Source organism: Anabrus simplex, chromosome 4, assembly GCF_040414725.1.
Source record: "Anabrus simplex isolate iqAnaSimp1 chromosome 4, ASM4041472v1, whole genome shotgun sequence".
Lineage (NCBI taxonomy): Eukaryota > Metazoa > Arthropoda > Insecta > Orthoptera > Tettigoniidae > Anabrus > Anabrus simplex.
In genome coordinates, this window is record NC_090268.1 from 398,129,887 (window position 1) to 398,201,975 (window position 72,089).

The 72,089-nt window shown below is 39.6% G+C and overlaps 1 pseudogene; it reads left to right on the top strand.

Annotated features, from left to right (window-relative positions):
• The first annotated feature begins 9,385 nt into the window (after nt 1-9,385).
• On the top strand, nt 9,386-50,003 carry LOC137500503 (uncharacterized; annotated as a pseudogene).
• The last annotated feature ends 22,086 nt before the right edge of the window (nt 50,004-72,089 follow it).

Genomic DNA, 72,089 nt, shown 5'->3' on the forward strand with positions numbered 1-72,089 from the left:
AAAAAATTAATTTGTGCAATGTGAAAATGATACCCGGAAGATATAACCGAATTTTGTAATATCCGGATGGATTATTATTAATGGGTTTAAGGTGGCAATCTGAGTTTTGATTAATGATGTTTTTATTTTCTTTATTGTTCTTTATTTCTAATCTTTGGTGGACTGCCAAAGTTTAAATTACATTATTTTGCAAAAAGATCTCATTCATAATCTTTTTACTGTTTTTACATTTTTCATTCTTCCTGCTTATTAATTTAAGATAAGTTTATTTAATTTCGAAATATCACCGTGGATCTCCCACATACGACCCTAGGATAAATAGCCGACGATAAACTTATGGGCTGGAAGGGTAGAATACCAAGGCAACATTTTCTTCTCCAATCGCTGTGCTCGATACGAAGTTACCTACACTGCCCAGGTTCACAACATTGGGCTTTCATTCTTTTCATTTGCGTTTTGTTTTCGTTAACATGCATAAGAGTCTTTGTTGGAAAATTTGTCTTTTACGAGGACGAAACAAAAAGTAAGTTACACTTCCAAGTTATGGCCATTTATGAAACCACTTATACATAAGCAACACGGCTATGGCAATACACAATGTAAGTTCACTTTTCCACATAGTCCCCAAGAGTCTGTAAATATTTCTCGGAACGGTCAACAAACTTTTCGATTCCGGATCACCTCCAGCGCTATGTAACCACCTGGAGACAGCTGCTTTTACCTCCTCATTGTTTCGCAATCGTTGTCCACCGAGATCCTCTTTCAGCTTACCGAACACAAGATAATCGCATGGCGCTAAGTCTGGACTGTATGGAGGATATTGCCATACCTCCCACTTGAATCGCTGCAGCAGTTCGGACATTTAGCGAGCCGTATGCGGTGTTTCATTATCGTGCAAAAAATCACACCGGCGCTCAATTTTCCCCACCGCTATTCTTTGATTCCGAAACAATGAGGGGGTGAAAGCAACTGTCTCCAGGTGGTTACATAGTGCTAGAGATGATTTCTACTCATCCGGAAGTTGGTTGACCGTTCCGAGAAATGTTTCGAGTCTGTTGGGGACTATCTGCAAAAGTGAACTTACATTGTATGTTGTCAGGTGGTTTCATAAATTGCCATTTCTGGGAAGTGTAACTTACTTTTTGATTCGCCCTCGTATGCGTAACCAATTTTAGCTCTTTTGAACCGACAAATAATAATGCATCACGATATATTAGCAGCCTCCAAACCAATTAGAGTGATACGTGGCACCGCTGTGAGTGTGTAAGGTAGAATACACCAACGGTGTTCTCTGCCTATCATAAAATATGGGTAGAACATGAATTCCGAGAGACTCTCAGCATCGAAGTATGGTTTGTTAACAATGGTTCCCATAGCTGAGCCTGGCTTTCCGTCTATTTAATTGTCTCCGGCTCAGTATCATCTTTCCTATCCGACCTCCCTTGCACAATTCTTGTTCTTTTCCGATCCTGACGGTAATACGATACTGAGGCCCATGAAGTATTCATTTTCATGCCCTTTGTTCCATACATTTGATGCCGCAAGAACTATGCTAATCTATTGGTTTACTTGTGTTATACTTATTTATCGATATTATTTCCTTTAACACACCACATAGACAAAAATATCCAAGAGGTTAGAATGAGCACAGTAAACCAGATCTTTCCCAACTGGTGAAGTTTGAGGCCGTTTTCTATAACGTAGACTGCTGATTCTTATAAGAGTAAGACCGAGTGCGTGGCTGTGATGCCTATAACATATAAATGATGCACAGTAGAGTTTTTCACCTATTCAGTACTAAGTTGTATTTACAGTAGTTACATTACATGGGACTAGTTTCAACCCTACTCAGGGTCATCATCAGCCATATTAAAACATACACAAAATAAATGCAAAATCCTAAAACATGTTTTCTAGCAGTAAGAGTCTTATGAAAAATATAATTTTATAGTAGGAAGTGTGGTTGAAATGTTGCAAATGAAAATGAAATATTACGTATGATGTAGGTGAGTAATAATTAATACAAAGAACATTATACATGCTAAGAATTCTGGAACAAAAGTACAAATAAGGTTCTCTGTGTTGTTAAAATGTTTCGATTCATGGAATTCAGTAGGTCCTGGTGATACAGAACGGGTGCTATGGCAATAAGAATGAATACAAAGTAAACCGACACATATATAAAAATATATACAGTTATGTACAATGAGTAACAAAATGTGTGGTTGATACTCTCTGGGAGAAGAGTCGACTAAACACTGTATCAGCTTAAGCGGATAATTTGGCAGTTGGTGTATTGAGTAACCAAGCCGTGTTGATGGGATGCATGGTTGATTGTTGTGCAGAATGTGAAGTTTTTGAATTCTTTTTGAGAAGAAAGTAGACTCTGCGCGTGGTGATATCAATGGGAGGAATTTTCAGTTCATAGCGGAAAACAAATAGGACCTATTAAAATTGAGAACAGCCAGTAAAAAGCAAAGTGCGCGAAAAAGGAAAGGATTAACACAAAGTGAATGGACACTTTCCTCGCGCTGTGATGTGTGTAGTTTAGCTGATAGTGTGCGACTGAAAGAGGAAGGGAAAATATGGGCAGGGAGGAGGGCAGGCGCATCCGGGTTTATTTATTTTGTGTATGTTTAAATGTGACTGATGATGACCCCGAGTAGGGTTGAAACTAGTCCCATGAAACGTAAATACTGTAAATACAACTTAGTACTGAATAGGTGGAAAACTCTACTGTGCATTATTTATATGTTATCTCAGTTCAATATGGACCAACAATATGAAGTTCATTACCCTTAATGTGATGCCTATGACTAAGAGTTCAGCACAGCTTGCGAACTTACGGTGGTCGAGGAGTCATTTCCTTCTTGGTGTTCACACCTGAATTACTTCCGCCAGCTGGGTAAAGTGACTCTCAAATGTTACGCGTTATTGAGGTGTTAAAAGATGAGGACATGAAGTAAAATAAGATGCTGTGTTGTCCCACCCACTGAACAGTAGTTATAACAAGGATTCTGCTCGGTTGCACAGACGAGGCGTATGAAATTTTACTGACACATAGCCCGAATGGACGACTCTCAACTAAGCAAAACAAAAATCTTTTCCATCATTAACGGAACCCTACAAATCAAATTATGCTGGTTGGTAGACACTCAAAGCGACCTTTCAGAAATTAATATTGACCCACGGGCAACTATACGGACCACATTCAGACAGAAAATCAATTCACATAAGTTCACCCAACAGGCAGGAACTTGAAACTCAAAAATGCTTCGACACAAGAAAGAAGACAAGCCCATAGAGAAAGGTTGAGGAAGTTTTGGGAAGATAAGAAGAACAAGAAGTCCAGTAGTAAATAATGGTTTTACGTGCTCCTTAGAGGGGAAAACGTATTACATAATAATAATAATAATAATAATAATAATAATAATAATAATAATAGTCCGGCTCCATGGCTAAATGGTTAGCGTCCTGGCCTTTGGCCACAGGAGTCCCGGGTTCGATTCCCGGCAGGGTCGGGAATTTTAACCGTAATTGGTTAATTCCGCTGGCACTGGGGCTGGTTGTATGTGCCGTCTTCATCATCATTTTATCCTCATCAAAATGCGCGGGTCGCCTACGGGAGTCAAATCAAAAGACCTACATTTGGCGAGCCGAACATATCCTTGGGCACTCCCGGCACTAAAAGCCATAAGCCATTTCATTTCAATAATAATAATAATAATAATAATAATAATAATAATAATAATACTGAACATGTGACTGTGCAGTTTGAGTCACATGTCTATCAGCTTGCATTCGGTAGATAGTGGGTTCGAAACTCCCAATGTCGGCAGCCCTGAAGAAGGTTTTCCGTGGTTTCCCATTTTCTCACCAGGCCAATGTTGGGACTGTACCTTAATTGAGGCCAATGGTCGCCCCCACTTCTAGCCCTTTTCTATTCCATAGTCGCCATAAGACCCATCTGCGTCGGTGCAACGTAAAACAGAAAACAATCATAAGACTCTTTGTGGCACGTGAAACTGAAATGCAGAAACAAATACTGAGAAATTACGTTTTATAATTATTTAAGTAATAATAATAATCAAGAAGAAGAAAAGTACGAATAAATGTAACAATAAGATTAATAACAACAAACGTGTTCCACCTCCTCTCTTCAGAAATGAAACTGTGACACGAGACAGCACTAGCATCTAATAGTTGGCATAGTCAGAGGTCTGAACGCGAAGAGCTATGTGACCAAGGTTATTGTCAAACGAGAGCTCGTCACCAGTTGCCGTTTTTGACATTGTGCTATTACGTACAGGGAGGGTTATGGCACATTTTATATAACGTAAAGCTAGTAGACAAATATTTAAATTAATTTGAGAAATGTACATACTGTCCTTGAAGTAGAGGTTGTTCCAAGAAAGGTCCAGATGCTGAATGGCATAGTTCTCCTCCAAGGCTGTACCCAGAACAATGCCAGCGGCGTTTCCCAGGCTATTATGACTCAGGTTCAAATGGGTAATGGTGCAATTGTCTGTAATGCCTGGAGCAAGTGCAGCTATGCCTTCATCTTCAAGATTGTTCCAACTCAAGTCCAACTCCCGAAGGGTAGCAGTGAAATAGATACCCTCCACCAACTTCAGCGCACCTTCAACGCCCAAACTGGATTAGGAATAATGAATACATATTTTAAATGTATAGTAATTTAATATGACAAACAAATATGACAAACACCTGCAACTGGATGCCGTAATTTTTTGTAGACAAACGACAAAATTTCAATTATCATATTGTTACCAGTCACTTCATTTATGAAGTTAGCTAGTAATTTACTCCTATGTCAGTACAGCGGTCTTAATTCTATAATAGTGGATTAATTCATGTTCTAAAATTGATATGCATTATACCTTTAAAGAAAAGTTCTATATAAAATAGAGAAAGAATGTTTTAAATCTGAAAATAAAATAAAAACAATTAAAGGGCTTTATTTTCAACTCTTGACCGATAACAGGCCATTTTCGTTCTGCGCTGCTCGGCGCGTGATAGCACCGGTTCTGTCCTTGAAAGCCGGTCTGTAGCCTGCAATGGCGATATTCAATCGCCAATCGCCAATCAATAATCTCAATGGATTATTCAATTGTAAAGGCGCTTTCATTACAACAGCGTATCTTCGTGTGCAAAGTGTATTATAAGTACGAATCAGCTCGTCGGGTGCGTGTTGGATTTGTTCGGAATTTCAATCAATCAATACTGATCTGCTTTTAGGGCAGTCGCGCAGGTGCCAGATTCCCTATCAGTTGTTTTCCTAGCCTTTTCTTAAACTATTTCAAAGAAACTGGAAATTTATTGAACGTCTTCGTTGCTAAGTTATTCCAATCCCTAACTCCCCTTCCTATAAATGAATATTTGCCACAATTTGTCCTCTTGAATTTCAACTTTATCTTCATATTGTGATCTTTCCTACTTTTATAGATGCCACTCAAACTTATTCGTCTACTGGTGTCCTCCCACGCCATCTCTCCGGTGACAGCTCGGAACATACCACTTAGTCGAGCAGCTCGTCTTCTTTCTCTCAGTTCCTCCCAGCCCAAACTTCGTAACATTTTTGTAACGCTACTCTTTTGTCGGAAATCACCCAGAACAAATCGAGCTGCTTTTCTTTGGATTTTTTCCAGTTCTTGAATGAAGTAATCCTGGTGAGGGTCCCATACACTGGAAACATACTGTAGTTGGGGTCTTACCAGAGACGTATATGCCCTCTCCGTTACATCCTTACTACAACCCCTAAACACCCTCATAACCATGTGCAGAGATCTGTACCATTTATTTACAATCCCATTTATGTCATTACCCCAATGAAGATCTGTCCTTATATTAACTCCTAGATCAGGCCTTCCCAACCTGAGGGGCGCTCCCCTTAGGGGGCCGTGGGGCTTTGTCAGGGGTGGGGTGCGTTGAAGTGATTTCTGAATTAATTTTTTTAACTCGAAAATTAAAATATTGTGTAATAAACATTTTTCGAATCTATCCAAGTGATTGTCGCGCCAAGTCAGTCGTTCAAAACCACTGGTAATGGCCAAATGTCGGCACAAACCTCTGCGTAGCCGCAAGGTTGGAGGTGAAATAAGGAATTTACTGTGTTGTGAGGAGCGAAATGAAGCCTGAGAGCAGGTGCGGGAACAAGACCAGTCAACGAAAGTTTAATTGTACATTTTGTGGACCTATTTGCGTGAAAGTAAACTATGGACCATCGCTGCGCATTTGTCAATTGAATATCGAAGGGATTAGTCGAGCGAAATGTGAGTATCTTTCCAGGATTGCACCGAAATATACAGTTGATGACATCGTGCTTCAAGAAACACACACAGCAAATGAACTACAGTTACAGAGTAGGGAGAAAATTCCAGGCTTTAAATTGGTAGCATCTAACTATCATCAAAATTATGGCCTTGCAACTTATGTCAGGAATGATATAACAAATTACCAATTAGTATCAGTAAACTCTGAAAATGACATTTTTACTACTACAGTTAACATTGAAAACTTGACAATAGTTAATGTGTACAAGCCATCAGATACTACTTGGCCTAATCCTCCTATACCTTCTCTGCAGTAACCTACTATACATCTCGGCAATTTCAACAGTCATCATCATCTTTGGGGATATAACAAGGATGACTCTAATGGTGAAGTTCTTGTGGACTGGATAGAAACCGAAAATTTGAATGTGATTTTTGATGCTAAGGACCTGCTTACCTTTTAATCAGATTGCTGGTCTCGAGGCTACACCCCAGATCTTTGTTTCACAAATCGGCTTCATAATTCACACAATCAAGTTCGACGTACAGTGCTCAATGATTTCCCACATAGTCAACACAGGCCTATTCTCTTGGAGGTTGGGATGTCTTTACCTGTTGTTCGATAACATCCTAAACCGAGGTGGAACTTCAAGAAAGCCAACTGGACTGAATTTGCAAAGCAAACAGACTCCAATATAAGATGGATCAAACCAACATACAACAACTACGGCAGATTTGTAGTTGTTACAAAAGGTGCAGCGAGACGATGCATCCCTAGAGGATATCGTAACTCCCTGGCTGGAGTTCAGAGAGTGAGGAATTACTACGAGAATATGAAGAACATCCTAATTCCGACAATGCAGCTGGTCTCCTCCAGTACTTGGATGAGAGTTGAAGAAGGATCTGCCATGAAACAGTGGAATCCCTAGATTACACCCATTCTAGCAGAAAGGCCTGGTCTATAATTAGGAAATTGGATTCTTCAAACACTGCAACTAAGAGATTAAAAACAGTCATCAATCTTAATGATTTTGCTAATCATCTAATATCAGTTTCCAAAAACACAAAAGACAAGCGAACCTAAAAGGATATCAAATTAAAGTTGAACATCAAGAAAAGAGCAGCACCGCAGTTTTCTGAATTCTCTACTCCATTCAAATAAGGGGAAACTAAAGCCGCAATAAAAAGTATGAAACTTGGAAAAGCTGCAGGATTTGATGGAATTTATCCTGAATTTTTGGTTCATTGCGGACCACAATAAAATAGTTAACCAACTTCTTCACTAATATTCTGCAAACTGGAATCATCCCACCTCTGATGATGAAAACAAAGATAATAGCCATACTGAAACCAAACAAAGATCCATCTAAAGTGGAAAGCTACCGTCCAATAGCACTTCTAAGTGTTATATATAAACTCCTTGAGCGACTGATCTACAATAGAATTTATGAAACAACCAACAGCTACATTCCTATAGAGCAAGCAGGATTTAGATCTGGAAGAAGTTGTAATGATCAAGTACTGTCTCTCACCACCTATATCGAAAATGGATATGAGAGGAAATCAGTAAGCGTGGCTGCCTTTTTGGATCCAGACACATCATCAAAAAAAAAATTTCATTTATGCTGATGAGATTTGTTTGGTAACTCAGTGCTCCAACTTTTATGATGCTGAAACTACTTTAGCCACTGATCTGGAAGCCTTGGATGTATACTTCAAGAAATGGTGCCTCCACCTCAAAACAAAGTTATATCTACATTCCACTCACGCAACAGACAGTCTAATTACAAACCAACAATAAAATTCCGAGGTCAAGTATTGCCGTTCTGCAGTACACCAAAATACTTGGTAATAGCACTTGATAGAACTTTGACTTTCAAGCAACATTTCTCAAATGTAACTGCTAAATTAAAAAAGTAGAAATAATATTCTTCAGAAACTTGCAGGTACATCATTGGGAGCCAATACTCATGTTCTATGATCAACAGCATTAGCCTTATCATATTTTGTTGCTGAAAACTGCTGCCCCTCTTGGATCAATAGTGTTCACACAAAGAAGATCGATGTACAACTCAATCAGGCAATGCGCATAATCACGGGTTGCATTCGGAGCACGAACAAACTATGGCTTCCTGTTCTCAGCAATATTCCACCTCCAGCCCTAAGACGATCAGAAGCTCTCCTAAAGGTTTGGAAGAACATTCAGCAGAACCCCCAACTACCCATCCATCAAGATATTACGCACACTGATCATCAACGATTAAAATCAAGGAAACCACCCTGGCGTACAGCAATGGATCTTGACCGAAGATCTTTTCATTTTAACAGTTTATGGAAAGCCCAGTGGGATCAGTCTTCAGTAGTGAACAAACATCTAGTTGAGAATCCTTCCAAACGACTACAAGGATTTGATCTTCCAAAACGACAGTGGAGAATCATCAGTCGAATAAGAACAGGACAAGGCAGATGTGGTTATCTGTTGTGTAAATGGGGTTGGACTAGGTCTGCAGATTGTGATTGTGGTGTCTCTTCTCAGTCAATCCACCACATTGTTGCGGACTGCCCAATTCGAGCTTTCAAAGGAACGCTAATGGACATTCACCGCACATCGGATGAAGCAGTTGATTGGGTCAAAATGCTAGACCTATAGGTGGGCCGCTACAAGGTTGCACTTGACAGTTATAGTTCATGTTGGCATTACTACAAAAAATAATTGAAGAACGTCACCCGTCAATCAGAATGACCAATCCATTACTTTTTATGTCAGATACAGTTAATCGATTTTATACATATTAGTTCGTATTTAATTCTGTAGAGTGCGTATAACCTTTTATATACTTACAAAAACATGAGCATTTTTAAAAAATTGTAATGTTTAAGCGAGCTGCAAAATAAAGATGAACTATTTTCATTTGGTCGTTGTTGGCAATATGGCTAGTATAGTGGTGCCATCTATAACTACCTTGACTTCCGTATTGAAGTGTTGCCGCTTGTCTGTCGTTGCTAGCACGTGGTCAGGTGTGGTTCGCGCGTTGATGAAAGTGGTGTTTTTTTGTGAGATAACTGTGATTATTTTTTGTAACTAGTGCAGTGCGATGTCACGGAAACGACAATATGATGAATCGCGAAGTGATAATCCTTTGCGCCGAGGAGTGCCCCTTAATAGTCAGACATGTGAATTAGTGCGGAGAACTCGCGAGTTTTACGAGAGGGAGAGGGAATTCGTACGTTTGCATGGTCGTCCCTCTGTTCCTGCAGATCAAGTCGTGGAACGAACAAGTCAAACATTAGGGCTTTCAAAGCGCACTGTGGTTCAGAAAGGTGTTCTCCTCCAGGAACTGAAGGAAAAATGGACTGGGGAACCTAGCAGTGGCGGAAACAAGGCTGAGAGTGGGGACTTGTTTCTTAGCACGCCAGGAAAGAAACGATTTAAGCCATCTCCTGTTACAGGAATTGATTCTTTCCAGGCTGATGCAATACGTAGACACGTGTACGATTATTACAGCAGGAAGGAATATCCTGTGGTGGCAAAATTACTAGTCTCCCTTAAACAGAAAAATCTTTTCTCCGGGGGTAAAACTTCCTTAAAATCGGTATTGCGAGCCTTAGGTTTCAGATACAAAAAACTGAACGGAAGAAAACTGTTGCTTGAAAAGTCGCACATCGTGATGGCTAGGAGTATTTTTTAAATAAACTTGTCGGTAAGGATCTCCACGAGGTAATATGGTTGGATGAGACGTGGGTGAATGCTGGGGAGTGCATTGATAAATCTTGGACTGATGACAGTCCTAAAAGCTCCGGTAATCAACCGACTGGGAAGGGCGCCAGATTAATAATAGCGCACGCGGGTTCATCCAGTGGTTTTGTGGAAGGTGGTCTTCTAATGTTCCGATCGAAAAAAACCGGTGATTATCACGAAGATATGGACCATGTTCGCTTTTTAGATTGGTTTAAGAAGCTCCTGCAACAGCTCAAAGGCCCTTCCGTAATTGTTATGGACAATGCACCTTACCACTCGGTAATAATGGACAAGACCCCTACTTCGAACGCCCGTAAAGAATTGTTAGTGGAATGGCTGCAGGCAAGAAATATCCCAGCGCATATGGGTATGACTAAATTAGCCTTATATGCACTGGTGAAACAAAACAAACCGGTTTCACCGACGTACGTAGTTGATGAGGTAGCGAAGGAACAAGGACACGAGGTTGTTAGGTTGCCGCCGTACCACTGTCACTTCAACCCTATTGAATTGGTATGGAGTGATGTGAAACGCTACGTTCGCACAAATAACAAATCCTTCACAATTACTGAAGTGGAAAGACTGTTCCGAGAGGGTATTGCTCTAGTGGATGCGGCTTCTTGGAGGAAGAAAGTTGGCCATGTCGCAACATTAATTAACTCGGCGATGGCCATAGATGGCATCATCAGTGACTGTCGGGAGTTGATGATCTGCCTGGACGATGACGACGACGACGACGACGACAATGATGATGACGACAACAACAACAACAACAACAACAGCAACAACAACGAAGGCGACGGTAGTGATGGCAGTGATCTGGAGGGTATAGAACCTCTACCAATGTAAACAAGGTAAGAAGAATAACTTTTCTGAATCTTCGTAAATTTAATAGATTTTACTCGAAATCTTTTGTGTTAGCACCGGTGTATATTATCGTAACATTTATTGGTGTATTTAAAGTGAGTTTCTTGTCTGCCGATTTCTTACGCATTCTCTAACATTGGGATAATAAGAACTTCGTAGTAGATTTATCTCGTATCATTTTGTGTGATATATTTCATTGTAAACTTAATCGGTGTCTTGAAAGTGCGATTGTTGTCGGCCGATTTCATTTGTATCGTGTATCGTCGCGATGGCATTAAGAACATTTCTCTCTTGTTTCTAAAATCTTACGTGTCGTGCAATCAGCTGTTGCTATGGCGGCAACATCGCTTCGTGCGCCACTGCAGTGTGACCAACATTTTGCGTAGCTGTCATGTGCAACCTTACGCCGGCCCACCTATAGAGTTATAGTATTGTACTGACTTGTGACTACACACATTTATCCTGAACTATATGCATGTGTGTACATAGATTCATCATACGATAAATAAATAAATAACCATACGCGACGTGTTTCTACTCATCAACGATTTAGTAGTTGCTTTCATTTTCCAGTATTATTGTTACATACTGTACAAGGTTTCGTATATTATATGAAGGAGGTACTTGTATAAATGTCGGTATTATATCAAATTGATCTAGTGGCGAGAACAATAGGAGATAAGCTAATAATAGTAGGCTAAATTATAATAAATGTATTTAATATAACATGTTAGGCTAACGTGAAATACTATGCAGGCCTACTGGTATTTTGGGCTACAACTAATTAATGTTTAACCACAGCAATTAATGAAACAGTGACATTTTCTCACCAAGGATCTTAACTGGAAATGAGTTACTACAGTCGAGAGTCGACATTAACTCTGAAGAACAAAGAATATCGGAGTTTCAGAAGCAACAAATGAAGTGGAAGTTCATCCTTCCCTCTCACTCTGCGGCATATAAACTCGTTTTGTGGGTAGCTCGTCCTTGAATGCTCTGTTCCCTCCCCTACACATTCTTATCTTTCCCTTGCAGTCAAATTGGCGAGAATTACATAGTACAACTGTCTCATGAGAGATGGCGCAGTAATGGCCATGGCAACACATCGCCGATAGACCATCAGTGGCCAAGCCCTTCGACTTTTGATTCTGTGCCTCATATACTTTCGCAGTGGACGTGTCTGTCAAGTTGTTTATTATGAGTGTTGTGTATGCTTCGCTGTAACAGTGCGACAGTGCGACTGTGTGAATTGTGTTATTTAATATTGTGACTTTTCTAAAAATTGATAGCGATGTCCAAGAAGAGACTGTACAATAATGACTACATTAAATATGGCTTCACAGTCGTTGAACCGAACGGAATACAACAGCCTCAATGCGTAATATGTCACTGTGATCTGAGTAACGATGCGATGAGGCCTGTGCGTTTGGAGAGATATTTAAACACGAAGCATTCAGCCTTAAAAGACCCCACATAATTTTTTGCAACTAAACTCAACTCACTAAAATGTATGAAATTAGATTCATCGGGTACTTTTAACCAAGAAAATGAGAAAGCAGTGGAAGCATCATATGAACTAGATCTTCTGATTGCCAAAGACAACAAAGCACATACAGTTGGGGAAACATTAGTAAAGCCATGCATGTTATTATCCGTAAATATAGTTTTGGATGAAGGGAGTCGGCAGAAATGGTCTAAAATTTCTCTTTTTGATAACACAGTGAAGTGCAGACTTCAAGAACTGTCAGAAGACATTGAAATGCAAATTTTGGAGGTGAAAGCATCTCCAGTGTATTCAATTCAGTGTGAAGAAACAACCGATGTAGCCCATTGTCAACTGATTGTATACTGTCGATTTATCGACAATGGAATTTTAAGAGAAGAAATGTTCTTCTACCAATGTTTGAAAACAACTTCAAAAGCTTGTGATATGTTTTCTTCCATCGGTAGTTTTTGTAGTGGTTATATGTACGGATGGTGCACCTGCTATGATTGGGTCACTTTCTGGGTTTCTCAAATTGACCAATGATAAAAACCCAAATATCATGGTAACCCACTGTATAATTCACAGGCAGGCTTTGGCGGCAAAAACCTTGCCCCAAGATTTTAATAACTCTCTAAAAGTCGCTATAAGAATTGTGAACTCTGTGAAGACAAGTTATTTACAGACAAGATTGTTTTAAGCCCTTTGTGTTGACGTTCAAGCCGATCACAAAACTCTCCTTTTCCACACACAGGTTCGCTGGGCATCAAAAGGGAACATGTTGGCTCGGCTGTGTGAATTAAAGTCTGAAGTTGAAATTTTTCTTCATGATGAAGGTAAGAACGATCTGTATGAAGTGTTTACTGATGCCAATTTTATCGTCTCATTGGCATATCTTTGCGATTTTTTGAAGCTTTGAACAGTTTGAACTTAAAGCTTCAAGGCAAAAACTCCAATATTATGCTTGCTTATGATGCCATCAGAGCTTTCCTAGAAAAAATACGGTTACGGAAACGCCGGCTTCAGTTGAACAACTTCTCATCCTTTCACCGCATTAATGAAATTTTGCCGGAAAATGAACGTGATCGTAATAAACTTAAGGTGCAAATTCAGTCACATTTGGATTCCCTGGCACAAAAATTCAATTTCTACTTTTCTGATATCTCGTCAGATGAATGGTCCTGGATGTTAACAAAAAATCCGTTTGCCATTGACATTGAAGCATTGCCAGCACAACTTAAAGAAGGACCCATAGATTTGAAGTGTGATTCAAAGCTAAAAGATGATTACAAAATATTAGGACTGGGCGACGTTTGAGTAAACTGTCTTGCAGTGTATCCTGAAGTAGCCAAAAAGCATTGCGTGTCATTTTCCCATTTTCAACGACATATTTATGCGAGTCAATATTTTCAACGCTGAGTGTCATAAAAACAAAGCAGCGCTGTCGGATTGATGTTGCAAGTGATCTCCGCCGTGCTCTGTCAAATAGCAAATCAAACATACCGAATCTTACCAAGAGAAACCAGTGTCAACCCTCTCACTGACATTTGTTGACTAATTTAAGGATTTATTTTAAAAGTGTGTTCTTTGTATTGTGCTAAAATGAAGTTAGTATGACATAGATATAAAGCGCGTATTTCATATTATTTTTTCGTAAATAATTGAATAATGGATTAATTCATTATGTAGTGTCATTAGGTTAGGTCTATATCCTCCAGGTCAGTTTATCGGAGATGTTATAGAAATGACGGGGGAGGGGGGGGGGCGCGATGACCACCCGTATCTGAAAAGGGGGCGTCAGCTGGAAAAGTTTGGGAATCACTATCCTAGCTACTTACAATGATCCTGGTGGAGTGCCACAGCGCTTGTAAATAAATTTTACAATACTGGAACAGTGGAAAAGAAGGAGCATAAGCGCACGAACAGTCTTAAGAGGGGTGACGCTACACGAAATTTCTACAAATCTTGAAAAATCGCCGAACACATCTCTCCCAAAATTTAGCATTTCCGATTTTTGTGCATACAAAGCAACAAAGCTGCTAAAAAGCAAGCCCCTTGTTTAAAACATGATGATCCAGCAGCAAGTGTGCGATTTTTTGAGTGGTATCTTTCATCGGTCCATGATGGTTTAATTGACCCAGAGCTCGTCTTTTTTCCATGTGAGGCCTGGTTTCATCTTACTAGCCGTGTGAACACTGAACAGTCATGACACTCACTGTTGTAGAACATCCTCATATTTTGCATGAAATTCCTCATTAGAACAGAATATTGGTGTTTGCTGTGTTGTTAATGCAAGAAAAATAATTGAGCCTTTTACGAGACGACGGTAAATGAAAATAGGTACCGAGATTGCGTTTTGACGGAAGAAAAATTCGCTTGGATGGTTTCAACAAGATTCAGCCACTGCGCATACAGCGGGAGAACCCCTTCCTTCAGTCTCGGAATTGCCTTCAGACGGAGTGATCTAACAGTGTGTGATTTTTACTTGTAGGGCAGAATGAAAGAAAGGTTTATCAGAAAATTCCTCATACAACGGAGGAACTAAAAGAAAACATTACGAATGAGATCAAAAACATTACAGTGGAAAACTCACTCGCGTCAGTCAAAATATGCTTTCCAGGTACAGTTCCCGTATAACCCAAGAATGACGACACTTCAGCTTCTGTTATAAGGTTAGGTTGTATTGTATACACAGCATATGAAGTAGGGAGTCCTAGAGGGCGCGCTGCACGTACGCTTGATGGCGGAGAGGCGAACGCATCGGTCAAGTGTTAAAAATAAAGCCTTCTGGCAGTGTACTATAAATGTTACACCTATTGAATACACGTTTTTTAAACGACTTTACATTTATTTCACAGTTATTTCAGGACAAGTTTAAGTTCTTTTGAACTATCATTGGCTGATTAATATTTAAAATTGACAAAAATACATTATAAAAATACAGATGACATTACTATCCTATCCAACAATAGATAGGAAGCAATTCAGGCTGTAGAAAATCTCCTTGGAACCAGACTGCAAATTTTTAATGAAAAGGAAACGTATACGGAAGGGACTAGATCAGGTTTCAACAGTCAACAGCTAATAATCAGATATAGAAATATCGCTCTCAAGTAGACATGTTGAAGTATCTAGGTAAAATTATTCAACCAGCGGGGTTAAATCAGCAAGCTGACAAATAACTGCAAAACTTCAAAGAGCACATAAAATTACTTGGAATAGATACAATAAATGAACTGTATCAGAAAAGAAAAAAATTTCGACATTATAACACAGTAGTGAAATATAGAAGCATTTTATGCATCTTAAACTCTTGTAATTGTTGGCAGATCTTGAATAAAGATGATCAAGAAATAAGAAAGACCGCCTCTGTGGTGTAGTAGTTAGTGTGATTAGCTGTCAGCCCCGGAAGCCCGGGTTCGATTCCCGGCTCTGCCACGAAATTTGAAAAGTGGTACGAGGGCTGGAACGGGGTCTACTCAGCCTCAGTAGGTCAAATGAGTAGAGGTGGGTTCGATTCCCACGTCAGCCATCCTCGAGATGGTTTTCCGTTGTTTCCCACTTCTCCTCCAGGCAAATGCCAGGATGGTACCTAACTTAAGGCCACGGCCGTTTCCTTCCCTCTTCCTTGTCTATCCCTTCCAATCTTTCCATCCCCCCGCAAGGCCCCTGCTCAGCATAGTAGGTGAGGCCGCCTTGGCGAGGTACTGGTCATCCTCCCCAATTTCATTCCCCGACCCAGAGTCTGAAGCTCTTGGACACTGCCCTTGAGGCGGTAGAGGTGGGATTCCTCGCTAAGTCTGAGGGAAGAACCGACCCTCGAGGGTAAAAAGATGAAGAAGAAGGACAAGAAGAAGAAGAAAACAAGAAAGGAAAATCCTCAGAAAAATCTTACGTCTAAAATGCGAAAATTGAATTTGGATGAAAAGGAAATCACGTGAATTCTATCAAGTTTCAGAAAAAATCACAGATACCATCAGGAAACAGTAGTTACAATTTTATGGCCACTTATATGGAATGGATAAAACAGCCTCACAAAGAAAAGTATAAACTTAGCTTTATCAAAAAAAAAAATATGAATGAAGATCTAAACGAAATTGGCATTAATGAAGAAGCCATTAGAGGTAGAACAAAATTCAGAGCCTTAACTCAAATGCACAAATTTTCGGTAAAGCACACCCTATTATATACAACAAGGACTGAACAACGTAAAAAGCGACACGGCGAGAGGATGAAGAGAAATTCGGGAAGAGAAGAAGGAAAAACAAAAATATGCTAATAAGTTCGTAACAAATAAAAACAATTCTAAGATGTGCTAAAATAATGATATATACTTGAAGAATGTGAAAATGAAAAAAATATAGTAAGAAACCAGAGTGGCGATTTAAGAATCCACTTGTAAAGTGTTCAAATGTACAATGCACAAAAAAATTAGAATGTTCTTTATGGTTGGACGTTTACGATCCACTTCTTGAAGGTCTAAATGCGCAGTATGTGTGTATTCGCTAGCAGAAAATAACCGGAATCACAATCTCCATAAACAAATATTTAATTATTTAAAGGCTTTTCTTTTCATTCTTGACGTAATTGAACTCCGTTTAATTTGTCTACATTACTAACGTAACCCCCACTCAACAGAGTTTTTACTTGACCGAAACTGTGCATATGACATAAATATATATATGAAATTTGTTGAGGTCGGCATATTTAAACAACTCCAAATGAAAATCTCCCTCCAGAATTCTCATATTTGGTTTCCTTGCTCCCTAATCTCTCTATTCCCATCAACCATTCCTCCAGGCTGATGTTACGAACTCTGAGACAATGACAGTAAAATTTAAGACTGTATGTCGAGATTATCTGCTGAACAGTTCTGACTTTATCGGGTGACTTTTGCCGTATGTGGTGGCGGTTATTAGTGTTTGAAGGGAAGTTCAACTACGCAACCATCTTCTATTTACACTAATCAAAAACAAAATGGAAGAGATCCGAAACTTAAAATGAAGGTATCGGCCAAAAAAGGGGGGAAAGCCACGAAGGGCGTAAAAATGAAAATCTCCCTAGGTCTCGAAAGCCTAATACCGTCGGGATTAGAAAAGGACAAGAGTTGACCATGGGATGTCGGATATGAAAGACGAAAGAGAGGAGCCTGACTCAAGTAGACGGAAGCAATGCCAAACTCAGCTAGGTATACCGTGGTCACCAACTCACGCTCCCTGGTCCACATTTTAGTCACCTCTTACGACAGGGATGGATATCGTGAATGTTACTCTACCGCTCGCAGCCACAGAGAGTAGTTTGGCGTATGGCGTGATATGCAGTTGGACTAGTGGAGTTTGCAGCTTCAATGAAAATACGCTATTCTCTCTTACAATTAGTACCAGTATTACAATACTAGTAGTTTTATTGAAGCAGCCAATGCATGTAGTATATATTTTTAAAATTATTATTTAACGTCGCACCGACACATGGAACAATTTCGGCAACGCAAGGATGGGAAAGCAGCATCTCTGGCCTTAATTAGGGTACATATCCGTTGTGGAAATGGAACACTACCTTCAGGTCTACCGATGGTAGAATACAAACCCACTATCTGCTGAACTTAAGCTCACAGCTAAGTACCGGAACTACGTAACCAACTCGTTCGGTAATTATTTTAATTTTTAATTGTTGTATATCATTACACTGAGTTTTAGCATTATCATCGTTTATCGTGACATTTTCTTATCTTTTCTTCACTATGTACGATTTCCTTCTTAATTAAATTATATTAAGGAGGCTTCACATTTCTTCTATTCCTTGGTAGTTCCTTTCATTCCTGCCCATTTCCTTCTAATGTTTATTATGTGTTCTTCTGGTTTCTATTAATCGTTGTTGTATTTTCGATTTTTTAACAGGAAACGTTCACCGGTTTGAAGTCATATAATACATCGTCTTTTATAAGCATTTGCGAAGTTATATTCCTTGTCATTATTCTATTGTCTGCGAGCTAATTTATGTGAACTGTATGCCATATTTGTCTAAACACTGGAGGATTCTGCGTGAAGTAGGAGCACACTACTCAATATATTCTTCAGTTTTCATATCGGAGAATAAAGGACCTTTGTGGAAATAATCATCGTTCCAGGTATACAGCGCGTCTCTTATAACCCCGGACCTAGCGTACGGTGTTTGTATTCTGCGTTACAGCAGCTGCCTTAGCCCGACTTACGTCGCGCGCGGCCCCCCTGCTTTAAGCGTGTATACCAGAGGTACTCAGCCGGACGTCCATTGAGGCTAGCCCAGTGTGACCGGGCTGGAGTGACGTAAATGCGGGCAGCTTACATAATAAGCATACGTCACTGCGAAGCGAGAGAGCGACTGGACTTTGCAGGAAGGGAACGGTGACGTTCGGTTGTCATTATCAAGCTCTCCTCCACTGCTCAGCGAAATCCTGAATGGGGTACAGTATGTAAGAAGAAAGCTATAATCGCAAGAAAACCGACCTTTTCAAGATATTCCTGTTTGATTTATACTGTTCTCGGTGTAAACAGCCTGTTTTATTTTCTGATATTCATGCATTTAAAGAAAACTAACAGGTTATCATTTCTGTTTTACATTTTAAAAAGGTATGTGGTTTAAGCGCACAAGTTACAATTCATAATTCCTTGGATGGGAATGACAGTATTTCAATTTCTTAAGAAGTAAAATTCCTGGTATTCATACAGCAAAAGTAATATACTTACATAATTCAACAAATTTACTGCTTGATTTTGCACAGTGTTGTTGTGTCGCTTGAATGTCCCTATCCACGGAATTAGAAAATAGTATTTAAAACTTACCAGGCATCCGATGATAATAACTAGCCTCTAAATGGCGAGGAAGTTTCATATCGAGTGGTGACATAGATATTTATTATCCAATATAAACGTAAAACTACACTGTAAATGTACCTACAAAATTGATGATAATTTGAACCCAAGCAACCACAAGCCACAGCTTATTCACCTTAACTCTGTATTATATTAGAAATGCTTAAAAAGTACCTCTTAAATCTAATAGTGAAAATTGTAATTTATTACGTACATTACAGAAATATTTGAGGTCGTAAACCTCGTTATTGCATCCGGTCAAAATAAGTAAACTGCAATTAACATAAATAACTTATTTCTTACAATGTAAATTGAAAATTACATGGATTTCTGCCCTCTTTCTTTCATTATTTTTCTACCTCCATTTCAAACTCGTGTACCGCCACAGTGATCGGGAGTGTTTGGGAGAACTTCATCCAAACTTTACGGCTTGTGACGTAACCACATGATTGTGTTTGAACAGCATATGCTCATCGCCTGCCCGCCCGCTTACATTGTTGGACGCCCGCGAGACGAAATGCCCAGCGTGAACACTTCTGGTGTATACGATCTTGTGTGAAACCTTACCTTATAAAAGATGCTGGGAGTGTCATCCTCCATAATGAGGGAATACATAAACACCATTAGGATGTTCTGCACACCAATAGCGATAGTTATGACTGTTCACACGACCATTAAGATGAAACTAGTCCTCATCCGAAAAGAACACATGCTGTGGGTAGTATAAGCGATCATTCATGGATACAAGATTTCACTCACAATGCCTCACTCTTGTGGCTGGATCAGCAGATTTTAAACAATGGGACCGTATAAATATTTACGGTCTGATGTGTAACAGCTGTGTAGCTCTAGGTGCAAAAGAAACCGAAACCCCTACTTCTTGTGTTAATTTTGTGAGTAAGTTTATCGGTGACCGTTCAAGATTCGCAACAATGTGTCATCTAGCTTTTCCTCTATTAAAACTGTTCGTGTTCACGCATGTATTTATTTTATTTTATTGAGCACTGAGCTAGTAGTTTCAAATGAATTTATAACTAGCTGATTTACCTGTGCTTCGCTTCGGAATTCTACATTGTATATAGAATTGTAGGTTAGGTAGAGTACACGTTGTGAGGAAGACTGTATTAAATTGCATAGCTATTAACGTTACCCTAGAAACGCGACGGAGAAATCACCAAACGTCTGTTCTCATATGAAGACTGCGTTAGGGAATTTTCATTGTAATGGTAAGCCCGCTTGCTTACCGTCAGTCACATTCAGGTTGGGGAATTGCATTATTATTATTATTATTTATCGATACTTCCACCTCTGGGCCACGATTACACAATCTTCCTCCTGTCACGCAGACTGATACCCTTCTCTTTACATTCTCCCCAAAGATTCTTGAGTCTTTGACTACTTCTTGCTCGTTCTTCCACCGAGATGTTCCGTGGCTCGCATGTTGCTCTTCAGACGCATCCCTCAATCCCGCAACCTTCTTCCTAAATGATGTCCTTTCTTTTATATCCTCCTCCTTGATACCTATTTCTGCCAAGTCATTGTGTACCTGTGTAAGCCATCCCCGTTGTCTTTTTCCATCTTTCCTGCAGAAGAAGTATCCTGTTGGCCAATCTCTTAGGGTTCATTCTTTTGATATGTCCATAAAACACCAGTCTCCTTTTTCTCATCACAGTCGTGATTCTTTCTACTGTCTTGTAGAACTCCAAATTCGATCTTAACCGACATGTGTTTGGGTCACTCGTCGACTTTCTAGGACCTAAGATTTTTCGCAAGGATCTTCTTTCTCTTTTTTCAAGGAGTGTGTCAGCCATCCTCGTCAAGGTTTCTGCTCCATAAAGGCACTCTGTTCTAACCACTGTGCAGTAATGTTTTAACTTGGCCTGAATTGAGAGAGACTTGAACTTATAGGTGTCATGACATAGTCTGAATGCCAACTCCATTCTTCTCACCCTCTCCTTTAATTCCTCCTTTTCATCTCCATTGGGGGTGAGTATTTCCCCAGGTATTTAAATTTTTGCACACTCTGGATATCTCCATACAATGTAACAAGTCTGTCCGTGTCGCCTTTTTTTATAGAAACCATGAATACTATTTTTTCGAAGGAGATTCTTAACCCTGTTTTGACTGCAACATTCTGTAGTTCTTCGACTTGTTTCTTGGCTGTTTGACGGTTGTCTGTAATAAGAACGACATCGTCTGCGAAGGCAAGGCAATCCAACATCATCGCATTTTTTCCACCACCTATCTTTACCCCATTCTTCATTCCATTTTCAGTCATTCGCATCCTCCATTCCCTAATAACTTTTTCTAAAATGCAATTAAAGAGTAGTGGAGAAAGGCTGTCTCCTTGCCTCAAACCCGTTTTTATCTGAAATGCATTTGAGAGTTCGCCCATAAATTGGACTTGAGAAAAGGTGTTTGTAAGAGATTGCCGAATTATGGCCAGAGATTTGTCATCCACTCCAAACTCGTGCAGAACGTTCCTGAGCACTCCACGATATATAGGAAGCATATGCCTTTTTTAAATCAACGAAGGTTATGATTGTCCTCTTCTGATTTATCATTGATCTTATTTTTATAAGTGATTTTAGAATATAAATCTGCTCAGCACATGAACGCCCTTTCCTAAACCCTGCCTGGTATTCACCAATTTGTTTATCTATATGTGTTTCCATCCTCTGCTGCAATGCTTTGGATATAATTTTGTATGCTATAGGAAGAAGAGAGATACCTCTGTATTTGTTGACGTTACTTTGGTCCCCTTTTTTGTGTAAAGGATGAATGAGTGCATTTTTCCAATCACATGGTATTTCTTCTTTTTCCCAAATAAAAGCGAATAATCCCTCTAGTTTTTCCAGTATATTTTCAACTGAAAATTTGAATAACTCTGCACTAATTCAATCTTTCCCAGGAGCTTTGTTGTTTTTAGTTGCTTAATGATGTCCCTAATTTCTTGCTTATTTAATGGTAATGAATCCTTCAACTTGAATTGAGGCTCTCCATAGTTGGCTAGATACTCGCGATTCTTCTTGTCACCAATAATGAGTTTCCCTTGTTTTAAAACATAGATTACCAGGGTAGAATTTTTTGATTTTGTTTTTAAATCTTCTATAGAAATATCTTATGTTGTTTCTCTTGAAATTTTCTTCTATGTTGTGCAGCTGTTCTTTCTCGTACTTTCTTTTCGTATTCCGAAGAATTTTTGCTGTGTGTTTCCGTAGTTCCTTGAAGTCTTCGAAATTCTTGTGATAAGTACACCATTTATTCCACGCTTTAGACCTTTTCCGTAAGGCTACTTCACAATCGTCATTCCACCATGGATGTTTCTTCTTTTTGGGGATCATTATAGTCTTTTCAGCTGCTTCTTGTATCCTTCTTGCCATTTCGTCCCAGTTCGAAGATTCCAAGACCTCAAGCTCTCGTTTATAGTTCTCAACAATCTCTTGGTTTATCTTGAGTTCATCATTTCGATATTTCTTGATTTTGGGTGGAGGTCTCTTGAAGGAGTTTGGAATAAACCATATCTTGACTCTAACAAGGTAGTGGGCAGAATCTATGTTTGCACCTTTTTGCGCTTTAACGTTCAAAATCTCTGCAGGGTTCGATGTGGCTACATGTGGCTAACATGGGATTTGGTGAACGCCATGTCATTAATTTCTTCCTTTCTTTCTTGAATTGGGTGGACATTAACTTGAGATTGAATACTTCATACACTTCAATAAGCCTTTCCCCATTTCTGTTGGTTCTTATATGCCCAGGATGACTGCCAACTATTTTTCTGTATTTTCTTTCCTTGCTAACTTGAGCATTAAAATGACCCATTAATATTTTAATCATATGTTCCGAAGTTTCCAACAACTCTTTTTCCATGAGAGACCAGAATTCTTCATCTGGATTTTTCTTGTTGCCCTCATTAATAGGTGCATGCCCATTGAAGACAGCATATGGTTTGTTTCCACTCTTCAAGGTTAAGATGGAAAGCCTAGCGGAAAGTGATCGAAAATCAATGATTACATCTATAATTGAATTGTGAACAAAAAATGCTGATCCTAGAATTGAAGGTGATTTTCTTTTATTACCCATTTTATATTCCCTGATCGCTGGTTGACCCTTTATTACCTTGTACTTGCCCATCATAGATACTTCATTTGATGGGAATCTTGTTTCCTGTACTGCGAGTAGCTTGATCTGATATCTCTCCAGTTCTTTGATAAGTTCCATCTGTTTACCGACTCTTAGGAGGGTACTGACATTCATTGTACCAAAGAAATGTTTTTTCTTGGTCCTGATCTTTCGGGGTGAGGGATCCTCCGACTGATCCCAACATGATGGTGCAGGGCCCCCAGAATCCAATGACCTGTTTAGACCAGACTCTAACTGGCCCCGGATTTTACCGGCAGGGTTAGTTTCCGATGTGCGTTGTACCATCATGGTAGATTGTGTGAATCATTTCACATGAGGGTGGAACCCGTAGGTCCCACAAAAATTAGAACCAGATTGGTAAGACCCGGAGCATGCTTAAACAGCCGAGCCTGACCTGGATACAGACGCTGACCACAACACCGCCCGCTGTGGGATCAGACGTGTAGATTTACATTTCAAATTGCATTATAATAACAAACACTCACTCTCCATCTGCCTCTTACATCCTCAGAAAGACTCTCTCAGTGGTTTTCCCAACTGAAATGAACATATCTTAGAAGTGAAGCTTCCACGGTGTGAAGAATTATTTAATTTATTTTCCGGGTTGAACCGTGTTGTACTTGTACGCATATCACGTACAGTTTGCCGACGTGTAATTCTGCCTGGGAGACTGATTACCTCGGATCGAGTAGGGGTATTTTAGTCGCCTTGACAAAGAATACTGCAATGTATTCGAAACGTCGGCAAACTGTACGTGATATGCGTACAAGTACAACACGGTTCAACCCGGAAAATAAATTAAATGAAATGAACATAGGTCATTACAATGACGTCAGTAGAAATGGCGCGAGTAAAATCAATGATTTCACATGAAATACTCGATCAAATGAAAAACCACACATTTTCTCACTTTTAACTAACAGTACTACGCTGCCGATCTAACAGTCCAAAATTCCAGAGCTGGAATGACCAGGCCGCTGACAGACACTCGTAGTCTTTTACCGGGGGACGGGGGTGTCGAATAGTGGAAAGTTCCTGAGTAAAATCTATGCCCTTTTACTAATCTGTTCCCTAGGAGTACCCGATGGGTCTGAAAAATCTCAATTCACTACATTGGCGGCGGAAAAATCTGTTTGACTTGGAGGCAATTTTATCCTCCAAGCAAGAGGAGAAACCCCCGCTTCACTGCTAATTTATATAAAATGAATGTAGAATTTAATAAAAGTGAAGGAGGATGAAGCTCTTTTTAAGGAACGGCTCTTTTCATGGTTGAATTTTGAGTTATTTAGTGAATTGTGGTTATATAATTTGGAATATGCCTAAACTGAAATTCTAGACCAGGTCATACTACTACTACTACTACTACTGCTACTACTACTACTACTAATTGAGCCTCTGCCTTACGAGTACACACTGCTCATTCAAAACAGCGCTTCAGAGTAGGGATCGAATAGCTGGAATACTATGATGAACCAGCGAATTACGTACGAGAAGTACGGTATCCGAAAATGTATGAACCAGACGAAAGACATGCCAAAGAAGAAAGTATTCTAACTCCCCAGCTATTTCCTGCCAACATTCAGTCGGCTGTTATACTCGGTCCGCAAGACTAATCCCATCTATCGGAGTTGAGCGGCAACGTAAGAGACCAAGAACATCACCACAAAAAATGGTCAATATAATGTTATTGTTGATGAACGTTATGCGCTTTCAATATTGTTGCCCTTCACATTTAGTTTTCTTCCGACTCTGAAATACCACTCTTATCATAGACGGTACGGTAAAATTGAATAAAACATAAATGGTCTCAAATTGTATTCTCTATAACTTTTGTTATGTAGTGCTTTTTGATAGGACCAATAACATAGGTATTAAAAAATTACATTTTAGGTGCCTTCCCCTAAACTACAATTTCATACAAGGCGAATAAAATTGTTTATAACTTGTTTTATATAAATTTTTGTGATGAATAATTTTATGATATATCAAAATTTTGATTAATTTAACAAATCTTACAAACGTAACTGGATAAAATTTTGATTTTAGAGGTAACAAATTCTACTGACGTGATGGTCACGAATTTAGTGAATATGGACTGTAGTTTCTTATTCCGCAACTCAATATACCGAATTTCAGTAAATTCCGTTTACCTATTTTCTCGTGGCTCGGCGTTGATATGGACTTGGCAACAATAATACAAATTCATGAATATCTGTGTTATCAAGGCCGGTACGATAACAAATGTGTGACATAAATGGTCAGAAATTTAATTCTATATAACTTTAGTTATGTAGTATTTATCGATAGAACCACTAAGAATATAAATATTTCAGAATTAAATTTTAGGCCTTCCCCTAAACTACCATTTCACTCAGCGTGAGTAAAATGATTCATAGCCTAGATTGTAGCGGCTCATCCTCCGACTTCACATACCGAATTTCATTAAATGCTCTTCAGCCTTTTTCTCGTGATGCGTGTACAGACAGACAGACAGACAGACAGACAGACAGACAGACAGACAGACAGACAGACAGACAGACAGACAGACAGACAGACAGACAGACAGACAGACAGACAGACAGACAGACAGACAGACAGACAGACAGACAGACAGACAGACAGACAGACAGACAGAAATTAAGGAAAAGTAAAAAGTGCATTTCCTTGTTACTGCGGACATGACTGATTCAGAAATGACATTCTTTTCAAATTCTAAGCAATGTACAGACAAAACTCTTATTTTATATATATAGATTACGTGAATCTATGCTCGTGCAGGTAATTGGAAATAGCTGAACAAATGCATCGCATACCCGTCGATCCGACTCGTATTTAAATTAACTTTTACATGTGAAAATAGGGTGTTGGAATGATAACTATCTCACCATGTTAACAGCTGGGATTTAGAGTAGCTAATGATGCTACGTCGATCACGTACGCGCTCCTTACAGGGTCAAGAACTATGCCCGCGCCTCCTATACAGCTGCTTAGGTCTCCGAGAGTGTAAACGCCGCTGGACAGTCTGGGTTTAAAAGAGAGACCCAGTATATTTTTCTGTTATGGACATTCAAGTATTTGGATGATTTCACCTGTAAAACCTCATGGCTAAAAGGGCACGATGCACTTATCACAAAATGGAACTACCAGAAGGACTACCCACAACACGATATTATTCTTACGGAACTTCACAAAATGAGTACAGTTTATCATTTGGAAGTCCACAAATTTCCACTATGTCAACGTTATTATCTCGTCAATATACTATTGGTGTAAAGTAGTCTTAGCAGATATGTTTGGTCACTGTACTTCACTCCTATGACGGATCTGCTGTAGTATTTGCCATTATATTCTTTCTTTTGCATAACGTGAAGTCATGTGTTGTGTGAACTCCCTCAGATATCATGAAATGCAGCGTAGTAGAATGATACGATTTTGTTTATGTTTGTCTCTCTTACTTTCCTATACATGGCAGGCAACCAACCCTCATCGGAGAGTCTGTCTTGCATGAGCTGTACGAGGCTAGTAATAGTTCCTTGAAATTACATAAGAATTCTACGATATACGTAGGCGAGTACTGGATATTCACCCGGAAGCCACACCTCTCTTAATACTTCGTGCGATGCTGCCTTTACTCCATTTACGTCCTTACAGACGTCTTTTATCCTTGAAAAGAAATTAATGTTGCATTTGGAGGGGCTATACCGAGTAAAATAGAAGGGCTCTTGAATCACAGATGTTCCACTTAGGTTAGCAATTGTGAGACAATTTGGGACCAACGTGCAGGCGTGTTATCCTGGAGAAGGTAACATTGTCCACTTCTCGTCATCTTAGGCCACTTGCTATCGATGGAATCTCGGTAAGTAGAAATAGATATTTAAGTTTCAAAAAGGCAGAACGCGGCCCACCGTCGCAGCCAAGCCAAGTGAGAAGCCACCCCTACAATAGATTAAGACGCTTTACAGAAAGGCACCTATCACTGGCGGTCCAAGGCCAAGTATATATCAACAACTTCGCGTTTACGTTCGCTGGATTGCACATTCTTTTAATATATGTATGATTCTGATGAGGAAGAAATGCTGCTATTATCTGCTTTTAATTAAAGATTCCGGAAGAGGAAGCATGCCCAAGAAAGACATGAAAAAGTTTGGGGAATATGTCATAAAGTTCAAAATCATGAAAATCAGTTCTTCATTTAGAGTTTCGAACGCTCTTAACGCTTAATACAATGCGCTGAATGAAAATTGAAAAAACTCATATTTTCTTGGTTCATTACCATATCCCATGCCTCCACACATTTCTCAACATTTTTGTAATGCTGAGACCGATCTGTAAGCTTTTCCGTATCCATTGGACACAGGTCGTGACATGAGAACTGTTTTCGATCACAGACCGAGGAGGCCGGCTACAGACCGCCATGTTAGTCCGCTATCTGTTTGGCAAGGACGATATAATATTGCCTATCACAGATTGCACGCTCTTCCGGTGACAGGAGGTCGCGATGGTGAGCGGCATTCTGCCTGGCTGCGCCTTCAATCGGACGCCGCCTTGATTCGAGAGAGAATCAGAAAGAAATACTATGAAATGAACTATAATTGAATGTCGCATATTAGCCATCCTACACATAACCTAACTCTTGTAAAACTTCCAATTATTATGTTTAATAACTTATATTTTAATTATCTTTTATTAAATGCTAGGTACGACTGTATCCTTAAATATGTACTATAAATTTGTATAACCTCAAATACGTATTGTGAATACCTCTCACCTCAAAATCTGTGTAGTCGAAAACTGTAGAAAACTCTGTAATATTCGCATATTGGATATAATCCACTATCATTCTGATATATATATGGAGGGTTCTGGAAACTTACTGTCATGTTTTATTATCCAGATCCGTGTAGAAACATTAGGGATGCTATAGATTTCTCCGTGTGTGTTTGTCAACTGTAATCGAACACTCCAGTTTGATCTACTCCAATCGAAAGGCCGGTCGATCGATTGTTCCATGTGTGTGCGGATGTCTTCCATTTAGAGTGTTGCAGGAACATTTCCAGAAGTCGTTTTTTCTAGACTGTTTTTTTCGAATGGTACTTTGCACCCTAACCTTACAAGGGTACAATATATATCGAGCTGACAGGGCGAGAGGCCAGAGTGTGCCTTAGAGTGTGGAGTGTGGGTTCAAGTGAGTGTTACAGTGAGTCGAGGATTTGGTTGATATCTGTATTTGTCAGAATCAACCTGAGTGAGCTAGAGGGTAGTTAGTTTTGACTTTTGATGGTGTGAATAATCAGTGCGTGGACTTACCGGGTCAGGAATGGAATGAATGAAGCCTCCAACTTGCGGCGAGGATAAAAATTGTGCCGGCTGCCGAAGCCTGTCTCACTCCTCTGGGACAATGATTAATGAATGACATATGAAAGCTGATATCTGTACTTTTCAGAATCGACTGTGTGATGAGGAAGTGAATGATCAGTGTGAGTATTTGTTGATATATGTACTTGGTGGAACTGACATTAAATTGCTTCAGTGTGTTTCAATTAATAGTGTTGTAGTGTTGTGTATAATATTGTGCATAACTGTGTGTTATTAAAGAATAGGCTTAGCGACAATAAAGTGGTTTTATGCAAGGAAGTGAACGTATCTCGTGTGATATTTATTTTCACCAAAATAAAATCGCATTGATAACGACATGAAGTCGAAGATATTTTCAAAATATTAAACCAAAATGAATATACAGTGTCAGTCACTGAATATAAAGAAGCAACTTACTTGCAATGAGCGAGATTCAGTTTTACGATATTAGGGCTATCCTTCACGAGTTCTGCTATATGGAAGGCTGCGTCCCGCGTTAAAAAGTTACCCTCAAGGTCAATAGTTGTCACAAACTGGTTGTAAACCATGGACTCGCAGATGGCCCGAATCGCCCGTGGCTCGACACCATAGTACTGGTTAGGAAAGAAACCAATTATTGAGTTAGAAACATCCCGTAACTGTATAGAGGGATTCATGAGTACTCAGTAGGTACTCGCTGTCACATTCAGAATTCATTTCTAAAGACATTTCTAGGGAAAATTATTCTCTTCATATAATTCATAGATTTACGTCAATATATATGTTTTTGAAAATATTGGCTACATCGAACAAAATTAATAGGGAGTGAATTCAGAAGAAGAAGAAGAAGAAGGATTTGTAGAAGGAAATTCAAAACATTCAAGGACCTAAATACATTTTTTTTTCAATTTCATACAGGCTTACTGATTCTATTTGAAATACTGGAACAGTTCTTATTTTATAGACATTCGGGAACTGTTCAAGTTTTCGAAATCATTTCTGAAAATATACGCTACCAACTCCTTAAACCCGGACAGTACTTTCCGTTCAATTTATCGAGAAAGGGTGCTACAAATACGGATGGTGCCTGTTTAGTTTCAGGTCAGATAATCAGTAAGAAGAGGAAGAAGAAGAGGGGAAGTAGTTATTTTAGTTTACTTGTTAATTCTTGAGCCGGCCCCGTGGTGTAGTCGTAGCGTGCCTGCTTCTTACCCGGAGGCTCCGGGTTCGATTCCCGGCCAGGTCAGGGATTTTTACCTGAACCTGAGGGCTGGTTCGAGGTCTACTCGGCCTACGATTAGAATTAAGGAGCTATCTGACGGTAAGATGGCGGCTCCGGTCTAGAAAGCCAAGAATAACGGCCGAGATGATTCGTCGTGTTGACCACACGACACCTCGTAATCTGCAGTCCTTCGGGCTGAGCAGCGGTCGCTTGGTAGGCCAAGGCCCTTCAAGGGCTGTAGTGCCATGGGGTTTGGTTTGGTTTGTTAATTCTTGAACATCAAGCATCAGAATCTCTCTCTGATAGAAAAGGTTTGATATATGGTGGCTAACGTTCGTTAAGATTTGCTTCAAAAATATTCCAAAACTTCTACTTTTTTGTGTACAATAAGGAAGGGGTAATTAAATGTTTAATTTTAAGCAAGTAGATAAACCATAGCAGAAAATAATAGTACATTATGCAACAACACTATAATGGCATTAATTAAAACATGGGTGCATTTTAAAACGAGTTTTATAATTTCCATACGAGTGTCTTAATTACCATTATAGGTGAGTTTCATACGACTGGTTATGCTGGACGATAATTATAACTCTATTTTTTAAATATTCATAAATTTCTGTGGCGTGATGTCGCTTGAGAGCTGAGTTTACTGAACAGAGCCCAGAGTGCATGCGCTAGGATATTGATTTTCCGTGAGTGTATCAGAGACCATGACAATGTCATATGTTTTCAAAGCTTTGATAGAAGGTTATCATAACCTAGCTTTATTTCAAATACAAATTGTTTATTGTACAGTTTATGGTGCAGTGAATTTGCGGGAATGTGCCGTGTGGTTGTGGAATATTGGAAGTAGAAGGTGCATTGATGGTAATATGTGTGTCCGATATGTTTGATTTTGTTATCCTTACCTAATTGGTCAAACAGTTGTATCATAATGAAAATCTGAACTTTGATTGGTGGGGAACCTGTATCACAATGAAAATTGCAACTCTGATTGGTGGAGAACCTGTATCATAATGAAAATCTGAACTCTGATTGGTGGAGAACTTGTATCATATTGAAACTTGAACTATAATGAGCCTCATTAAGATTCAGTTTTCTGGTATATTATAATATTTACATTTCGGCATCGTCGAGAATAAAATATTGTACGCAACAGACACTAAAGTGGTACGTTTAAGTTGCTCGTTTAGAAATTCTATCCTCGCCATCGGTTCAGACATAAACATCTCACTCGTAAATTAAATGGTCACTTTCGGTGGCAAATGCGTAATAATAACCATCTGAGTCCGGAATGAAGTCAATTTTGTCACAGTATAAAATAAATGGTAATTAACATCTTGTGTAGTATTCATTAGATATCAAATTAATGCCTTTGACACATCGTCACGCAAATCACCTGTGTTCGACGCGTGCAGAGACGTTTGTTTTGTTGTACTGTGCTGTGAAAGATGTAAAAGGTGTGTACCTCAAGTTATATGGTAATAAAACATCAACATTAATGCTATGAGAACCAATGAACAGTCCTTAAGTTACCAGGATCGTAAACATGGTTATCCTCTCCTGGATTAATGAAGGTAATACGAAATTTACGATATACTGTAATATATGCGACCTTTACCTGTTGGAAATGGATTAGCTTCTACATTAGTAATCATGATGGTGGGAAAGATTACTTGGGCTGGGTGTGCAGAGACACCATTTTTGCTGTAGGTGGGTAAAGAACCACAGTGCTGCAATCAGGCGAGGAAGCATTTCAACAAGGTTAAGTTACTTGTTATCTGATTCATAATCTCTCCGACTATTCGTGTTTGCATTACTGTGAAGTGGAGTTCCCCCAATCAGGGAAGATTTCTAATAATATTGTGCGAAAATAATCAGAGTATAGTATAATTTTCCGTCGCGTGCATCGATACACCGGCCTGGTGTGGATCGATTTTATATTGGGTCTCTCTTCATGCTCATACGTGTGTGTGCGTGCCTATACTGCCTGCCTGTGTACGGTTTAGTACTCTCCGTATCTCGTAATCTCGTAATTTTATTTTTAATTTTTCTTTCTCTTTTCTGTTTTCGTTTTAGTTGGCTGGTTTGGACCATGTGTGGTGTGCTATTTTATATTTCTAGGCCGTTATCTGCTCCATTGTCGGCGATTATATTTTGTTTTTGTAACTGTGGCAAGATCCTCTTTTTCTTAAGCTTCTGCTCCACTGGGAGGCTGTGCTTGAACATTGCTGTTGTGACGCGCTAGTATCGAGTGGACGCTCGATTGGAGCACGGATGTGCTAACTGTTGATATGTGCGCGGTCCGCATGTTGTACTACTATAGTATTATCCCTTTGGTGGTTCAATTTTCTGATTCCTTCGATATCGTATTCCACGTCACATTGTTTTTTCTGAAACGAGTTTGTACGTTATGTGGCCATACGTACGTGAATACTGCGATTGTATGCACTGTCTCTGTGTAACACGAAACCTTGCCATTGAACGGGATCCTACTTGATGTTCTACATTTCTGCAGTAATGTAAGTAATTTTTAATGCTGCTGCCCATTTCTGCTTTCATCTATCTATATATATAAAATTGGATGTTGGTATATTTGACGTTAATAGACTCAAAAACTACTGGACCGATTTCGCTGAAATTTTCACAATTTGTTCTTATTACATCTGAAAGGGATTATGAAGTGGTTTGAACGAAATCGGTAAGGTAGTTTTATTATTATGAGTAATTTTATGTAACTTTATTAAATTGCAAAGCCACACCAAGATTGGATCGACTTGATGGACAGATTGTCGCTACGCGACAGCAGCTTACGCTATACCATGATAGTCCGCTAAATGAAATGGCGTATCATTTTTAGTGCCGGGAGTGCCCGAGGACATGTTCGGCTCGCCACGTGCAGGTCTTGTGATTTGACTCCCGTAGGCGATCTGCACGTCGTGATGAGGATAATATTTGCTGTATATAGGAAGATGAAAACACGCCGCATTGACTTACAAAGTACCTTTCTTGATAGGAGGTGCATTCTTATGCCCATTATTTTGAAATAGCAATCCAACGTGCCGTGATCGAGATGTACTTTCACGTCATAGTACCAACATTGATAGTTCTGCCCATTTTGAAGAATATAGCTGTGTATTAGACGTGTAAAATATTTAAGAAACTTTTAAAAATATAGAATATCAACAATGGAATGACAAGAGTTATCACCCCCCTCCTAACGAAGAGCAATTGGGGGTTTCCAACGAGCAAAGGCGAGTCTATGTAATCTATAGGGGTATAGGTGGGTATATAGGTACGTGTGTATGCATTGCATCTCCTCCTGTACCACTCGAGCGATTTCAACCAAACTTGGTACACTTATGACTTAATATCAGGAAAAAAACCTCGTGGGGGAAAGATACCACAAGCGCCCTTAAAGGGGAGGCCTTGGGGACGAGTTAAAAAAATAATCGAAAATAGTGTTGAAATCATAGTTTTCGGGGTCGCTGAGATAAATAGTGACACTCCGGATTTTAAAGTCCAACTTCAGTCCCCTTCGGGGCGGGAGCGAGGGGGAGTGAGAAATAATATTAATAATATTAATAATAAGAAGAATAAGAAAAATAAAAAATAGAGCCGAATTCATCATTTTCAGGGTGGCTGAGATGAATAGTGATACTCCGGAATTTGTTGAAGTCCAAGTTCATCACCCTTCGGGGTGGTAGGGACGAGTGGAATGATATATTAAAATAATAGGAAATTGATTGATTGATTGAATAGTGTCGAATCCATAGTTTAAGGGGTCGCTGAGATGAATAGTGACACTCGGGATTTTTTAAGTCCATATTCAGCACCCTTAGCGGAGGGCGAGGGGAGGGAGATATAAACATATTAATAGTAGAAAATACAAGTCGAATCCATAGTTTCGGGGTCACTGAGATGAATAGTGACACTCCGGAATTTTTTGTAAGTCCAAGTTCATCACCCTTTGGGGTGGGTCGATGGGTAATGAGATATAAAAATAATCGGTAATAGTGCCAAATCCACAATTTTCGGGGTCGCTGAAATGTATAGTGACACTCCGAAGTTTTTAAAGTCCAAGTTCATCACCCTTTGAGGTGAGGGACGAGGGGAGAGTGAGATATAAAAATAATGGGAAATAGTATCGAATCCATAGTTTTCGGGGTCGCTGAGATGAATAGTGACACTCCGGATGTTTCAAAGTTCATATTCAGCACCCTTAGTGGGGGGGACGAGGCGGGAGTGACATATAATAATTATAGTAATAGAAAATATAAGTCGAATCCATAGTTTTCGGGGTCGCTGAGATGAATAGTGGCACTCCGGAGTTTTTTAAATTCAAAGTTCATCACCCTTTGGGGTGTGCGGCGAGGGGTAATGAGATATAAAATTAATCGGAAATAGTGACGAATCTATAGTGTTGGGCGTCGCTGAGATGTATAGTGACACTCCGGATTTTTTAAAGTCCATGTTCAGCATTAAGAGATAAGAATTTCGAAGTGTTCCCTATTGAAGTGAGTTCAGCGATCTTCGGGGGGGGGGGGGGGTGAGTGAGACAAAATTAGTCGAAAATAGTGACGAATCCATACTTTTCGGGATGTCTGAAATGAATAGTGACACTCCGGATGTCTTTAAGTCCAAGTTGATCCCCAGTAAGCAGGGTTGTGAGAAGGGATGAAGAAAAGAAAATGTGCAAACAACCGAGATTTTGGTTGTTTGTATGCATGTTCCAGCATAGGTGTCAACTAAACTTGGTACAATACTAAATCTATATATATAAAATAAGAGTTTTGTCTGTACATTGCTCGGAATTTGAAAAGAATGGTATTTATGTACCGGTCATGTCCATAGTAACAAGAAAATGTACTTTTTACTTTTCCGTAATGTCTGTCTGTCTGTCTGTCTGTCTGTCTGTCTGTCTGTCTGTCTGTCTGTCTGTCTGTCTGTCTGTCTGTCTGTCTGTCTGTCTGTCTGTCTGTCTGTCTGTCTATCTGTCTGTATGTATGTATGTACACGCATCACGAGAAAACGGCTGAAGATAATTTAATGAAAATCGGTATGTAAAGTCGGGGGATGAGCCGCTACAATCTAGGCTGTAAATAATTTTATTCACGCCGAGTGAAATGGTAGTTTAAGGGAAGGCCTTAAATTTAATTATAGAATATTTATATTATTAGCGGTCCTATCGATAAATACTATATAACTAAAGTTATATAGAATTAAATATCCAATCAATTATGTCATATACATTTTTACCGTACCGGCTCTGATAACACAGATATTAATGAATTTGTTGTTTTGTTGCTAAGTCCATATCAACGCCTAGCCACGAGAAAATGGGTTAATAGAATTTAATGAAAAATGCTTTATAGCGTCGGGGAATAAGAAACTACAGTCTAGGCTGTAAATAATTTTATTCGCCCGAGATGAAATGGTAGTTTAGGGAAAGGCGCCTAAAATTTAATTTTTAAATACCGGTACCTATGTTACTGGTGCAATCGAAAAGTACTACATAACAAAAGTTATAGACAATACAATTTCCGATCATTTATGTTTCATTCAGTTTTACTGTTCCGACTATGATAAGAGTGGTATTTCAGAGGGCCCACAATATCGAAAGCGCATAACACTGATCAACAATAACTTTACATTGACCATTGTTTGTTACTGATCAACAATAACTTTACGTCGACCATTGTTTGTTGTGATGTTCTTCGTTTCTTATGGTCCCGCTCAACTCCGATAGATGGGATTACTACTGCGTACCGAGTATAACAGCCCGACTGAACATTGGCACCGAGCTCGATAGCTGCATTCGCTTAAGTGCGGCCAGTATCCAGTATTCGGGAGATAATAGGTTCGAACCCCACTGTCGGCAGCCCTGAAGATGGTTTTCCGTGGTTTCCCATTTTCACACCAGACAAATGCTGGGGCTGTACCTTAATTAAGGCCACGGCCGGTTCCTTCCCACTCCTAGCCCTTCCCTGTCCCATCGTCGCCATAAGACATATCTGTGTCGGTGCGACGTAAAGCAACTAGCCAAAAAAAAAAAGAACATTGGCGGGAAATAGCTGGGGAGTTAGAAAACTTTCTTCTTTCGCATGCCATTCCTCTGGTTCATGTAGCCTCCGAGGCTCAGACGGTAGCGCGTCGGCCTCTCACCGCTGGTTACCGTGTTTCAAATCCCGGTCACTCCATGTGAGATTTGTGCTGGACAAAGCGGAGGTGGGACAGGTTTTTCTCCAGGTACTCCGGTTTTCCCTGTCATCTTTCATTCCAGCAACACTCTCCATCCTCATTCCATGGCATCTATCAGCCATTAATATACCACTGGGAGTGGCGACCCCATCGCACTAACAGCCTATATATATATGCTTCATTTATTACATCCCTGGCCCATTCAATGACTGGAAAACAGGTTGTAGGTTTTCTTTTTCCTCTGGTTCATACATTTTCTGATACTGCAGGTACGTAACACACTGGTTCATCATAGTATTCCAGTTATTCGATCCCTACTCTGACGCGCTGTTTTGAATGAGCTGTATGCACACTTACGGCAGAGGCTCACTTAGTAGTAGTAGTAGTAGTAGTAGTAGTAGTAGTAGTAGTAGTAGTAGTAGTAGTAGTAGTAGTAGTAGTAGTATGACCGGGTCTAGAATTACGATTTAAGCCTATTTCAAATTATAGCACCACAATTCACTAAATAACTCAAAAGTCAACCCAGAGAAGAGCCGTTTCTTAAGAAAAGCTTCTTCCTCTTCACTTTTATTATATTCTACATTAATTTCATTCCTAATTAGCAGTGAAGAGGGGGCTTCTCCTCTGGCTTGGAGGAAAAAATTTCCTCCAAATCAGATAGGTTTTTCCGTTGCCATTGTAGTGAATTGAGATTTTCCGACTCATCGGGTACTCCTCGAAACATATTAGTAAAAGGGCATAGTTTTTGCCCTGGGACTCTCCACTATTCGACTTCCCCCAACTACCCCCTTCCCCCCGCACCGCCGAAAAAAAGACGAAGAGTGTTCACGGATCAGAGCTGTCTGCGACTTGGTCATTCCAGCTCTGGAATTCCAGCATAGTACTGTTCATTAAAAGTAAGAAAGTGTGTGGTCCTTCATTTGATGGAGTATTTCATATGAAAGCATTGCTTTTAATCGCGCCATTCCTACTGACGTCACTGCAATGACCTGTGTTCATTTCAGTTGGAAAAACCACTAAGACAGTCTTTCTGAGGATGTGAAATGGCTGGTGGAGAGTGAGTGTCTGCCATTATAATGAAAACTCCCCAACCTGGTGGTGACTGATGGTAGGCAAGCGGGCCTATCATTACAATGAACACAGTCTTCACATGAGTAAAGATGTTTGGTGACTTCCCCGTCGCGTTTCTAGGGTAACGTTAAGAGCTATGCAATTTAACACAGTCTTGCTCACAACGTGTACACTACCTAGCCTAGAATTCTCCATAAAATGTAGAATTCCGTAGCGAAGCACGGGTACATCAGCTAGTTTATTTAATAAATCACACTATCTGTAAAAAATACTGCAGGAGCAAGACACCCCTAGAAGTCCTAGGGATGGGGGCGAAATATAATTATAACAAAAAACGACCGATATTAGTGTTGAATCCATAGTTTTCTGGACTACGGGAGAGATTTCAGCCGAACATGGTACATTTATGAACTACTGTCGTGAGACAAACTGCGAGGAGGTATGGTAGACCTAGCACGCTAGGGGTGGGGTGGGAAGGGCTGAGATGTAAAAATAATCGAAAATAGTGTGGAGTAGTGAGACGAATATTTATACTCCGGGCGTCGTTCTGTGTATGTTTCCTCCAACATAGCCCTCATACCAAATTGGTACATATATGACTTACTATCTGAAAAAAATACAATTGGGTAAAACACCAGTAGCACTCCTCGTGGTGGTGGTGAAATATAAAGATAAACGAAAATGACTGATATTAATGTTTAGGAGTTCATTCAGTTGAACTGTGGCACTCTGGATGGATAAGTCATACTTCACCGCAATTGGTATGGAGGTTGAGAAGGGGTGAAAATGAATGTAAAAATAACCGTCAAAAATTTAAAAAATAACCGATATTAATGTCGAATTTATTGTTGTGACTGCCTGAATATCGTTTAAGTCGACGTTCAGCCTCCATTGGGACGGTGCACTGAAAGGAGTTTTGTAGTGTATAGTATAAAATGACCGAGATTAGTGGTGAATCCACTGCGTTTGGGGTCTCAAGGCTGATTGGTGAGAGTCTCAATGACAGTTGAAATCGTGTAGATCCAGGGCCGGATTAAGGGGGGGGGGATAAAGGGGCTGCAGCCCCGGGCCCCGCGTGCCAAGGGGCCCCGGCCCTTGGCCGGACCTAAAATGGTATAAAAAGGCCTGCTGCTCCACCTCCGTGCATGTACTGTATATGAATATTTACGCTCGCAAAATATCAAACAGCGCTCTTCCTTCTTATCAGCTGTCCGCGTTAGTATTTCATCGCTGCTAGAATCAATTACCGTCCGGAGATACGAATCCTCGCTACTTACGCACTGTAATTATTGTGAAGGTTATTGTTGACGAAAATTTAAATCTGGCAGTTTGCGAGTGCCGGCAGAGGGAAAAGGGGGGAAGAGGTCTAGGAAGTTGAGCGGGAGGGGACAGGGGAAGCGCGGTGGAATGCGCATGTAATACTATATCTTTGCATAAGGAAGAGAACTTCCAGTTCACCTCTGATTATTGAACCATTCGTAAGTTACAACTGTATTGTTCCTGTAAAATGGATAGAAAATATCCTAGTGGTGCTAAAAAGCGTAAATTAAAAGAACAACATTTGAAAGAAATTGAAAAGTTGCCGAAAATATCAACATTTTTTGACAGGAAGTCTACAAGTGCATCGACGACTGAAGAGACTGTTACTGGTGAATTGGAATCTTCCACAGGTAAGCGAATAGTGTCATATCTAAGTCTGCTGTTTTATGAGAGATTAGGTCTTTACGGAACTGGAAAGCATGAGCATTAGGAAGATGGTTTTAGGAACAATGAAAGGGAATCCTAATGTGTATTTTAAACTTCAGTCACATTGTATGGAATACTCGAAGTCGTAAATAATAAATTGCCGACCTCGTTGGTGTAGTAGCAATAATGACTGCCACCCCCGGAGACCCAGGTACCTTCCCCGGCATTGCCTGGGGGGTGCCTTCGTATGGGGTCTCAATAACTTGATCAGGGCACTCCGAATTAAACCCAGACCCGACACGGTGTGGTCACACGTTTACTTACTTAGTAATAAATTATTTAATAAATACACGAATTAAAAAACCCCAAAGGTCTACAGCCGCGGAGGACCTTGTCTTACCAAGTGACTGCTGCCCAACCTCTAGGACCTGCAGATTCCGAGGTGTTGTGTGGTCAGCACAACGCATCATCTCGGTCGTATTCTTCGTTTTCTTGCCCGGGCTGCCATCTTATCGTCAGATGACTCCTCGATTGTAATCACGCAGGCTGATTGAGCCACTTGCTAGCCCTCAGGTACAGCTGAAAATCGCTGACCTAGCCGGGAATGGAACTCGAGGCCTCCGGGTGAGAGGCAAACACGGTACTCCTACACCACGGGGCTGTCTAAATACACTAACACACAAGTAAATTACTTGTGTTCTTATGTTGCAGGTTCAGATTTAGTACTCAAGAATGAGGCCGTGTGTGTCATAGAGCCTGGTTGCAGCTCTGCCACTGCTAATGGCAGTCCTGCTTCAAATCTTCCTTCTGCTGATCCTGGTTATTGGCCTGAGTGCATGATGGACGAGTTTAGAGAGCAATGTATTCAGCTTGTGCCTCAATACTTTCAAAATCGTTCAGTTACGGGAAAGTATCTTGAATCCAAACAAGTGCAAAAATCGCAAAATCGTTATTTGTCAGACAGTTTGTTTATGCGCAAACTCAGAAATGGTGACTCTGTTGAAAGGATTTGGCTTGTATATTCACCATCTACTGGAAAAGTGTTTTGTTACCATTGCAAATTACTTTCAAATGACTAGATGAACTCTGCATTTTCTTCACATGGTTTTTGTAACTGGAAAAAAGCAGACGAAGCTGTCAGTAGCCATGAAAACAGTATAGAACATAGGAATGCAATTAATTCTTGGCTGTATAGGAAGAAAATTTCCTCGTGAATTGATAGTCAGTTAGTTAAACAGATAACTTCAGATTCCCAGTACTGGGGCGAGGTGTTGAAACGAATTGTGGCGGTCATAAAATTTTTGTGTGTGCGAGGACTAGCATTTCGTGGAGAAAATGAGATTTTTGGAGTGCATAATAATGGGAATTATTTAGGAATCCTTGAACTAATTTCCCAGTTTGACCCTTTTCTGAAGGAGCACATTTCAAAACACGGTAATGAAGGAAAAGGGAAGCCTTCGTATTTATCGAAAACAATTGCCGAAGAACTGATTCATTTAATGGGGGAAAAGGTGTTAAATACAATCCTAAGTGAAATAAAAGAATCAAATTACTATTCACTGATAGTAGACTCTTCCCCGAATTGTGCTCATGTAGACCAATTGTCAATTGCATGTAGATATCTTCATTCTGGGGAAGTCAAAGAAAGGTTCCTTTGTTTTAAGGCTATAGAAAGCCACACAGGAAACTCATTGTTTAATGAAGTAAAATCATTTTTGGATAGCAAAAGCATACCTTTGAGTCAATGTAGAGGTCTTTCTTGTGATAATGCGGCGAATATGTCTGGCCAGTACAATGGGTTCCAGGCACAACTAAAGAAGGAAAATAAATTTGCCCAGTTCGTGCCTTGTGCAGGACACTCATTAAATTTAGTCGGAGTAAGTGCTGTTGAATCCTGTCGTGAAGCTTTGAAGTTTTTCGCTTACCTACAACGACTGTATGTTTATTTCTCAAGCTCTCCTCGTAAATGGGCTATGTTGACGAGAAATTTGGAACCGCACTTAAATTACAAACTTCTTCACCTGAAGAGTTTGAGTCAAACCAGATGGTGTTGTCATTATGAAGCAGTGAAAGCCTTGCGTATCAACTATGACAATATTTTGTGTGTATTAGATATTATATGTGAGAATGCTGAAGAAAAACATGAGTCCCGGAGAGAAGCAAAATCACTGAAAAATAAGTTCATGAAATTTGAATCGGCTTTTATGTGTGTCTTTTGGCATGAAATTTTGGAAAGATTTGATAAAGTTAGTGTGAGTTTACAGAAACCTACACTAGACTTGTTAACAGGTTGTAAACTTCTGGAGTCTCTGGTTACATTCACAATCAATGAAAGAGGTAATTTTGACAAATATGAAGAGGAAGCTAAAAGGTTATGTGAAAAATATCTCACAGGTTTTGAGCACAAATCTGAAAGACAATCAAAGAAGAGATATGCTGATCGTAATGCCCTTAACGAAACTATTTTGAAAGGAAGAAAATAATTTGAAGTAGAAACATTTTTGGTGATAATTGATAGTTTATGTAGTGGACTTAATAATCGCCTTCAGTCTTACAAAATATTTCAGTCATTGTTCCAGTTTCTAGTAGACTGTAAGGCTTCGTGTACTGTGGATGAAACTTCTCTTAATAACTGTTTACAATTTTACCGAGATGATCTCGATGAATCTTTGAAACTAGTTGAAATCAAACACATCTAAATAACTCTAAAACTATATAATAGATGGTAAAAATCCATATCCCAGAAAGGAATTCTACAAAAATTCACTTTAACTTAACTAACTGGTGATACTAATCTTAAAAGTAAACATCCTAAAGCAACCGGTCTACGCCGGGTGTCAGCTAGTATAGTATAGTGTTCAATTCGGAAAATATATTTTTTCCAGAGGAGAGGTGAAAAGAAAAGTTAGGATAAGATAATAAAGGAGGAGGATTAGTAGATAAGAGAAGATTAACAGAACTGGACGTTATAAGAAAATGGGAAAGGATAGGATAGGGAAATAAAGGAGGGGTAGTTTAGAGTGGGTTAGGAGGATGGATTATTGGAGATAGAAAACGTGGGTAGGAACTGTGTAAGGCATGGGAAATTGAATTCGTGTTTAGAAATGTAGCATTTTTGAGAAGAAGGATTTGGAAGTCGAAAAGAATATTGGGTTCTTCAGATATGTCATTTAAATTGAAATTAAGGTTGAAGTATTGATCAAGGTGAATAAAACGATTTTCAGTGGTGTTTAGAAGGGGGCGTTTGTTAATGATTTTAAGTATTTTTATGTCTTTTTCAATATTGGTGAAATTATGTTTGGAGTCTCGTATGTGTTGTCCTATAACAGAGAATCTGTTGTATTTAATGGCGTTGATATGTTCGAAGTATCTGATATTAAAGTTGCGTCCAGTTTGACTGATGTATGAGGAGCTGCAGTTGTTACATTTGAATCTGTATACTCCAGATTTATATTTATTTTGTGATTTAGAGTTGTGTAATATATCAAAAGGCCCCCTGGTCGCCAACCCACGCTCTTAGTTAAGAGCCATGGGGCTTTCATGTTCTTGTATAAGCTTCACAGAAATTGTGAAAGTATGTGATGGAGAGTTAAAGAAGGTTAACTGTTATATTAATGTGAGATGTAGCTCGTGGGGGAAGATTTTATATAGCAATGTAAGGTAGTATTTAGAATTTATGCGACATGCATGTGGACTCTCGGGTGGATGAAAGCCTCGATACGGCCTGTATATCACGAAGGAAGTTCTCTGAATGACTGGAAATGATATTACGGTTCAGTTTTTGGAAGCTTGACACGTCGGATTTGTTTCTAAGGAAACGTATAATCTCATTATTGTCACAAAAACGTATTAATATATGAGAAAGTGGCAGTTTCTCATACATGCGACACATAGTAGTCACTGATCATTGAGCGTGATGCACCATCTCCAGGACTGAGGTAGAAACGTTACTACAGTATTTGATATCCTTAAAGGAAAAGTGTCTAGAACAGAATGCGAGAGCAGAAGTTTCACAGCCCAATTCAACAATCCTCCGGAAGGAAACAATTTACGAGAGAAACTGAGTTCTATTTTTTTACGACCCTATTCCTTAGTGTAATATACCCATAATTTTAAGTTCTGGTAGGAAATAATGGAACTGGGAGAAGCCTTTATTCTGCTCCATAATCGCAACACATTCGGTGCACAGTCAACAATAAGACACGACAGAAACATACTGTTGTTGAACAGGTCGCTTACTGCGCAGTCCGCATTCATTTCATATAAGAAGGATAAGAAAAGTTGTCGCTATTCCCCGTTCACCCAGCACGCGTCCGTAAGGATTCCGGGGGCGATCAAGCGTGCTGACTCTCTGGATGGTTGCCACGGGTGATGGCGGGGAGGGGCCATCACTACGGGGAAGCCTGCTGCGATCGCAGTTGGTACTACCCCACTGTACTTGTTAATATCGTCGGGGTGACAGTCGAACTCGACACGAGGTACTGCTCCTCAGAACAGGGGTTTTCTCTGTTTTGGGGATTCAGTCCCGAGTGTCGGAAACGACTGAAACTTCGGAGATATTAACAAATACGCGGGATGAGGTGCGCGTCCGAAAGGATTCCGGGGGCGACAAAGCGCATCGACTTACTGGATGGTCGCCACGGGTGATGGCGGGGAGGAGCCATCACCTCTGCGAAAGCTTCCTGCGTTAGGTCAAGGAGGCATCGTGGAGAAGTTCTACCCACTTCTTACAAGAAAGAAGAAACGTGCGGTGAGTTGACAAAATGACGCATGTTCAGTTGATGTGAAGAGTTTCAATTGTAAAATGTTGGTATCAATGGATGGTAATAAAATCTATGTATGGATAATTTTGTATATCCCTACGATATTCGCTAAATAAAATTCATCATCACTGTTCTTAACTGCAGTATTTTTTAATATTCAATCAAATAAAGAAGGCTAAATGTATTTACACTGATGGGTTATTGAGAAGCTCACAACCATAGTGTTAACGGGAGATTTAAGATAAGATAATACACACCTCCCATAATTTAGGAAATCATAGAGCCGGGAGATGGTATTGATTATTTTATTCTTAATTTTCGATACATGCAGTTTACAAAAATGATTATAGTATAATTGAAAAAACGTGCACTAAAAGCACAAACAAAGAATAACCTGTCCGGAAATATGATAAATAAAAATTTAATACAAGTATTTGAGAGTAATTGAGAAGTTGAACAGAAAAAGAATGGCCTGATAGAACTATTACGATAAAATTATTATATGCTATATCTATAATCTACGTACCTAACTGCTCTACTCTTCAACGGAGTTACATTTTCTAGTATATACATATAAATGAATGTTTGTATGTCACAAATGGACTCAAAACCTACTAGACCGAAATGTCACAATGTTTTCTTATTACTCTTGGGAGGGTTTAGGAATTCATTTGAACGAAATACGATGGGTAGTATTTTTGTACTGAGTAATTTTATGTATTTAATTTATTTGCAAACCCGCACCAAGATCGGATCGACTTGATCGACAGACTGTGGCTAGGCGACACCAGTTTACACTAAATGAAATGAAATGGTGCATGGCTTTTAGTGCCGGGAATGTCCGAAGACACATTTGGCTCGCCAGGTGCAGGTCTTATGATTTTGCTCCCGCAGGCGACCTGCGCGTCGTGATGAGGATGCAATGATGATGACGACAACACATACACCCAGCTCCAGTGCCAGCGAAATTAACCAATGATGGTTAAAATTCCTGACCCTGCCGGGTATCGAACCCGGGACCCCTGTGATCAAATGGCTAATCATTTAAGCCATGGAGCCGGACAGTTTACGCTATATCATGATAGTCCGGTGAGAAATGCTGTACATAGGAAGATGGGAACACGCCACCAAGCTTTATAAAGTACATTTCTTGCTAGGAGGATCATAACCGTGCCTGTTACTTGGAAATAGCAACCCAATATGAGGCGATGGAGATGTACTGTACTTTCATGTCATAAGACCAACTTTGATAGGTCTGCCCAGTTTGAAGAATGTAGCTGCGTATTAGATGTGAAAAAGTGAGGGTAATTGTAGCCTATCTCAAAACTGAAGGTCACAGGCGTGAAAATTGGTGCTTGGAATCTCCGTTAAAAACGAAAGATGTATTCTTTTGTTTTAGGAAAATCCACTTAAGGGGGTGCGTGAAAATAACTGAAAAGTAAGTTGAATTCTTTTTATGAGGATACGTATATCTCAAAAAATGAAGATATTATAGACGTGAAAATTGGTACTGGAATATTCTTTGAAAATAAAGACACACGCATATTCCTTTTTTCGGAAGACCCACTTAAGTAATGGGAGGAGGGGTGTGAAGAAAATGAAGACTGGGTTGAATTATTTTTATGGGGAAACTTATAACACTTATGTTACAGGCATGGAAATTGTTATTTGGAATTTCCTAAAAGAATGTATTATTTTTCGACTTGAGAGTGGGCTGTTTCTCACATGGACAGTTCCATGTCACAAGATCCAATGCCACACGCGGTTTTCAAAAAGTTACTGGGGTAAATGAACCTCACTTTTCCGGTAAGTTTTTGTGCCTTAGAAAGTTTCAGAAAATCTCTTAGTGCAGTAGCGAGGAATGATTACTTTCATCAAAGTACGAAATCCACGCGAGCAAAGCCGCGGGTAACAGCTAGTTTTAATATTATGTGTGTTTGTAATAAACCCCATTTTCTTTTGATCCATTCTTTTATTCCCGGGGTTACGGGTTCTTGCCTTTCTGACATTTCGCTCCCCTTTTGTCTATGCACGGGTCCAGCCCCGAACTGTTTTAGTTCGTTCCAGTCCATCCCACGACAAGTAGAACCTCTATGCCATACTTCACACCCGGTTACCAACTGTTACGCCCCTACCTAACACTGCTCTTGATATTGTCCGGAAGTGGAATTTGAGGTTCTCTGGTGAGGAGAGAGGTTTTTCAGTTATTGAATTTCTGTAGAGGTTCGAACATGTTGCTGCATGTGCCTCGATGCCCCTAGATTCCTTTATCCTTGTTATTCCTGGTATGTTAGAGGGATGTGCGAGAAAATCGTTCCGTTTGGTGAAATATAAAATCCATAGTTGGTCCGACTTTACTAAGGAGCTTAAAACTAGGTTTGTATTGTCAGACATGAATTTCATTTTAAAACAGGAGATTCTTCGTAGGACACAAAGTCCTGGGGAACCTATTGGCGAGTATGTGACCGGCATCCTCACCTTGTTACACGTTATAAATTTCATAAAATATGTGCATTAAATTTGTGCAATCTAGGAAATCTTTCCCTGGAAAACAAACATAAAATTCAGTCAGATTGTTTGTATTTCCAAACTTACCTTTCATTTGAGTATCGTTATGTATGTAATGTTATGTATTTGTATTTGTGACTGAAGATGTCCTACAAGAGGAAGAAACATGTTTCACGAGTGTAATTTAATGTAGTCTTTGTAATAAAGACAATTACAGTATTGTAAATGTGGAATTATAAAATCTAAATTTTCACAAGTTGATCCTCACCTTGTTCAATCGCTTGGATTTCGAAAATCTTGGGACGGAAATTTTTTATTCATTCTTTCGAAATCTTGCCCCAAATATTGCAAATTGTATATCAAAAGGTCGGAAGCAAACTGCATCGACGACATTGTGAATCTAGGCTGTAAATACGAGCCTACTCTTCAATCGAATCACGTGTAGTAACCTCTCCCCCCGCCCTCCAGTTGCTCTTTTCCTGATGTCGCTTGTCATTTTGCATCAAAATCTGTTTCATTTGCCAAGTCACCCACCCGTGCATCATCTACTGAACGCCCTACGGACCGCTTCGAGTCCCCTCGCTTGCCCAGCAGCGTAGCTAGCGCTCTCCCTGATCAGAATGTTCCCCGTCACAACACGGCAAATTATATTATATGTTGGAATTGTGGAAAGGGTGGACACGTCTTCAAACAGTGTAATTCAAGACCTTCTGTGAAGTGCTATCAATGTGGTCTAGCCGTCGTGTTCCGCAACATTTGCCCGCGATGTAACGGAAACCAGGGAATCTAACCCCGCACCAACGTGAAGGCCCACCGTTGGTGCTTCAAACCTTTTCTCATCGCCAAATTTGTGGACTCCCCCTTTCGTCACCCTGGGCCAAAATTCTTTCTGGTTCGCGTTCTGTATGCGCTTTGCTTGATACTAGATTCCCTAGTTCATTTTTAAATCAATCTCTGTTGGAGGGAACGAATATAAAATATCTTCGAGATGGCGAATGTTCTATAACCTACATGTCAGCCGACGGTCATCGCATGTGTCCTAAAGAACGTACCGAGATCCATTTCAAAATTCATAACTTTCCTTGGGATTAGAATTTCAACATTATCCCCGAACTGTCCCCCTGATCCTTGGTGCTGATTTTATGTTAGCTATTGCATTATCCATTGACTTCATCAGCCGCTCATTCGCTTTCCGTTACCGATCTAATGAGAACTTTCCATTTGAGCACCCTACCAACAATAGACCGTTATATTTTGTGTCGAACCACAGTCCTCTTATCGATTTATATGATCTGTCCAACAATCAAGCCTCCTTGCATAACAATCTCCTAATTGATTTCCCCGACGTGCTTACGTCAAAATTAGGTTGTGTGTGTTAAAGAATTTTCGTACTGTATTAGATTGAAAGACCATACTTCCGTTAGGCACTCTCCCTTTTAGTTGCTCTCCTCCCAAGCTTGCTGCGAAGAGGAAATGCATTAATGAATTGTTGGAGAAAGGTGTCATCAGCCCCTCTAAGTCTTCTTTAAGTAATCCCGCCTTTCTGATTCTCAGGAAGTACGGCCAGCCGCGCCTCGTTGTCGATTATCGATCTTTGAACCACAATGTGGTTTTCGACAGCTCCCCTCTCACGACCATCGAATCCGCGCTTCAATCTTTTGGAAAAGCCCAATATTATTCTGTTTATGATTTTAATTCCGCCTATTTTCAAATTCCCCTCGAGCCCAGTTGTCGAGAATTTACAGCTTTTGCCACTCCCTTTGGCTTCTACCAATTCAATAAGGTACCGATGGGCATTTCGGCAGGTGGCCAAGCGCTGAGTCGGATCCTTAATGCTGTCTTTGGTGACTTGAAATTTTCCTGCCTGTTTTCATCGTGATTTATTCTAACACCTTTAAGAGCATATTAGTCATCGTCGGAAGTTCTTCATCAGATTGAAAAGACACGGATTCTCCACCAATCCTGAGAAAGTATCTTTATGTTCCAAAAGAATTAAATTTTTGGGCCATGTTGTTTCCGGGTCCGGCATTTCTGTTAATCCCGACGGAGTTAAATGTATTCGTGACTTCCCCAGGCCAAGAAATCTCCAAGGTGTTCGTAGATTTCTTGGCATGATTGAATTTTATAGTAGGCTCATCCCTAACATCTCTGAAATTTCATCCCCTTTAAATTCTCTAAGAAAGGACAAATGTTCGGTTCTTCTGGAGCGATGCTCAGGAACAAGCCTTTTGTCAACTTAAAGATGCCCTCTGTTGAGCCCCGGTGTTACACAGTCCCGACTTCAATGGCCTTCTGTGCGACGCTAGTGACATAGCCGTCTCGGCTCTAGTGAATCAAAAGCTTGACGATGATAGTCTAGCTCCTAATGCCTACTTTAGCAAGAGATTACTCGACTTCGAAACTAGGTATTCCACATATGAAAAGGAATGTTTATCCGTAGTCCTTGGCGTCGAAAAATTCCATTCCTACCTCGAGCATCGGCATTTTTGGGTCCATACTGACAATCAGGCGTCGTCATGAATGAGTGCAAACGTCAAAAAGTTAGGAAGAACGACTCGCTGGATTCTCAGATTGTCTTCATATAATTTTACTGTTGTACATGTCGGGGGAAAGGACAACATTGTTGCCGATTGTTTGTCGCTCATGTTTGATTGTGTTGAAACAGCTGATTGGGAGATTGGATGCAATCCCGATAATTATTTTCCTGCCTGTCTACTTCAGAATTACCCTTTTAGTTTCACTGATCTCTCCGAGTTTCAAAAGAAAGACGATGAATGTGTTCGTCTAATTGACAAACTTTCTAGGAAGGAACCGGGTTGTGAGTCCTTTGAACTGAAACAGGGACTTCTGTACCACAATAAACCTCGCGGCCACTCCTCTAAAATTTTTGTTTCTCTGAATTTAAGACCCATGATTTTAAATTACTACCATGTTTATTATTTAGGCGCTCATCTTGGCCAACTAAAGACTTTTCACAAAATTGCCCGTATCTACGCCTGGCCAAACTTGAAAAATATGTCTTCGAATACGTCAGGTCATGTGACGTCTGTCAAAAATTCAAACCAGCCCAGAATAGTCAGGTTGGTCTTTACTCTGCCAACGTTGCCAATTTTCCAGGGAAGAAATGATTCATTGACTTCTTCGGACGCTTAACCAAATCTCGAAATGACAACATTGGAATTCTATCTGTTACTGATGCTTCCTCTAAATTCATCTGGCTGTTCCCCGTTCACAAGATCAGTTCTGGCGTTACTGTAAACTTGCCGTGCAGACATATTTTCGGCATTTTTGGCCACCTAGAGTACTGGTTTGTGACAACTCCTCTGTTTTCACCAGCAAGAATTTTCGCAATCTTCGTTTTTCATGGGGGATCCGCCATGTTCGCCTCAGTCCCTATCACCCTCAACCGAACCTTGTTGAGAGGTTCCATCATAATTTAAAAACATGCTTGTCTGTTTTCCACTATAACACACAATACCTTTCTTTTTTTCAGTCTGGAATTCAACACTGCAGTCCAAGAATCCAGCCGGTTCACTCCTGTCGAGTTATGCCCAGGCAGAGTACTCAACGATCCGCTCTCCCTGAGGTGGAATATCGGGTATCTTTCAGAGCCCTCCCGCCACCTGAGTGTACTAGAAAAATGGGAGATAGCTTCCGAGCACCTTGTCAAAGCCAGAGATAGGTTGGCAGAGAGGTACAATAAGGGGAGGATACCTTTCCATGTCGGAGACTTGGTGTTAGTAAAACAGATTCCCCGTGATCTCGGCCATGGATCACATTACCGGGAAACTGTGTCCGAAAAGGTCCGAACCCAGGAGGATCATCGAATGTTTGGGACCTGACACAGTCAAACTTGAGGATCTTTCCAGTCGTGTGCAGTCCAAAGTACACATCTCCATGCTGAAATGGTAGCACGGTACTCGGACTTTGATTTGAGTAAAATACCTACCCAGTTATGAAGGGCATGTACTTAAACTGTTTTTTTTTCCAGGAAACAATGATCTGTTGTAAGAAATTGATGTACACTTTCTTAGGGTGTCTTACATTTACGAATCGGAATGGGATTCACATAAAATGGACAGACTCATGCCCATACAGTTTGTTGCCTGTACCCAACATGAACTATACATATGTTTACCTAACGTCTGATGTTCTCTGCGAGTCTGGGTTGGTGTGTGAAAGGGCACAAATTGCCACATCTTTCTCCGTGAATTCTTATTGACTCGTATAACAGAAGGAAAGGAAAAAAAAAACATTTATGTTTGTATACATTTTCAAGGCGTTATGTTCCTGTACATATGTTTGTCTGTTAGGTCATCAGCCCAGAGGCTGGTTGGATCCTCAAATAGCACCACCGAATGTTTTGCGGTTATAAGGAAACCCCAAAAACCAATGGCAGCACCAAAATGAGGCGTACTAAGCAAGATGAGGAGTGAGGTAGTTTGCCATTGCTTTCCTCACTGGGTCAGAAAGTACTATTGCAGCACAACTGACCCTATGAGCAGCACCTTTTCACTCAGATGCACTAGACATGCTCTGAATGTCATTACTCAGCACTACCCATACCCCAGCAACTTCCACATTGTCACAGCCATGGATGAGACTGGGACTTCGGTGGAAGCTACACTTTACTCTGGCCTGTGCCAAGAGATGGAGCAAAAGTACTGTATCCATCAAGAAATGACAGCAGGCAGACATATGTTTTGTTGTTTAAAATTGTTCATACCATTGTACCTAGGTTAAGTTTAGTTATACCTTTTGCCGGATATATGTGCGCACACTTAGATATAAGTTACATTCTTTGGTAAAATGAGCCCTCCTGACTATGACCAGGAAAGGTCTCATTTTCCGGGGTTTGTAGGGAAGGTGTGCCGAACCAAGCCTGCCTTGATGTTGCACTTCCTTTATTTCTACTTCTCCTTGACTGTCGTTGTCGCCATTAGAGATAACATTACCCGAATATGACGTGAAACTTACAGTTTCCCATTGAAGATGGTGCTCTAGCCATCTGTGTTGATACTGTTGCCTACGCTATAATACAAGGCCTTGAAATGCACTCATGGAAACGGATGGCATTCTAGTTCACCATTCAGCCGCTAGGATCGTGTCCTTGCCCCCTTGTATTCGCATGGCCGTATATGTCAATACGTAAATTATATCCTAAACAAAAAGAACTGAATGTTTTTGACGATAGCTTACCCAGGAGAATAATGGACTCTGACATAGAGGGAAAGAGGTGAAGAAGGAGACCAAGACGATGGTTAGACTCAATTTCTAACGATTTAAAAATAAGAGATTTAGAACTAAACGAGCCCAAATAAATAGTTACAAATAGAGGTTTGTGGCGGCGTTTAGTCAATTCACATAGGCTTGCAGACTGAACGCTGAAAGACATAACAGTCTATCATGAAGATATATGTTTGTTTGTATGTATGTATGTATGTATGTATGTATGTATGTATGTATGTATTATTATTATTATTATTATTATTATTATTAATATTATTATTATTGTTATTATTATTGAACCGTGTAAACTGTGATCCCCCTCCCAGACTATCTTTCTCCAGTGTTTTTACAGTGTATGTGCTTGCAAGCTGTACTATGTATTGTGTAATTTGATGTATTTACATGTATTTTATTTCCTATCCTTGCCCCTCTTATGGAATAAATGTATTTTTGCCCGTTCCGCATGTCTTCAGGGAAATGTAGAAGTATTCTCGCCCTGAAGAGTCCTCCCTCCCTTCCGAGCTCTCTCTATCTCTCTTGCTCCGCGCCCCTCTGCAACTCCCTTCTCTTCTAAAGGGGAGTTTCGGTCCACGTGACCGCTGCTCGGCTCGCGGTCGTTCTCCTCGGCCGGCCGGGCGATTCGGCTGTTGGCACTCTGAGCAGTCTGTTATCTCCTGGGCTTGCCTTCTAGCCCCTCGAACCCGGCACGCTAGCGCGGAGGTAAGAGAGAAAGAGGGATCTTGCTATTGTACTGTCCCCTTAAGATGTCGAAATTTAAGGTGCCTGAGGTAAAAACGAGGCTTGTCACTGTGTAATGATAGGAACTTTGTGCTTTGGATTCGATCTTTATTTAAGATTTCTAGTTGATGTGTTTGATTCAGTTTAAAGAAAGTATTTTCATGGCCGAAACATTCCATTGTGGGGTTAAGTAGGTGTTGCTTTTCTACGTTATTGTAATCCACTACGGATTCTCTATGTGCCTTCGGGCGTTGCGTTGGTTAAGAATTCGGAAGGCCATGCTTAATTTATTCTCAACCTTATTGTAATATTAGAAGGTCTTTCATATTATGTTCGGAAAGTTGCAAAGCGAAACCCTTCACGTATGCATGTGAACTTGTACCTGGTAGAGAGGGCTGGCTCCCTCATTAGTGTTTTGTAATAATTCTGAATGTATATACGGGTATTATTCTCTTAATTGTAAATTGTTGTTACTTGATGTTTTTAAAGCAGTTAAAGTTTCCGAACTTGTAATTAAAGAAGCTTGGCGAGATATCGTTAATTGGTGTTGGTATCTTTCGCTTAATGCGACCTTCATCCAGCCCCTTCGGGCCGCCGCTTTTCCTAGCCCGTACCTGCCGTATCAATTATTATGAACGGCGATGTTAAATACTGAACTCTAATACACCTAATATTTATGTTTTGCCAAATAGTGTTAAATTAAATACTTCTAATATTTGTACAAATTCTTCCATATTAAATGCTTCAAGAAATTCAACATGCGTAATGAATTATTTCTTAATTATCCTAGCTCCTTTGTACCCCTTTCATAAGGAGTTGGTTTGCTTTCGGTACAGACTATGCAGAAAGTATGAAAGCATTATTAATGAACGACACGCGGTGCTGCAGCTCAGTTATATACGTCTTGAGACCCGCCGGCGGGTCTAACAGTACAGAAGTAAAGATTCGGCGTGACTCGCCGGCGGGTCTCATAGTCGCCACAGTGTTAAGGAAAAAGTTATATAAAACCGTTATGACCAACACTGGAACCAAAGGATAAAAGGAAGAATTTCCACCATTAGAATATATAAAGTGTTGAAAAGAAATGAAGGAGACATCAATGGCGTGAAAATGAAAGACCCCGTATGGCCCGTAAGCTTCATATCATCGATGTTCCGACCCTTAGAATATTGAAACTGTCGAAATGAAAGAATGAGGTGATAAAAGACAGGAGTATGGATGGTACCTTACGCCTTGTAAACCCAATATCTTTGAAATCATAAGAGAACTAGATTGACCAAGGAAGGGCGAATAGGAATATCAGCAGACAGATGAAAGTTATTAGATGACGTACTAGATGCTTCTCGGTTACCATGGGATGGAATCTTGGCTAAGTTGTTGAGCATTTCATATTGCTAATATACGAGAAACCTGTGTCATTAAGATGTTATAACACATTTTTCATTTTTTATAACTGTTAGGTTCTTCAGTGTATGGAAACTAAATTATGAATAAATCTATACTTCTATTCTAATATACAAAAAGTGACTGCGAATTTTTATTTATTTAAGGGGCGATAAAAAACTTTCCGTTCGATGGCCATATCGTCCTGAATCGAGATGCTAATCAGGCAAAATCGCAAACACAAAAGTTAAATTCTATTCATTACATGGAGACAGTTAATGTTTCGTCAAACCATTCATTCCAGCCTTCAGTTAAAAGACTAATGATTATGCTACCTTTGCACGGGGTGAGGCACTCATCCCACAGACGCACCAGGTTGAAGATCCCCGTGTGGTAAAACACCGTGACCTGCTGCGTGAAGAATTCCGTAACCGCCTGATGCGCATCCTCGTCCGACAGGAAGCGTCGACCCTTCAAACCCTCTTTGTGGGCACCGAAAGCGTGGTAATCGGATGAGGAGAGATCAGAACTCACCCACCGCCCACTTGTTGTTGTCCATAATGGACGATGCTGGCCTCCCAGATCGACCGGCGTCTTGTGTCGAAACGCGACCCGCACCATTCCACAATGATGGTTTTCGACAGACAGTCTTCATTCTTCGACGGATGTCCACCGGTGTTTGTCCTTCGGCAGCCAAGAACAGAATTACAGCACGTTGGTCCTGTTTGGACGCATTTGGTAATAATGTGGCCATAGTTCACGTGGCCGCATTTAACGCATGCGCCTCGGCACGACACGACTGGCACACTAATCCCTTTGCTACATGTCCGTGCTTATATACGCGCATCGGAGTTGAGCTACGTTGCATTTCCGCTCCAGCAACGTCCTCAAACCGAAACTTTTTGATCATGCCTTATATGTAACCGGTAATCTTAGAAACTACCGCACCGATTAAAAAAACTCACCATTTCAAAGATAATATAATTTCAGCTAATTGCGCTACGTATCATCCCGAAATTTTAAAGGGTGCCCACGAGAACCGTGATTTAAGAAAAGTATGGCAGCAATAAAAAATCTCAAAGTTTGTATATTTTCCGGACTGTGTTTTTCACGTAAAAAGAATTTGACAGATAGAGCTACAATTTGGCAAGCTTATATATAGCTGAGACCTTTCGTTAACACACAGGTTACATACTATCACGCTACATTTTCAGTGGGCTCCGTAGCTAAAGAAAATGTGAAGTAAATCATAGGAAAACGAATGCTTGGGACCCTTAAAATTAATGCGCTGCCTAAACGGTTATTAGATTTCCCACAAAAATATTTATATGAATTTTCTTCTAATCTCTAATAATTTCGGTGCATGCTTTTAAAATATTTTTTTTTTACGTCTAACTACTTTTGGCGGTTTTCGGAGACGCGAAGGTGCCGGAATTTAGTTCCGCAGCAGTTCGTTTACTTGCCACTAAATCTACCGACACGAGGCTGGCGTATTTCAGCACATTCCAATAACACCGGACTAAGCCAGGATCTGCCAGGTTGGGGTCAGAAGGCCAGCACCTCAACCGTTTGAGCTACTCAACTTGGCGTATACATGCTTCTTCCTTGGTCTCTGTCTTGTTTTCTTTCACGCAAAACTGCTTGACAGACCGTGGCAAGCATACAATTGGAACCGTTGGTTAACATATAGACTACTTTATATTACAGTGTATCTCAAGGAGGCCCAGTAAGGAAATAAAATGTGAAGAAAGTCATAGGAAAATGTACGCCTGGGACCTTTGAAAAAGATGTTTTTCAGTGTTTTACGGTCACCATTTCTTATGCTGGCCATGTAGCGAAAGAAAATGTGAAGCATTTTTCGTCACTACCTCCCCGTGCCGGGAGTGGGTAATTAGCGCGCCTGCTGCCTTCCTTGGATATGGTAGCCGTTTCTCAAGCTCCCTCTTCGGAATCGAGCCCTGATTCTCCGTTACCCGTTATAACCATGGTAGGCGCAGAACCTACCATCGACAGTTGATGAGGCAGACATTTGAAAGATGCGTCGCCGGTATGAGGACCGTGCGATCAGCCCAAAGTTACTCAGAGTCACCAAGGCAAACGGACCGGACGAGCGGACCGATTGATTTTGATCTAATAAAAGCGTCCCTTCCACTTCTGGTCGGGACTCTGTTTGCATGTATTAGCTCTGGAATTACCACAGTTATCCAAGTAAAGCGGTACGATCTAAGGAACCATAACTGATTTAATGAGCCATTCGTGGTTTCACCTTAATTTGGCTTGCACTGAGACATGCATGGCTTAATCTTTGTGACAAGCATGTGACTACTGGCAGGATCAATCAGGGAGCTGGCTGGCTCAAGAGCCGAAACCGAGCGTCGTAGCCAACCGCCGACGAGTGCGGCCTGCGGGACACAGACTTGCTTTGCTCCGTTGGCCGGCCGAGTGGCCGCCAACTAAAATTTCATAGGCCGCCGAGCACGGGTTCTCACCCGGCCGGCATGCCTTCACTAGGGATCGGGTCCCTTCACCATCCATCGTCACATCTCCACTTCGTCCGCTGCCGAGGCCGGCAGGACCGTACGAGAGGCGTACGACACTACATTCTCACGCCCGAGTAAGGGCGAGCGGTTACCAACATTACTGAGCTCCTCATATGAGCATGAACAATGGGTGTGCAGAGGCTCGCAGCATGGCAGTCTGCCTATAATATAATATAATATAATATAATATAATATAATATAATATAATATAATATAATATAATATAATATATTATAATATGGATCCCTTCGTCTCTTCCTCAGTGGCAGCCTTCTTGATTCTTAACATTCTCCAAGTTGTTATAACAAATTTTAGCGATATGTCTTGGAAACATTCTGTTCTTTGGGGAACCGTTTAACACGATACCTATACGCTGGCCAATTATCCCATACATATTATATTAATAAAATATTAACATTATTCAAAAATAATTTCTCCTTTGAATTTGTAGTTACGCAGATACGTATAAAAATCCGCTTTATTGCGTTAATATTGCTGCCATGCTGCTTGTATGTCCATTGGTGGATCCTTCAATACTTTGGGAAAACTACAAGACAGTTTATGCAATTTAATAAAATCTTACAACATGTACACTACTTCATCCAGAATTCTGTATAGGAATACAACACAGAATTTCGTAGCGAAGCACAGATACATCAGCTAGTAAATGTATAAACTACCTTAAAAAATGAAAACATATTGTGACAGTTTCGATTGTCTTGATAGTGTGCTTTGATACGACTGAGTGGTATATCTTTATGTCAGTGGACTTTGCACACGTGCCGCTTTCATTTGACGAGTTACTACTTTCATATTTACTTATTTCTGGTTATCTTATTTATGCCGCGAGACTGCAGACCTGTGTGGGCAGGTAATGCATAAACCCGTCCTTCGAAAATAAAGAAAAAATAAGTGTGCCAGCGAAGTTACGAGAGAGATGAAAGACATATTACCGACTATGCCGAATTTAGCAGGCGAGTGGTGTTATAAATAAATATGGCAATTAGAAAATGACGCTCATTGACATTTTATCATCATTGATCTTAATATTACAAAGACGAACGTCATGTGGAGTGAATTTTGTGTGATAATAAAATTGTGTCTTGAATTTGGTGATATTTCCGGTATGTGCGAGTGAGAATGCGCAGTGGTTCGACGAGGTCATCTACTTGCCAGCTGTTAGCAAACAGTCGGTGACTGGGTCATTCGCCAATTGTCAGTCGACATTCATTCTCCATTCTCTCAGCTGACTTTGGAAAGCAACAGTCTTGCTTATTTGTTGAAGACTTGTCACTTTAGCCATTTTTATTGATAACGAGCCTAATAGTTAACAGACGTCAAGTTGATCGAGAATGCTAAAGTACTTGTTCGCTGATAATATTCTGAGGAATCTGCGAGTTGGCAACATCATTAATAATCTTCTACAAGTTTCAGCTTTGAATTAAGAGGAGTCTAACCACCAATTCGACATGGAGACATCGCTCAATACCGTGTATGATATTAGTTTCATCATGAGAGCTTAAACCTTGAGACCATTGCCGACAACGTTGAGATGAGAGAATGCCGGCCGTAATGGTAGCATCGGGGACAATTAATCATCGTCCAGTTTGAAGAATACACCGAAAACTAAGTCGACTCAAATATTGCTGTAAATATCTGTTCAGTAATGGGTTAGTTAATGTATTTATAGTTATTAAATGGTGTAGTTGTGCAGTTCCCATATTTTGCTATCCAGTAGTTTGAATATACGGTCTTCATGTATTTCTATGTCTGTCAAGTAAATTTGGATGATTTAATGATTGGTATAACACATCGTCATGATGATTATTCATGTGTGTTTCTATTTAATTTTCTTAAATTAATCCTATATGGTGGATAATTTGATGGTAATTTGTATGATTTTTCACTTTATTAGCTGAATATAGGCACAACTTGTGAGGAAATGTGCCAGGATCTTCACAAGATTAACTTAGATTTTCTGGTGCTTGGAGTCATCATATTAAGCCAAAATGTGATTTAGGATCATGTATGTTGTGAATTTAAATTGAGAGGGATTACGTTAAAACTCAAGTGATAGAAATGATTTCATTATTTTGAATCAAACCAGCTCACGTCTAAACGAAGCAGGAAACCGGAAGATAGTTTGAATCTTTGAGAGTCCAAATGTATTATTTGAGGATTGTTTACGCGTAGGGTATGTTGTGTGAGATCATATTTGGAATTCGTGACGTATAGGGTGGATCACGAATATATTACGATACACCGAAAGCTAAATCGACTCAAATATTGCTGTAGATATCTGTTCAGTAATGGGTTAGTTAATGTATTTATAGTTATTAAATGGTGTAGTTGTGCAGTTCTCATATTTTGCTATGCAGAGTGTTAGCACTATGTACTGGTATAATTTTCCAGAGTAAATTGTAGATGACCGAGCTCGATAGCTGCAGTCGCTTATGTGCGGCCAGTATCCAGTATTCGGGAGATAGTGGGTTCGAACCCCACTGTCGGCAGCCCTGAAGATGGTTTTCCGTGGTTTCCCATATTCACACCAGGCAAATGCTGGGGCTGTACCTTAATTAAGGCCACGGACGCTTCCTTCCCACTCGTAGCCCTCTCCTGTACCATCGTCGCCATAAGACCTATCTGTGTCGGTGCGACGTAAAGCAACTAGCAAAAAAAAAAAAAAAAACATTGTAGATGATTAGCAGAATATTTTGGACCTTCGTACGATACTAGATAGTTCTAGACTGCGTGTGTACGATTTTGACTATGTCTTCGGTATATTTGTGTCCAGTAATATTATATTCAGTGTTCTCAGATTTTGTCGTTACTTTAATCATTTTACAAGTTTATTCACGTCGACTGTGGATCATTCTTCAAGATTATTCCCGAATATTCGATGACTTTCATGCCGAGTCAACAACTTGTGTTTGAATGGCGCGGATATTCATTTAGTAAAGCTACGAATTTGTGATTGAGCATAACGGTCATTTCGCGTCTTCTCTAATTTTGTGAATATTGTAATATAATGTAGATACTGTGTTGGGATTAGAGTTGTAGCTTTGATGTGTGTTAGTTATAGTGATATCATCATATATTTCCATTGTTTCAGATGTGTTATATTGTGGACAAGGCAACGTCATTTTTTCATATTTCAGCGTTTAGATTTGCACTGTGATGTTCTCAGAGTGACATTTCACTACTTGAATTTATTTAATATAATTAAACCAGAGATAAATAGAATAATGAGCAGATACTTATTGCATTGCGTCGATTCAGTTTTAAAAGAAAATTATCGCATCAATTTATGTCTGTAAACAATTACGGTAAATTCATATTTTGAATATAATATTTGTGATCTAGTACGACTTTCTTACTAAGTTAATTTTTTCTTCCTTTTCTAATATTTTCAGATTTGATCGTGAGAATACATATATTTTCCATTTAATTAAATATAACATTGTTTACTTAAATATAAATTGAAAATAATGTGTAATTATGAAATTGTTAGGGCTAAAGAGGAAAGAGTTTAAATGTACCATCCCATTTGATCTATTTTTCTGTACCTCAGGAGCAACAAATAATTTTCTAGTAACGATCATTTTCATCATCATAGCTAGAAAGGATGACAAAATAATACTTATGTTTAAATAAACTTTGCCAATGTTTGAATTTTATTCAGTTTTTCTTTGTCATATGCCACATCTTTAGTCATTTCATTCAGGACTGTTAAATCCTTACTGAGCACCCCTGCGGTGTCTCACATTTCTTCCGCTGATGTCTAACGTGTGCAATATATGAGGATTATTATTGAAAAACAAGCAACTTAACTAAAATAGAAAGTGAAATTTGAATATGGAATGATATGTTCCTTTTTTGAAAGAACACCATTAAATTCTATCAATTCACACTAAAAATATTTCGAAATATGTAAGCAATTATGTTCAAATTTGGTTCAAATCCTTAAAAACGTGAAATTCGGAACTTATTTTAATGAAGTACTCACTTTTCTGTACTCCAGCACGTACTTTTGCAGTAGTATGATTTGATGGAATTACGTAGATGACGTTCTTTCAAGAACGAAACATGACATCAATTACCTAATTAAGTTGTTCGCTTTTCAGGCATACATCTGTAATCATGTGTTTTCATTTTTCAGGTAGTATTCATAAAACTTAAGAAACATTTCGGCAGACTGAAAAATCTAACAATTATAAATTATCTGAGTCGAAACTGAAAATAAATGGCTTCCGATACCACAAACAAAAATTAACGCATACAAAAATCAACTTCAGGGATCAACATTTGGGCCGTGCTTTCTTCTTATAAGGAGAATTGAAATGGAGCCATGCACTTTTTTCACCTTCACCTTGACTTTTGCACTAAATGGAAGACAGAAAGTAGGGTATTTTATTCTAACTTCATCGAAATTATTGACACATGTAAAATGTTAAGAATCTCCTAGATCTATTATTTCATTGCATAACAAACTTGATGTAATATTACCTTAAAACTAACTGTGTCCGTGTATAAAGCCTTGATGAAATGAGCAGCAGGAACTACATTGAGAGCTTTGCAAAGATGTAGGTATTTCTCCACGCCAACGAGATCAAAAGTAGGTTTAGGTTCTGTGGATAAATAATACCAAGGTCATTAGAAATCCTATCGGTAAATTCTTACGAAACGTAACTCTATAGTATCTTATATAGCAGTGGTTTAAAACAGTATGACCCTGCTGGCATCCCTAAGAGAAAAATCATGCATTTCAAAAAGATACATGCAAATGATGCAAATGTATGTATTTTCAGAAAAATATGATGCTACGATTGAAGGTAATATTCACTTTGTTCTTTTAATGATGATATCAATGATCCCTACACTTACCGGCGCTGAAAGAAATTGACTGAAAATGTCTAAGACAGTCAATACAAGCATTATTTGAAGGTTGGAGTATACTTTCATTGATAACATTGTAAAATTAATGAGCGTATGTATATATAAACCTCGTAAATAAAAAAGGGCACTTCTATAATCTTAGAAACATGTTAGTTAAATGACTACAGTAGCTACCCATTACCCTCGATATTGCTTATCACTTTCCTAAAATAGTGGCAGTATACAAGTTTGCTGGTAACTATATATTACTTAAAACAAAGTTTATTTCTTACGACCGTATGCCTATAGTTTCTACTTAACCGATTCAGGCAATTATCTTTTAACTGAATTATTTTTTTGTGCATTTGCATAATCGCAAATATGTTTGACTAGTTTGTTAATGGTAAATTGCTGTTCTTAATACGAACGCATGGTAGTGGTTTACTTAGACCAGCGATTGACTGAGAGGTTATGTTGCATCATCTCATTATAACCACTAAGCGGAAAAGTCCTCTCATGTGTAAGAACTTAGAAAAACTTCAGTAGAAGCAAGAATCCTTACAGCATCCAAGCAAAATATTCCAACCGAGCTCGATAGCTGCAGTCACTTAAGTGCGGCCAGTATCCAGTAATCGGGAGATAGTGGGTTCGAGCCCCACTGTCGGCAGCCCTGAAGATGGTTTCTGTGGTTTCCCATTTTCACACCAGGCAAATGCCGGGGCTGTACCTTAATTAAGGCCACGGCCGCTTCCTTCCAATTCCTAGGCCTTTCCTATCCCATCGTCGCCATAAGACATGTGTGTCGGTGCGACGTAAAGCAAATAGAAAAAAAAAAAAATTCCAAGTCCAACTTTTTCAAAATCAGTCCCAACATAAGGTGTACTTCTATTGTTATATTATTTAAATATCTTAAAATCATTAATATGTGTAGGTTAAACTAATATTCTACATTTATCTTTAATAAATTACAGAGTTTTAAATATTTGAAAATCTATTAAACAAAAATTCAGCATATTTTTAAGTTCTTATTTATTTAAATGGTGTTCCCATGTTGTTTACTGTAGAAAATATGTTTTCTGAACACAGTACTTTATGTAGATTATAGTAGTATTTCTTTTTTCGGAAATGTTAATTTTTGTCGGAAGTGTCTTACAGCGTCCGAGCTCCAGGTAATACTAGGAGCTAAAACGGACGCTGCTGTGACGTCATCAGTAGAGGGGATGTCTACCTGACATCATTATTGTTGAACGGATAGTTAAAAATGAGTGTTATTCCAAAAATCTATCCTTCATTCAAATGACTACAATTTGCTATTCATCATCCTTTTTGTGTGCCGGTTAACAAAGTACAAGAGCTATCTTTAGATGGTGTTATTTTCTCTATCCCAGGTAGTATTTACTAATTGCCAGTTTTACAGGATGTTATAATATCTCGAGTGCGTTTGAAAGTGCAGGCGGTACTATAATATCAGCGTAGTTTATAAAGAATCGCTTTAAGCCAGAACTAAGAACTTTTGAAGTTCCAAGTAATGCTTACCATGACTTGTGTTCGTTACAATTCAACGTAATGTTTTGTAACCCACTGATGGGTTTTTAGGCAATCGCCATTAAGTATATAATTTTTTATTATGATGTCTTATGTCAACCAATCGAGCTGTATGTAGGCAACCCTAATGAGATTTTTATCAAGATTCCCCTCGATTTGATATTGAACATGAACTGATGATGACTCTAAGGGAGTCAAAACCGGTCTTCACCCAATAAATTTAATATATTTTACAATGTGTTGAATGGTGGAACATCCCTCAAATTCTCTCTTATTAGTTATACGTCAACACGGAAATGAAAATCATAACCTACGTTAGTAAGTGGATTCAACGCAATGAATACGAGATACGTATTTTCCCACTTAAAGAAGACATAAATTATTACTGCCATTATAAATATTTTTCTTTATTTCTACAGTGCGATTGTTTTCGGTCCTGGCCAGCGAGCTGAGTGGAAAAAGACAATTGTTATCCGCGTGGTGCATTGTGGTGGTGCGAGGTACAGGTTGCGGGGCAGACCTAACTTGGCTATTTCCCTATGCATTGTCCGTTTGTCTGTATCGAGTGTCGTGCAATGAACTGCATTACACTGCGTTTCTTAAAACGTAAGAGCGATAAGTTTATTGAGAAAACTATTTTTTGCAGTATTAGATTATTAGGCCACGTAAATGCCAACCGAAAAATTCGCGCTTGAACAAAGATATGTTTTAATGAATGATACATACTGCATGTAAAAGTCGAGTCATCTAGAGAGGTGTGGAGACAATTTCAGGACGCATTTTCTTAAGCAGGGAGAATCTTCCTGCCCCGCGGTGTGGGGGCAACGCGTCCGCCTGTCACCCGGCGGCCCCGGGTTCGATTCCCGGCTGGGTCAGGTGTTCTTAATTGTAAATGATTAATATCCCTGGCCTGGGGACTAGGTGTTTGTGTCGTCCCTAACGTTCCTTTCCTCATATTCAACACTTTACACTTCCTCCATTCCAATTACACGCAGGTCATATCACATGGTGCAAGTATGGGCAAACGATCTCCATAGGTCGACTCCCAGAAAAAATAGCATAAGAAAAGGGAGAGTCTTGTTGATAAATTAAGAACAACTGGATGAATAAGCATTTGCAGTTCTTAAGCGGAAACGATGGATTCCAGCTTAGGGAAGGAGTACCGCTGAAATTAGCCTATCATACCAACACTCATAAGAAAGTGTGCTATCACGTGATGCACAGCAAGCAGGTGTTTCAAAAACCTCAGACCGTACGGCTACTAACGTTTTAGATTTGAATCCTTTTAGAATTACCATCGTCCATGGATTACAACCCCATGGTGATGGTAAATATGTCAATTTCTGTGATTAGAATTTACAAAGCTCAGTTGACGGCATTGGTGTTTCAGATTTAATATTTTTCTGTTGATGCATGGTCTCACTTCAACGATCATGTTGCTTTGCAAAACAATAGATACTCGAACACAGAAAATCCCCGGTTAATGCATTCAATTCCAATGCATGATGATAAAGTTTAAGTATGGTGGACTATAATAACCCAATGTTGATTAGCACGTATATATTTTAATGATACCTTGAAATCAGAGACGTACCACAGAAATACACTTGCACCAATTTTTTTAAAATTGCCATATAAGGAAAGAGAAAATTGATATTTCCGTAATGATTCTCCCATATCGTATACTACTGCTGATTCTGATCATTTCGGAAGAGTTATGGTCCACCCCATTTCACAGACCTTACAGTGACTGACTTTAATTTCTGGGGAATCCTAAAATCTAAAGCGCACAGGAATAATCCTCACATTGTGGAACAACATAATTAGACAATATAACAACAGGAATCAGGAGAACTACGGAAGCAGAACTAAATTGTGTGAACGGAAATTTCATGGAAACATGTCAGGAATGTGTGAATGCAGGAACACACAACTTTCAACATCACCTGTGACAAGGTTAGTTGGCTACTCATTATTGCCCAAACGTTATAAATCCGACGCTTACATACGATCGTCCGACCTGGACCGGAAATGAACGCACTGTTTTTAAACTCAACCGTAGAACTTCGATGGGGGTCAGTCTGGTGAGCATTAAACTGCAAGAAAATAAATATTTCATTATGAATGACCATAGAATGAAACGAATTGAACAAGGTTTGACATTAGTTCCTCCGTACCAGAATGGCCGCGGCGGTTGTGGTGGTGGTGACTGTTGCTTTAAAAGTAAAACTGAGCAACCTCCCCAGCGTTCATGTGGACTGACGGCATATGACAGTGTTGATGTTGATTCGTCCGTCGAATGGAGACGTAAAGTTTTCAGCAGATCCCTTGGTGTTACTCGATAGCGTTAGGCTACGTACAGACACTAGGTTTAACCCTCTCACTACCTCATTATCATCATCAAGAGGAAAATTCCTCTCATTTTTAATTATATTGTTGATGGGATAATGGTAGGCTACCTCACTGGTAACAATGCATGTACCTAATGTTAATACAAGGAAATGAGGTAAACATATTAACGAGATAGTTAAGAAAATTTACAGATCTCTTCACAAGTTTATGAGAGTATCTAGGGATTGTAGTATGGATTTAAAGGAGAGGGCGTGCAGATCTCTGGTAAGACCGCAGTTAGAGTATGGCTCCAGTGTATGGGACCATCACCAGGACTACTTGATACGAGAAATGACAGAGAAAATGGTACTGAAATGTTGCAAACTTTGGGCTGGGAAGACTTGGGAGTAAGGAGACGAGATGCTCGACTATGTGGTATGTTACGAGCTGCCAGTGGTGAGTTGGAGTGGAATGATAAGTAGAAGAATAAGCTTGAGTGGAGCTTTTAAAAGTAGGAAAGATTATAAGCTATGTATATAAAATAAGAGTTTTGTCTGTACATTGCTCAGAATTTGCAAGGAATGGTATTTCTGTATTGGTCACGTCCATAGTAACAAGGAAATGCACTTTTTACCTTTACTTAATTTCTGTCTGTCTGTCTGTATGTATGTATGTATGTATGTACACGCATCACGAGAAAACGGCTGAGAATTTAATGAAAATCGGTACGTGAAGTCGGGAGTTAAAACCACTATAATCTAGGCTAAAAATAATTTTACTCACGCTGAATGAAATGGTAGTTTAGGGGAAGACCTAAAATGTAATTCTCAAATATTTATATTATTAGTGGTCCCATCGATAAATACTACATAACTAAAGTTGTATAAAATTAAATTTCCGATCATTTATGCCATACATTGTTACCGTACCGGCTCTGATAACACAGATATTCATGAATTTGTAGTTTTGTTGCCAAGTCCATATCAACGCAGAGCCATGAGAAAATGGGTTAACAGAATTTAATGAAAGTCGGTATATAATGTGGGGAATAAGAAACTACAGTCTAAGTTATAAGCAATTTTATTCGCCCTATATGAAATTGTAGTTTAAGGAAAGGCGCCTAAAATTAACTTTTAAATACCTATGTTATTGGTCCTATCGAAAAGTACTAAATAACAAAAGTTTTATAGAATACAATTTCCGACCATTTATGTTCTTTTCAATCTCACCATACCGACTATTATAAGAGTGGCATTTGAGAGTCGGAAGAAAACTAAATGTGAAGGCCTACAATAATGAAAGCGCATAACATTGATCAACAATAACATTACATTGACCATTGTTTGTGGTGATGTTCTATGTCTCTTATGCTGCCGCTCAACTCCGATAGATGGGATTACTACTGAGTACCGAGTATAACAGCTTGGCTGTATACTGGCAGGAAACAGCTGGGGAGTTAGAAAGCTTTCTTCTTTAGCATGCCATTCTTCTGGTTCATACATTTTCTGATAGCGTTCTGCTGGTACATAACTCACTGGTTCATCATAGTATTTCAGCTATTCCATGTCCGACTCGTTGGCTGAACGGTCAGCGCACTGGCCTTCGGTTCAGAGGGTCTCGGGTTCGATTCCCGGTCGGGTCGGGGATTTTAACCTTAATTGGTTAATTCCAATGGCACGGGGGCTGGGTTTATGTGTTGTCTTCATCATCATTTCATCCTCATCATGACGCGCAGGTCGCCTACAGGAGTCAAATAGAAAGACCTGCACCTGGCGAGCCGAACCCGTTCTGGGATATCCCGGCACTAAAAGCCATACGGTAATCGCACCAGTAGTGGACACTTTAAGGATTTTTTTCAAGTAATTGTTTACTGTGCTCTTATTTGTATATTATATAATTTAAAAATTAAGTATTCTTATACACGTAACTATCCCCTATTAATTTTTTTGCTTTGTAATCACAACTGCATAATGGAACATATTTAATTACAATTTATTCTTGAGGCTGAAAATGTATCAATAGTGGACACCGAAAAAATTTAGATATTTAGTAGTGGACAGGCTGCTGTGTCAGTAGTGGACAATGTATATAAAAATGAATATATTCATTAAGAAATCGCTTATTCTACACAAAACTCACATAACTTAAGTTCTGATATTTACATATGACAAATAAATGAATTAATACTTGAAGTATCACTATGAAATATAAACATAAAGCTTAAAGAAGATAACTTAATTCAAGGAGCTAACTTATTTGTTACATTGTTCTGACTGAATACAAACATGAAACATTGCGAACAAGCACAGTTTAAACTTAAAGAAGCATTGTTACTTTTGCCACTATTATTAACTGTCACTCTATATCAATGTTCATCGGAAATTGGCAGCGATCATCGCGCCCAAACACTAGAGGTTTAGGAAGCCTTGATTCTATTTCAGAGGCATCAATTTTTCGCACATCTTTGTCATTTTTACCGAACACACTTTTCATCCTATTTAGAGGATTGAACACCATCACTTCCGCTAGATCGTCATTTATTACACTCATAATTTTGCACACACATTTGTATTTTCTTTTCTTCCAGAAAAGGTAACAACTATAAAATCGTTCTCCAGTAAAGGTTTTCTTTCCTCTTGCCTCTCATTTTCAACGCTATTCTGACTTTGATTTTCATATCTGTCCTCCTCGACTGCTTTCGATGTTTCTTCAAATCCTTTTTCTCCTTGTCCTCCTCCTTCTTCCTCTTTATCTGTCAATTCTTTAACTGCTGGACTTGGTCCACTAGGTTCATTTGAAGATGGCTCAGCATCTTCCTGTAACAGCAAAATTGCTTCTTCGTCTTCCGTAATGTCCTCTATGTCAAGACTAATATCGTTGATACTACTACTGCCCGATGGTACCCAAGAACCTTCATCATCTGATGATGTCTCTTCTTTCCGTGTCATTTTCTTCTTTCGTTGCCTTGTAGTCTTCATTTTAATAGCTTTCTCTTCAGCCTTCCTTTTTTTTTTCAGCAGGCTGTTCTTCTTTCTTTCTTAATCTTGCAACTGCTCTCTCTCTCTTTTCAGTTCTTCTTGTGCTATTTTCTTCTTTTCTTTATTTTCATAATACTCCTGCCAAGCTTTCGAGGTGACCACGGAAGGTATGATCTCCTTTCTGTACCTTTTGGTAGTGGTCTTCCTGGGTTCAGGCCAGAAAAGAGACCTTTTAAAAGGACTAGGTATTTCTTCAGAGCTTTGATTGTTGTTGCGGCTATTGTTGATAATAGTGTCAACAACGGTACTGCTGGTGTTTGAATTACCGGGTCCTTCATTCTCATAGTGCTGGTTATTTTCAGTACAGGAATTATTGATAGCACTGGAGTTACTTACATCATAATTATTATCCTGCTGGTGGATAACTTGAGCACCTCCAACTGAGGAATCATCCCTTACGGATTCATCACAACTGACGGATTCGTTGTTCTCAGTTGTTATGTGATTCACGATCTCTGATTTCATCTGGAGCCATATATTAAAGAGGGACAAGTCTGTAGGCTCAACATCTCCAGAGGACCCTGCAAACTCAAATAATGCCACTTTTTCAGGTCCCATGTATTTACTTAACACTTCGAAACCTATCCTTACATCACTTATCTTAAGAGTCTTTTCCAACTTCTTGTTGCCTATTGTGTTTACTTTCTTCCTTACAATACTGGGTGCAGTAGGGTCCCACGGCACCAAACCACATTTTCGAAATCCATTTTGGATTATGGAAGGACTTATTTTCTCATCCAATACCTCCTTTAGCAATGGGCAAAAATCCTTCTTTTTTTAAACAGGTGTTTCTATGTTTTTGAGGCGCCACTCATGAACTTTTGCCCTCCAGTTCTCTTTAAGGGGTCTGAATACCGCGACATCCATCGGTTGTATCAAATGAGTCGCATTTGCATGGAGTGCAACTAAAATAATTCCATTTTCCTCGCAGAATTTGCTCGTATGGAGAGTTAAATGTGACGAGTGTCCGTCAATGAACAGGATGACTGGTCGGGGAATGTTGTTCCTGGAAAGCCAAGGATGAAATACGTTGCATATAAATTCATAGAACAAGGCCCCTGTCATCCACCCAGAATCCGATTTGCCCAGGCCCCAGTCTGCACGTACACTGTTTACCAACTCCTGTGGGATCCTTTCATACTTGAAAACAACTAACGGAGGTGCAAGCTGCCCCTCAGCATTGGCCGTTATGAGTACAGTCAGACATTCCTTTTCGTCTGGATTAACATGCTGATATATGTTTTTATCGCCTTTTATCGCAAGCACCTTATTGCCCTTTGGGTTTAGGAAAAACGCTGATTCATCGCCATTAAAAACCCTGTTAGGAATGGATAAAATCTCGTTCAATCCATGATTTTTTAGATAAGTGTAAACTTCACTAAACCAGTTATGGAGTTGTTCCTGTGTGACACCGGCCCTACTTGCAGTTAGATTCTGCGCTACCCTTGTAGCGACAGAGGGGTTTCATCTCTGGAAACTTTCAAACCAAGTTCGACCAGGCCGGTCATTTTTGAAGTTATTAGGTCTCCCTAAATCTTTAATCAATTTTTGTACACTGTCTAGCAGGTCATCTCTGTTCACAGGAAACCCTGCCTCTGCTGTGGATGCTACCCATAGAACTAAGAGGTTTTCTTCTTCTTGTGATAGCACTGGAGAAGGTCCCATTTTCTTGAATTTGTAGGTGTCATATTTCACGTATCTCCTCAGTGTCGTTCGTGGTACTCCATGATTCTTGGCAGCTGTATTAAGCGGAACCCCGTGACGGACATCATTTACTGCCCCTCTGATTCTATCTTCTTCATAAGACCACCATTTTCTCTTTTGTGATGCCATGTTTCTCAACCTAGACAAATACAGAAAGTTGATGAAGACCTTCATTTATAAATGCTAACTTAATAACTTAAAGTTGATAAAAACAACATTTGTATGAAATATCATGTGTTGTCCACTATTGAAACGCCTCATTTCACTACCTGGACACTCGTCGTTTAGTAGCGGACACCCCCTGTCCACGACTAGACAGGGTAACTAAAAAACATCAGAAAAAACACAGTCTGCGAATCAATAACAGGAGATTTGATTTTTAATTCGACACTGGGTAAACATAAAAAGTTTCTTTTCACTAGTAGTGGCCACCTCTTGTCCACTACTAAACATATGCCATTATTTTGTTTCAGTAGTGGACACCTCATTTAATGGGCTTGGGAAACTCATAAACATAAAATAAATGTCTTGAAATGCATCATTCAAGCCTATGCTAATAGTATTTCATGAAAACAATTTAGTATAACCAACTGATAATAGAGTAATTGTGATTAGTACTTACCAACTACCTTAAAGAAATGTACAGCGGAGTCACATGTGATACCAGTTCAACTGAGACGCCATTACTAACAAGCGCGGGAAAGCCTCCCATGGTGCACTGGAAATGGGTTAGTGCTGGGTATTGCCACTAGGGGGTTCGGTCTATTAATTGAACTTCGTGTTTGGGCAGTGGAGCAGTCTTCAGACTTATTATACGTATTTTAAGTTCAAAATGTCCACTACTAACGCCGTGTCCACTACCGGTGCGTTTACCTTACGACATTTCACTTCATTCAGCTATTCTATCCCTACTCTGACGCGCTGTTTTGAATGAGCAGTGTGCACTCTTAAGGCAGAGGCTCACTTAGTAATAGTAGTAGTAGTAGTAGTAGGAGTATGACGTGGTCTGGAATTACAATTTAGGCATATTCCAAATTATAGCACCACAATTCACTAAATAACTCAAAATTCAAACAAGAAAAGAGCTGTGTCTTAAAAAGAGCTTCTTCCTCCTTCAACTTTTATTAGATTCTACAGTCATTTCTTTAAAAATTAGTAGTGAAGAGGGGGTTTGTCCTCTGGCTTGGAGGAAAAATTTACCTCCAAGTCAGATAGATTTTTCCGCCGCCAGTGTATTGGATTGAGATTTTCCAACTCATCGGGTACTCCTAGGAAACAGATTAGTAAAACGGCATAGTTTTTGCCCTGGGACTCTTCACTGTTCCAACACCCCCCCCCCCACCAAAAGGGAAAAAACTAAGAGTGTTCACATATCAGGGCTGTCTACTACCTGGTATTTCCAGCTCTGGAACTTTGGACTGTTAAATCGACAGCGTAGTATTGTTCGAAAGTGAGAAAATGTGTGGATTTTCATTTGATCGAGTATTTCACGTGAAATCATTGCTTTAACTCACACCATTCCTACTGACGTCAATGTAATGACCTATGTTCATTTCAGTTGAGAAAACCACTAATACACTCTTTCTGAGGATGTAAAAAGGCAGGTGGAGAGTCAGTGTCTGCTATTATAATGCAGTTCCCCAACCTGATTGTGACTGATGGTAGGCAAGCGGGCCTATCATTACTGTACCGGGCGGTACACCTCTACTCTGTTTATTTAAAAGTTGCGCCAGTTGAAACACCTCTTCTGGAGGAAGGTTGAACTTTATCTATTCTATTAATTCTCTACTTTCTCAGAAGATGTCACCACGTGGAAAATTTTGAGTTTTTGAACTGTGTCACTTTTGATGTGTTTTTGTTTCGCTTGAAGTAAGAAGTGGGAACTTTCTCTTCTAGAGGACACTACTGAAGAATTACAATAGTGCAACCTAGTGCGAAATCAAAGAACTATTTTTTTGGAGAAATTTTTATTTCAAAAGTTTGTTTCTTGTTAAATTTCTTTCTGTTATTGTTTAAGTTGGCTGTATACCCCTCTTTTTCCCCTTAGTTTGGATCTAGCCAATCCCGAATTTCTTTAATTAATTTTCCACCAATAATGTGTTTCTTTTTCCTCTATGTAGGGGTTTCTTTTCCCGAACCAATAAAGATTTTGTGGGAGGGTGTTTTATTTCCCCTAACGCCTAGAATCTTCCGCGAGAGGATATAAACTGCTGATTTTGGGGTCTCCGGGCCACTTCTGTTCCATCTTTCAGTGTATTAAGTACATAGCAGGAGGCGGGAAGCGCCTCTTTCCCCGGCAGCGATCTACTACCAGGTAATGGCCTATTAATATCTTCTTTTCTTGCTAGGTCGGCAGTTTAACTCTCGCGGCGGGTTCGAAGCGTTTTCCATCATGTAACCTTTTCCTAAAATGTGACTACTCTTTTCTTCTTTTTCTTGTAAAGTTACATATTGGGATAGAGAGTGCTAACCCTCTCGAGCTCCCACTCACATTTGTTTTGAGGTGAACTTATTTTCTCAAACTTTTCTTCGTTTATGTAATGTA